The sequence below is a fragment of the Spinacia oleracea genome, chromosome 3, assembly GCF_020520425.1.
Source record: "Spinacia oleracea cultivar Varoflay chromosome 3, BTI_SOV_V1, whole genome shotgun sequence".
NCBI classification, from domain to species: domain Eukaryota; kingdom Viridiplantae; phylum Streptophyta; class Magnoliopsida; order Caryophyllales; family Amaranthaceae; genus Spinacia; species Spinacia oleracea.
The window spans coordinates 153094572-153166660 of record NC_079489.1 but is presented as its reverse complement, the minus strand read 5'-3'; the positions used below and the strand labels follow the sequence as shown (position 1 = coordinate 153166660).

At 36.7% G+C, this 72089-nt stretch overlaps 2 protein-coding genes and 1 pseudogene across 2 annotated transcripts; 2 read left to right on the top strand and 1 right to left on the bottom strand.

The window, feature by feature from the left end:
* The first annotated feature begins 25432 nt into the window (after positions 1-25432).
* On the top strand, positions 25433-33149 carry LOC110803635 (uncharacterized; annotated as a pseudogene).
* Positions 33150-42106: 8957 nt separating this feature from the next.
* On the bottom strand, positions 42107-49228 carry LOC110803652 (succinate dehydrogenase [ubiquinone] flavoprotein subunit, mitochondrial). The gene is made up of 16 exons (XM_022009179.2): positions 48950-49228; positions 48659-48829; positions 48183-48270; positions 47180-47326; positions 46954-47094; positions 46495-46580; positions 46291-46383; positions 46137-46200; positions 45786-45929; positions 45227-45414; positions 44967-45141; positions 44693-44863; positions 43679-43748; positions 43457-43577; positions 43323-43360; positions 42107-42529 (listed from the first exon to the last, which is right to left on the bottom strand). Exons 1-16 carry the CDS (start codon positions 49046-49048, stop codon positions 42427-42429), a joined length of 1899 nt encoding a protein of 632 aa, XP_021864871.1. The 5' UTR covers positions 49049-49228; the 3' UTR covers positions 42107-42426.
* Positions 49229-66962: 17734 nt separating this feature from the next.
* On the top strand, positions 66963-68826 carry LOC110803640 (transcription factor RAX3). The gene is made up of 3 exons (XM_022009163.2): positions 66963-67244; positions 67368-67497; positions 67717-68826. Exons 1-3 carry the CDS (start codon positions 67109-67111, stop codon positions 68483-68485), a joined length of 1035 nt encoding a protein of 344 aa, XP_021864855.2. The 5' UTR covers positions 66963-67108; the 3' UTR covers positions 68486-68826.
* The last annotated feature ends 3263 nt before the right edge of the window (positions 68827-72089 follow it).

Here is a 72089-nt window from a genome sequence, read left to right as displayed (position 1 = left end):
AAGTGCCAAGTCCTATTGACAATGTCTGAACTTTTTTCTCAAAGGGGATTCGCAAGCATTTGAGTTACCATGAACGGGTGCCCTGAGTTCGAAGGAACGATGGGGCGACGCCGTAGAACAATCCTCTGCCTTTACTACTTGTTGGCGATTATGACTATGTCTAGTGGTGAAAGAAGTTCTTTAAGCGAGTTAGTTCGCTTTAGGGAGGGTCAAGTCGAGTACTTTAGAGGTCATGGACGCTTGCGCTAGCCCCCATTCAATTGAGGCAAAGCGATCTTTTGAGTCTTGGCTAAGTGCCTAGGAGTGTGAGTGCTCCTTCTAGCAAGGGTACGTGCCCTTATTATTTTTCGATGTGTGCTCGTTTTGGCATCTTGATGACTTGGATTCTTCCTTTGAATTTTTCTTTCGACTTGGGTTGCAAGTAATTAAATTTCAATAAGGGACTCTATTTCTTATTCTTGTTATTCTATAGGCTCTAACATTTTTGCAAATTGGTTGGACCGAATCATGGATTGCCTACGTATTCGCCTTAAATAGATTTAATATGGAATCAGGTCTTGCGTAGTTCTTAGCCTAGAAAATGGTTTCTTAGAATGCGTTATTTGAAACGGTAGAATAAGTGAAGTTTATTATTATTTTAATCCGCTGCCTTGCCGTAAGCCAAAAATTTGTTTTATATTTTTTTGAGTACATGTATTTTTTTGGTGGTACGTATATCTGAATACGTGCTGTACCCCCCCAAGTGTTCGTTATTGTTCCGTGTATGTGCGGATAAAATGACGAGCACTTCTGGACAAATTTTAGCAAGCAGAGAGATTCAGCGCCCAGGTTGGGGCGCTAAAGATTTCGGCGCCCAGCTCTGGGCGCTGAAAATGACTTCTGGGCGGATCTTTTTCGTGCGCTAAATGCTTCTTTTTCTTTTTAGACGAACTTTTAAAGGCGCTTTGCAAAGTTTGCTTTTTTTATTATTTATTAATTTTTGTACTTTTCATTTGTTTTCCTTTTTTATTCGTGACTCAAGACGGTTTGAAAGATGAGTTGAATGAGATAGGATAATTTGTATAGGTAAGCACGAGGATTATATCTGCTAGGACTCACAATTTGCAGCCTCAAGCTAGTGTCATGAGTTTACATCAACCAAGGCCGATGAGTAGCATGGGGACGGCTCAAGGGTATATCAACAGGATGTATCCAAACAAGTTATATGGTTATTATGCTAATGGTGGTGTAAGAGCAGGTTTGGGCTTTGGAAATAATGGGTATGACGCACGTGTCAATGGCCGTGCGTGGTTTGCGGTTGACAACAAGTTCAAGAACAAGAGTCGAGGTAATGGTTTCTTGGGTTATGGCAATGAGAACATGGATGGGTTAAATGAGCTGAACAGGGGCCCCAGAGCGAAGGCGTCTAAGAACATAAGGATTGGAAAGGGTAGACATCGTAGAATTTTATGATTTGGATTGGTTGATTCAATTCTTTTCCTTCGTTTACTTGGGTAAATTTCGCACTTTGGGAGGTACGGGCTAAGTATTTCATGGCTCGCTCTTTTCGCTCTCCCTTTTCTCTTTCTTTTTAAGTATTTTATGGCTTGCTCTTTTCGCTCTCCCTTTTCTCTTTCTATTTTTTTCTTTTTGCTTGGGATTTCTCCCCAACATAAATCCTTCAATCAATTTTTTTTATTTGGGCTAAAAGGTAGATGGTTGTGGTCTTTGAGTCACGAGGCGAGACTGAGTGAGCCTCGTTTGGTAGGCCTATAGTGGACCTTTAACTTTAGTAGGCCTAGGGTGGACTTTTAGCTTTAGTAGGCCTAGGGTGGACCTTTAAATTTTCTTACTTTGCAAGCGTATTTAGTCGTTTCTTAAAATGTGCAAATAGCGTAGATTCTAAATGTTATTTTTACCTTGTTGAAATTTAACGAAAGAATTACATCGAAAATAACTTTTTTTGCTTCTTTTCAGATTCCAGTTTCTGGGATTTAATTGGAAGTTGTGATTTAGACTCGAACTTTCATTAATCTTTCTGATTATAACCCGTGTATGAATACAAGGAGGTGGCCTAGACTCAAAATAATGACGTGGCGTAAGCCTATAATACTTGACCAAGAAACTCTCGGACTTAGGCTAATTGGACCATAACTTCAATTGGTTGACACTTTAGATTTTAACCCTTGGGTGTTCATTTGTCATGCGCCATTTTGCTTAATGTTGGCAAGGTAGTTAGTTGGGGAGATCGAATTTTCATTTTTGCAAGACTAGAATCATTAGTGCGGCTTCCCTCTTAGTGTGTATTGTTTTACCCTAATGGTAGCCTTATGGCATGCCGATTTGGGTATTTTCATGGTTCGTCATGTTGCATTCATGGAAAGTCTTTTAGTCCGTACTTAGGAGTACTTCAAGGAGCGAGTGGCTCGAGAGGACTATGATAGTCGTGACCCAATGTGATCATAAGCTTTGAGGCCATTAATTTTTTTCGCCAATGGTATTGACACCTTAGGCTCACTTTGGGGGTTGTGCGACTATGGAGGAATGGTTTTCATAATGTGACTGTGTCCACTTTGCAAATACTTGAATTACATAATATATTCTTTTTATTGGTGAGAGAGAGTATTGAGGCCGTAGATTCTTAGCAAGGGATGTCAATTACATATGGGTGCTTATTGATTTAAATGTTAGGAAGGGAGACTCAATATGGTTTAACCTTTTAACTTGCAGAACGACACCAAGCATTAGGACCGATTCTATGGATAAGACAACTAAGACTTATGATTTGGATTGTACTTTGGCATAGCCTAGTCTAGACTCGGATTTTTTTATACGATCATTATTTTTCCTTGAAAACTTCATTTGAACATTATTTTTTGAATACTTTTCCCATGTGACATTCAAGGTTATTTCAATTAGCGTGCTCGGTTTTGGAGCCGAACATTGTCGTCATAGGAGGCCTAACAACGACACAAAGAGTTATTTATGTATTTTTTTTAGTCGCTTTAAGAATCGAGTGTTTTTCATACGCCCTTGCAGCAATTTTTACAAATGGTTTTTTTTGCTACATATTTTTTGCGCGGGCACCGAAGCTGCTGCGCCTGACCAAAAGGCCAGGCAGCAACTTCAGAGCCCAGCGTAGGGCGTGAGAAATTTTGGCGCCCAGCCAGGGGCGTTGAAAATGCGTCCCTGGCTGGTTCTCGTTTTCAGTTTTCGTCTACTTTTGTTTTTGCGACTTTAATTTTGCGTGCTTGCCTTATAACGTCCTTTACGCGTTGTGCAGCGTTCGTGGGATTCGTTACAGGCCATCCCGAGCGTCGCTTATTTTTGTGGCGATCGTTCAGGTTTGTGGAACACGTATTTTGGTATAACTCTTTGGCCAATTGATTTATGAATGTTTGGGCAATTTTTTAAGGTCGTTGGTTTTCTAGGATTGTTTGTCACACACAATCATATATTTCGCTACACATAATTAACATTACATCATGAGGCAATAATAACATGTCATGTAGTCTTATGATAGGCTTCTATGGGTAGTATTTGCGCCTGGCTTGGTACCGCTTCTATCGCAGATCCAACACATGCCCCGGTCGAGGTAGTGCCTTCAACAGACGAATTTCGCCCAAGAAGCCAATCACGATGTAAGCCAAGGGGGCATGCACCAATGAGAGGGACCTAGTGGGCGAGCGATTGGGTTTGGGACGGGTGTAATACTAGCGGAAAGTGCCGAGTGGACAACATTCGAAGCGTATGCACCCCCCGGTTGGCGATGGGTATCCTTAGTCCCAACTCCCGAGATGAAACATCCAAGGGAGCCAAGATTCGTTATGCGGTTCTGTCCGTTCACATTAATATGCTGATTTTCAGGTCGTCCCAACTTGATGGGGAAATAAACGCGGGGTAGGATCGTTTCACCCTTCGGCTATTTTGATTACCTACGAGCACGAGTATTTCCTTCACTATCCCCAGTGGAGTCGCCACTATGAGGGGGTCGAAAAAGCACGAGGCTAATGCGTGACCTCGTCCCTCGTGGATGTGACGTTTCTTTTTGTCAAATCAAGTGTAATTGGATTTCCTGTGAGTTTACACCCAATTGACTAGTAATATAGGAGTCGCCATTCAGTTTTTAACGACAATGAGAAAAACTGACAAAACCCAGTTATCGTGACATAAAGGGAGTGCAATTATGTTTGACCACGACGGCCGTAGGTTCCCTTGTGATCCCTGGTGTGGGGATCTCTCAACAAACACCCGCAAGGTAGAGATTAAGGGTTCGGGGGACTGTAACTACCGAGAGGAGTAGTCGCTCTTCGATAACTCCAGAGGCAGGATATCCTTACTAGCTCAGCATAAATAATTGAAGGGACATGCGTTAACTATTAAACTAATCTGAGTTGATTTTAACAATATGCAACATATAATACTAGATCGATCGCGTTTATCTGATTTAGATTGTTTTAAGGGACCTAGCATGATAATCCAATTTCCCAACATATTATCTTTGTTAGGCGTGATAGAACAATCAGATGCAATTAGTTTAGCAGTTCATAAAAGGGCGAGGAAAGCAATTAAACCATGGAAAAGGGACACATTACGACGCACCCTTGAGAGGTGCGTCACGGTTCTCATAAAACTAACCACTTTGACTTTGCTATTTCTCCTTTTATTTAACGAATCTCAAATTACGGGACAGGATACGTTCTGTTCGATTTTTGGGTCGATTGCGACAGAACGCGTGATTAATTTCGCAGCGTGAGACTTAGGCTTAGGGGTTTAGAGTCAATACTCAGAATAATAATTGTGTGTTGTGTGTTGTTGTCTTTTTTTCACGTCGAACTTGGGGCCATATTTATAGAAAAGAGTTCGTGGAAAGATAGAATTGTAGAACTCTAATCCACGAGGAATTAGGAAAGAACACGTCCCAGGTATTTTCAGCGCCCAGGGCTGGGCGTCAAAGATTTCGACGCCCAGCCCTGGTCGTTGGAAATAGGATCTAGGGAATTTCAGCGCCCAGGGCTGGGCGTTGAAATTGATGTTTGGGCCGTTTCTTTGTTAGATTCGGACTCTTAGAATCCGGAGTGTATGAGACTTAATCGAGTCTTTTAGTGCGTATTAATTTTATGACGGAATGCGTTTGGGCCCGTTACGAACTCTAGGCTCGTTAGGATTTTAATTTAATACGTAACTCTTATTTTCGAATCGTATTAGGAATAGGATTCTCTCGCAACTTCTATCTCATTTAGGATTTATGTTGGAGTGCAACACCTAATTCTGACAGGTTTCTATCTTTTATGACTTGCCACTTTTAACAACAACCCATTACGGTAGTTACTATTTTTAGCAGGTTTCCATGAATAACAGGTTACTATAAATAGCAGGTTTCGGGTGAAATGAAAAGGGTGATTGAGATTCGTTATTTTATAGGAGATGCGTTGCCAAGTGGAATTTATGTTCTCATCATCGAACCTTCCCTTTTGGGAATGGGGACAAAAGTAGGTGTCTACACTCCACCTCCAACTTATCAATTAAGAAATTTTTAGCAATTTTTAGACCCTCCCTCAAAGCATAGAGTTCAGAAGCCAAGGGAGAATGAACCCTAAATTTTGTAGAGAAGCCAACGAACCAAGATCCAGTGTGCCTTCTAAAGACTCCTCCTCCCCCTGCTACATTTCCTGATTTCCAGGCACCATCAATATTGAGCTTCATGTATCCTTCCATAGGTGGCATCCACTGCTTCCTAATAGGTGGTAGGTCCGTTTTGTTAATTGTATTCTTACTCTGCTAAGCCAAGTTAGTAGATTTCCAGTCTATAAAGAAAGAGTTGTAAAGAGAGAAAGCACTCCTCATTTTGAGGTCAAAAGCAGATTTGTTTATAGAAATCCAAATATGCCAAATGGCAACAGTGAAAATGATTTTCCAAGAAGTAGAATTATGAAGATTAAATTGGATCCAATTCTTCCAACTTGAATTATAAAAGCCATTGTATTGGAATTTGTCATTCTTCCATACTCTTTGAAAGATGAAGGACCAAAGGACACTAGATTGAGGGCAATCCCTAAACAGATGAAGGTGATCTTCTCTTTGTTGTTGGCATCTAGAGCAGACAAGACTAATGCCCTGAATTCTTTGATTTAAACTAGCAGCTACTGGCAAGGTTTCATGACAGCAATTCCATAGAAGCATTTTGTATTTAAAAGGGCATTTTATTTTCCAAATTGCTTTCCATGAAAAATTAGAAGATAAAGAGGGTGATGGGTCCTGTAATTGAATATGATAAGCTGATTTGATTTTAAAATCGCCAGTTTTTGAGTATTTCCATCTGATAAAATCTTCTTCATCCATATTGTTTGAAAGAGGATAGGCTAAAATGAGATTTTTAATATGAGTAGGAAGCAGATGTTGTATTTCATCAAGATGCCACTTTCCATTTCTAATAATCCTATTAACAAACCAGTGAGCTTTCAACTCTGGAATTTTAATTTCCTCAAGAGTATAAAGGGGAGCATCTCCTATCCAATGATGATACCAAATGGAAGTGTTTTTTCCATTGCCAATTCCTATCATTAACCCCTTTTGAAGAATATGATTGCCCTTAAGAATATCCCTCCATAAGGGAGATTGATTATAATTAGGCACAGAATTGAAAAGGTTCGAATTCTTAAGGTACTTTTCTTTCAAAATTCTTACCCACAATTTGTCTGGTTTATCAAGGATATTCCACCCTAGTTTTGCCATGAAAGCCAAATTCCATTCCTTTAATCTTCTTATTCCTAACCCTCCAGCATTAGTTGGGACTGTCACTTTATCCCAAGCTATTCTTTCCATATATCTACTTCTGTCTACCTTATTCCATAAAAAATTTCTACAGCATTTTTCAATAGCATAGGTAATGGAGGTAGGAATTAGATTAGTTTGCATAGCATAAAGAGGAAACGAATTAAGAATTGATCTAATTAGAGTACAACGTCCTGCCATATTCAAAATCTTAGCTTGCCAACCCCTTATCCTTTCCATTGTTTTATCCAAAAGCCCCCTATATTTATTAATTTTTAGCTTATGAGGTCTAATGTCTACACCCAGATATTTCCCAAAAGAAGAAGAGGTTTTAAGACCATAATTTTCAGCTATGTTTCTTCTTACATTATGATTTAGAGAATCAGGAAAAATTAAGGTTGATTTAGTTAAACTTAATTTTAAACCTGACATATTTCCAAACTGATTCAAAGTGTTCATAATAACGTCCATATTATCTACCGAGGCGTACTAAAGAGGAAAACGTCATCCGCATAAAAGACATGAGAAATTTTTATATTCTTAGTCAAAGATATAGGCTTCCAATGGCCTTGTTGGACTAAGTCTTCAATCATAGTAGAGAGTCTATCCAAGCAAAGGAAAAAAATATAGGAAGAAAGAGGATCCCCTTGTCTAATTCCTCTAGACGGACAAAAGGAATCACAAATCTCCCCATTCCAGAGAACAGAAATAGAAGACGAAGTAATACAAGACATGATCAAATTAATCAAGTGCATAGGGAAATCAAAAAATAAGAGAGTTTCTCTTATAAAATCCCATTCCAGACTATCATAAGCTTTCGTAATATCTAACTTTAAAGCCATAATCTTATTCCTCTTTTTTGCCTTGTGAAAGTGATGTGCCATTTCTTTAACCAAAATGACATTATCCTCAATTCCTCGACCCTTGATAAAACTAGATTGTAACGGACTAATAATCCGATTTAAGATAGTCTTAATTCTAGAAGAAATAATCTTCGTAATTAGTTTATAAATAGTGTTACAAAGACCTATTGGCCTAAATTCCGTAATGAGGGAGGGATTAGCAATTTTAGGAATTAGGGCTTTGTAGGACTTATTAATCTCCTTAGGAATTAAACCACTTCTAAAACAGGATACACAAAAATCATAAATGGTACTCCCAAGATCATTCCAGTGTTTTTGAAAGAAAATTTCTTGAATGCCATCTGGGCCAAGGGTTTTGATTGGGTCCATTGAAAGGAGATTATGTCTAACTTCTTCCATTGAAACCATGGCAGACAAGTCCCTAATTTCTTCCTCAGTATGTTTTAGGTTACTTTTATTAGTGAAATTTAAATTGCTATAAACATGATGGGAAGTGAAAAGGCACTGAAAATAAGAAGAAGCCATATTTTTTAAAAGCTGTTGATCAGTAACCCAATCATTATGATCATTTTTTAGGGTTAGAATCTTTCCTTTTGATTTTTTAATCTTAGCTATAGTATGAAAATATTTAGTATTATAATCAGCATATCTACGCCAATTAACACTCGCCTTTTGTGCCCAAATGATTCTTTCTTTTTTATAGATATCATTAAGATTAGCTAAAAGATCAGCCTCTAAATTGACAAGAAAACGAGAATACTTATTACTAAGGGCAATTTGTATCCCATCAATTCTAGCAATAATGGTCTGTTTTTGTTTTTTAATATTACCAAAAACATTGTGATTCCAGTTATGGATAGTATTTAAAAAGCAATTTCTACCATTTAAGAACTCATTGTTGGGGGGATTCCAATTTTTAACGAAATAATCAGAAAAATCTGGATGAGACAACCACACTTCCTTACATCTAAAAGGGAAAGGGCCATTCATAGAACAATTATCTAAAACAATTAAAATAGGAGAGTGATCAGAGTGAATGCGAGGAAGATGATGAACCTTAGTTTGTGGAAAGTTGTCCAGCCATGGAGAATTGGCTAAAGCTCGATCCAGACGCTCTTGAATCAACTCCATTCCATCTCTAGCATTAGTCCAAGTATACTTGCAACCGTTATAGCCAATATCAACCAGACCCGCATCATCCATAAAATTGATAAGGTTACGACCTTGCGATCCTCGAACCGGCCTTCCTCCCATCTTTTCTGATTGAGAAATAACTTCATTCATATCTCCTACGACCAACCAGGGAGAATTAGGAGGGGGCAAATCAGAACGCATGCGATCCCAAAATTGCCCTCTTCTAGCTGCATTACTCGGCGCGTGCATTGCAGTGATGAGACCCTCCTTGCCCAAGTTTTTGAAATGGAATAAAGTATGGAAATGGTGATACTCTACATCAAAAAGAACCAAGTCCACTGTATTTCTCCAGAAAAGCCAAATGCCCCCCCCCCCCTTGTATCCACTAGGCGTACCACCCTGTAATCATGGAAATGTAACTCCGTCATCACCTCTCTAGCTCTACTTCCATCAGCTTTCGTTTCCAGAAAAATGAATATCTCTGGATGTTGATTAGCGATAATGTCTTTTGCATTGTCCATAAACAAATTCTTATTAGCTCCACGAACATTCCAAATGCACACTTTCATTTGAGGATTAGGTTTAGGAAGAGCCGAGTTAATCTGGACCGGATTATTGGGATTCCATGGTTGACGAATCAAGTAACTCTCCCAATCCTTCCAAAACTGCCGAGCTCCTGTCAGATGTATGTCTTCCAACCTCACCGGAGTCAGGTAAGTGATTATCTGCCTCTGTTCTAGGGGTGGATTCCAATATTTTGCCCTGATTTGCAATCCCACCACCTCCTGACTTGGTGATCTTGGTGCATAGCTATAAGGCGATCTTGGTGCCCCATGTCTTGACCTTGTGTTTCTGAATGCAAGGGTGTGATGAGAACCCCTCTTGGTAGCTGTGGGAGTGGTTGTCTGCGAGTAATCTGAACTCGATTTGTTGGACTGAACTCCCAATTCTTTCGATTTGCATGTTGCCTTGGTCCCACCGAAATCGGAGAGTAAGGATCCACTGGTTTGCTGAGATTGTGATTGATCGATGATTCCCCTTGATACTTCAGAGAATTGAGAGTTGTGATACTGCTCCTCAATTCTTCCCAAGTTGGTTGCTGACCCCTAGTTGTCTTGCATGCATTCTCTGGATAAGTTGGAAAAAGATTGAGAGTTCGAGGCAGATTCATTTCCCATGGGTCGTCCGGCAATTTCCGTGGGATATTGACCGGGATTTGTCCATAATCCTTCCTTTTCCGTTGCTCCGCCGGCCGCCGCTGATAGGTGGTTATCGGCGGGTTGCTTTGGATCCATTGGGAGGAAAGGTAGAAGGAAGTAAAGAACCAGAAGAATGAGAAAGAACGAGAGAAGAAGGAGAATTAAGAGATGAAGAAGGAGGAGAGAGAATGGTATTGCATTTTTTGGTTAGGGTGGTATTTAAAAGAAAGCCAGCTGAGGGAGTTGAAGGGTTTAAAGCTTCTTCCGCCAATGGAGAAGCATCCATTTGCTTTGAAAATTGATCCACGTGTTGATTACTGTCTTTACTCTGTTCAGCTACCTTCCTTGGGGAAGTAGATAAAATATTTTCTTCATTATTTTGAAGATGCTGTTGTTGTTCTATAGGTTGTGAGGAGTTTTTTGATTGGGCGGAAGATAAAGAGGGATTGTCTTTCCCATGTTGATGAGCATTAACCGAAATTTTTTTTGAGCCATTAAACGTCCAATTTTTATTTTTTCCATAGTCATTTATTCTAGAGTTATTAAAAGCTGCTCCAGTATTTCTTCCTCTGGAATTATCTACTTTGTGTTTATTATTGTAGCTACTTCTCCTATTGGTTACTAATGTCCATGGGCCATAATCCTGATTATCTCCGAAAACTTCTCCCTGTTTATTTATGGCTTCCACATTTAGATCAGTTTCAGTAGCGCAATTGGGTTGAACCAGATTTTCGTTATTATGGTTATTACTATTATCATTAGAATTTCCAGAAACACTACTATTGCCGGTATTACAATATTGCTTAACGTGACCTATTTTCCCACATAGAAAGCACAACGTGTCTATATTCTCATAAGAAATTTTTCGCTAATCTCCTCCGACCCAAACCTTCGTAGTTAAGGGTTTATCTAAATTTATTTCAACGCATACCCGAGCGTATCTAGCCCTAGTTAATTTATCCGTTGCGTAATCAACTCTTATAGGATTTCCTACCACCTTAGCAATACTAAATAAGGCTTCCTTATCATAATATTCTATGGGTAATTCTGCAAACCTAGCCCAAACCATAATTTTATCAAAGTTGTTAGTAGATGATCGAAAATTAGGTTTCCACTTAGTTATCATTATGTAATGATCCAAGATAAACCATGGTCCTCCAAATAAAGCTCTTTCATAATCTTCTTCCAAAGTAAATCTAAAGAAAAAAAACTCCTTTTCCCACATCAATGGTTTCTAGAGATCCTTTGATTCTCCACATGGATCTAACCCTAGTATCCATGTAGGCTAATTTCACATTTATTCCTAAACACTTTCCCATTAAAGCCAACTTCCATGGTGATCTCAATCTGGCTAAAGTATTTCTATCAAAATTTACCACTAGATTACTATCTGGTGGTATATTTTCCTCCTCATCATTCCATTCCTTAGATAATTGAATAATCTTCTTAGCTTCATCAAACCATTGAGATGATTTTGATACTGCATCACGAAAAGAAATAGAACTTACCTTGTTTGATATCGATCTCATATTATGCATATGATCCTCCTGTTGATTCGTTGTAGGGGGTATATGATTTTAATCACTTTCCTGCATGCGCTCATCATGGGTTGAGGAAGGAGACGACGTCTCCTCCTCCATGAGATCTAGGTTTTTAGTAGCCAAAATGTAGTTGTATTGCTTTCTCTCTCAAGGACTTTCTCTGCTCTTTTCCACTTCCTATGCAATGTATATAATACTTTTATAGAGACCTTGACCATGATTATTAGTAGTCTACTACCATTACTTGGGCGCACATTTGCCAGCTGATCCGCCAAAGTTACAATTAGTTGCTAAGGTGGAATGACCACCATTTGCGGCAGTCGATCCACTTTTATGGTCATTGTTATGACCACCACCGTGATGACCACCACCATGATGACCACCATGACCACCGCCGTCGTGACCGTGCCCTGGCATTATTGATCAACAGATAATATAGCTAGCTACTACTTGGATTTTGGTGTTGTGAATGTTTTTTGTGTGACTATATTTGCGGAGATGTGCATGGTATTTATAGTAGTGTTAAGTGCTATGATATTTACTTAATTAATGTTGCATGATTTGAAATTATATATATATATATATATATATATATATATATTATATTATTATGCATCTTATTCCTTTATTTTCTTGAATTAAAAACAAAATGGGATAAATTCTTTTGCAACTTACGTAGTATAAACATGTTAAAAATGGAATAAGAATATAAGGTTATTAATTTCTTTTTGGTGTTGTGATATCAGGTAAGGGTTAGTTTTGGGTTTTAGGTTTTGGGGTTGAATTTGCCATTTGTTTGTTGCCTGTACCTCCTCTTCTTTGCCTTGTGTTAGGTTCTAGGTTCTAATTTTTAGTATGGTCTGTTTTAGTAGGTTGTGTTGGGTGGTATTGTTTTGGTTTCTTTATGGTGTTGCAGTTACCCTTCTGCTATTGTTGATTGTGGGTTTCACTTGTGGCTTCTAGTTGTTTGGGTTTCAATTGGTTGTTCTGAAGGAAATAATGCCCTTGGTCCAAGTATGCATTCAATGTTAAGTCTAATAAATGCGGTTCAGTATTAATTAACAAGTTAATAATTCAGTGAGATCAAGTGAGCTGAATGCCTAGCTAGAGGCCGCTTCAGTTCAAGTGGAATTAATGATATTAATCCACAGCTTACTCTTGACTGAACCCGTAGGGTCACACAAATAGTACGTAAACGGATCAAGTATTTAATGGCATTAAATACTCCATCTATGGATATTCGGAATCGACGGATCTTGGTTTCAGTGGGAGCTGAGATCGTCACAGGCAAGAAATGAATACTCCGGAAACGATGATATTGCCGGAAACGGAAATATGGATCGTATCGGAAATATAAATATTATCCAAGTCGTAGATGTTGCCGGAAACGGAAACATGGTACGTATCGGAAAATATTATCGGAAATGGAAATATTGCCGGAAACGAAAATATTGTCAGAATCGGAAATATTATCGGAATCGGAAAATAATTCCGGAAACGGAAATATTAAATATTTGTTCGAAACAGAAATTAATTCCGGAATCGGAAATATTAAATATTGTTCGTATCGGAAATAAATTCCGGAATCGGGAATTTAATCGGAAGCGCGTCGTACGAATTAGCATCGGACGAGACTTGCTAGACGAAGGCCCAGCACGAAGCCAGGCCTACGCTCAGCAAGCCCAAGTGCCCAAAAACACGCTGCAAAGCCACGCCCGGTCCAGCGCAAGGCCAGGCCCAGCAATGGCCTAAGCGCGCGCGCGGGGCTGCGACGAGTGGGATGGCGCTGTGCGTGGGCCGCAAGGCCTGCGTGCGGTGCTATCGTATCACTCGAAGTGTGTTACTCGAATCCTAAGGCTACCGGGATTTGTCATATGATTAAATCTAATCCTAAAAGATTTAGTTTATTTAAATTAGAGTCCTAGTAGGATTATAATTAAATAAATTAGTATCCTAATAGGATTCCAAATCCTTTTCCATAACTCTATAAATAGGTGCCTAGGGTCACATATTTACAGAGAGTATTCAAGTATTCAAAGTGATTTTTGAGAGCAAAAATTCAGTCATACAATAGCCTATAAGTGCCGAAAATTCTAAGTACCTTAAGGGCGATCCTAGTTGGTCAAGCTTAAGGCGGATCCGGACGTGCTGTGGACTATCTACGGAGGGACGACACTTGGAGTCCTAAAGACTTGTTCTTGTTCGGTTCGGGCGCAGCTAGGGAAGGCACGCAACAAAGAGTATGCATCTAAACTATGCTAAATGATTATGTGTAAATAATATGCTTTCCTGACTTTATGGTTTTTCCGCATGATTTATGAATTGTCATATGTATCATAACCTAACAGTGGTATCACAAGCCTCTTATTATTTTCATAATCTAAATTGCATGAACATGGTTAAATATTACAAATTTGCAAGAAATAAAAGGGGTGATTAATTTTCGTAATTGTTAATTAATTGCAAATTGCGTTTATTTAATTATACGTACGCAGTGTTTCGGCAGTTTCTTCGTTACTCATCCAAATCGAGTGATTTTTATGTCAATTCCGCATGTAAAAGGCATTCTAAAATTTTGACAAAAATAGTGTTTTTCGGCCGAACCCAGAATTCTCAAATTCGAAGCCTAACTATGACTTTTCGAAGGTTTTAGTTTTTCGAATGCAAAATTTCGTAAATTTAAGATGTTAAATTAAATATTTGCGATTCTTGTTGATAAATCTTGAATTTTTGATTGACCTACTGTATATGTTTAACAAGTTTGAATACCTAGCCTTGTTAATTATGCAATCTAATTTGTAATTATGATTAATTTGTTGAAAATTGGAATAATTTGGAATTAATTTGATTTTCATAATTAGTTATAATTTAATTAGATACCTATGATTAAAAACCACCATAAAAATTGTAAATTTATGTTAAATTTTAAATTTTAATGACCTAGACTTGAATCCATGTTAATCGGAAATCAATTGAATAATAAATTTTCGATTTTTCGCCCTAAAATTATGAAATTAATATTAATTATTAATTTGTCATTAATTTTGAATATAAATTTTAAATTTTTATGCAATTCGCTCATATAACTTGCACGCACAAAGCAATGGACGCTACGTGTTACCCTTAAGCGGTGTTGTATAGTGCGGGCATGTGACGACGAGCAAGGGAGCTCGTCGCCCATGCGGTACGAATGCAATGAGCAAGGCCATGGTGCACGAGCACAAGGCAGCAGCCCTGCCTTGTGTCGTGGGCTGTGTGCAATGGGCGAATGGGTGAGGGCGAGAGCAAGGCACGAGCAGTCGCGTGTGGGCAGCAAGCGAGCTGCGCCACAGCGCGCACTGCCTCGCGCAAGCGTGCGGAGCCTCGCGCGCAGCGAGCGTAAGCTCGCGTGCCACGAGTGCTGCGCCAAGCATCGATCGCTCGCGCGCAGCGAGCGCTATTGTGCGTGCGACGAGCGCTGCGCCCAGCGATGGCGTGCGAGTGCTTGTTGTGCGTGCGACGAGCGCTGCGCCCAGCGATGGCGTGCGAGTGCTTGTTGTGCGTGCGACGAGCGCTGCGCCCAGCGATGGGCTGCGGCAGTATGCTCATGCGTCGAGCGCTGGCGCGCGCAGCGAGCACCAGCTCGCGTGATGCCTTGCGATGGTGAGTAGCAGCGATGCGAGGCAGCGCATGGGCTGCGCGCACATGGCCAGCATGGCTGTGTGCGTGTGGCCCATGGGCGTGCGATGCGTGGAGTTGTTGCGTTGCGATTAGATCGTTTTGAAATTTTAATTTGAAATTTTCAGTTTACGTAATTTTAATTAATTTTAAAATTAATAATTTAAATTATTTTCTTGGATTTTAATTTTAAATATTGTAATTATAATAAATTTTATTTATTCTAAATTATTTTACTAAAATTAAAATCATGAATTAATTTAAATACGACTGAAATTAAATTAAACTTTTTGGATTCAATTATAAATTTATATGAGCTTTAAATTTTAATTAAATTTGTATGTTTCCGGTTAGACTAGAAATACATTTTTATGTTTAAAATTAGTAAAGCATATGAATTTATTGGTTTAAGTGGGAGCACTTTTAGTCATAAACTCTTGATTAGGTCTACAAATCCTTAAGGTTAAAACAACTTGATTAGAATTAATAAGGACTGAATAATTTGTAGATTATTGGTGCCCTTGATTAATTGCTGCAAATGTTTATGTGATGCATAATGTGTTTTACTAACCAGTTATGTGGGCCATTCATGATAATGAATGGGTGAATGGTATGTATTGTATATGTACTGTTTTGCAGGTTATGAAGTGACTAGTATGGCCCAAATAGAATAGAAAATATGGTCTGCGTACCATTAATTTGAATGTAATTGGTCTAAAGTACCAAAGTTGTTTTTCAATTCAAATATGGTCTACGTACCATCAAATAGTTGTAATTAGTTTTAATTATAGCTTATTCTATTTGAAGAAAATGGTGCCTCCCACGGAGATTTTCAAGACGGACTTTGAAGTTAAAGCTTCAAGATGAAGTCGGGCCATACTAGATCACATTTATCTTATGCATGTTTTAAGTTATTTATTGCTTTTAAATATGTCTTAAAATGCATGAGATCAAAAGCTTGATTATATTGCATGATTAAGGATTTTAGTTCACTTAAAATCTAACCAACATAGTAAGAGCCTTAAGTACCAAACTTTAAAATTGAGTTAAAAGGTGTCATGCCAAAATATACACTTGCTTGGATATCCTTTACATCAATCTAGTAATAGTTTTCGCTCAGCGAGGTGTTACTTATTGGTCCTAAAGGGGCAAGGTACACAAATAATTGTGAGTACATGTTAGTTTTGGTGAAACTCAACGATATAAGTAAGGAGTCCTTTTATGTCATGGCAAAATCGATAGGTTTACCTAATAAGTTCTTAGACGTACCTATCAACCAAGAATAGTTTCTAGACTATTAGCAAAAGGCTTTTGCTTACCTAAGATGTTTTAGGATTAAGTCGACAAACTGTGCTTAGTTCTTCAATGATTTTAGGATCTTGGAATCATTTTATTCACACCTGCCGGAACACATAACTTGAATAAAATGCTTAATGAACATTGAATTATGCATGTATGCTAGAATTTAAGTTTATTAAGAGAAACTGTGAATGGTTATTTATTTGTTTATTCTTTTCAATTGTAGTTTTAAATATGGCAAACAACAATCAAAACATCATCATGGGTTCTGAGCTTATGGTCAAGCTGAACCTGGCAAATTTTCTTGAATGGGAAGCTAAGCTAGTTGAAATAGTCAAACTCAATGGACTTGAGTATGTACTATCACATCCCATGCCAAGCTACTATGCCAGAGACATGACCCCTGAGAGATTTTACGCCTGGGATGCGGATCTCAAAAAGGTTATGAGTCTCATGCTGAACAATATCCCTGATGATTGGGCTAGAAGGTTTGTAGCCTATGAACCTTTTACGCTCATCAAGAATCTGAGGGATATCTGTCGTGGAAGCACGGAGGACAGAGACCTGAACGTCCATGAGTTGATTGAATCAATGTCTGGTCTAAAGGTTAGTTCTCCCAACAGGTGTTATAGGATGGAAGTCCAAGAAACACATGTTCAGTTCCTTCGCACTAAACAGAGGGTGGGAGTCCCACTGAGGTTCCATGTGGATCTTATGCGTTCATACTTTGATCGCCTAAGTCTACTAGGAACACCAATAAGCGAAAGGATGGCAGTCTCTATCTTGCTCAATTCACTACACAGTGGGTTTGGTCGCTTCAAGCAACTATACCTAAGTGAACCAAGAGAAGAAACAGTTGCAGAATTTGTTCACCTTGTCAGAAAGGCTGAAATAATACTGGACTGTGAAGCCAAAGATTTACTCAAGGCTAGAAGGAGACCGTTCAAGAAAAGTGGAAAGTCCAAGGGCGATGCTAAATCAAAGCAGGACAAGTCCACATCAAGCTGTCTTTATTGTGATGGAATAGGCCATTACAAAAGAGAATGTCCAAAGCTAAAGGAAGATCAGAAGAATGGAACAGTCGTTCCATCTTCAGGTATTTTCGTTATAGACTGTATACTTGCTAATTCAACTTCTTGGGTATTAGATACAGGTTGTGGCTCACACTTATGTTCCAATCCACATGGACTAAGAAGAAGTAGAAAGTTAAGCAAGGGTGAAGTCGACCTACGAGTGGGAAATGGAGCACGGATTGCTGCATTAGCTGTAGGAACTTATTATTTGTCGTTGCCCTCCGGACTAGTTTTAGAACTGGAAGAATGTTTCCATGTTCCAAGTCTTACTAAAAACATCATTTCAGTTTCTTGCTTAGATGCTAAGGGATTTTCCTTTTTAATAAAAGACAATAGTTGTTCGTTTTATTTTAAAGAGATGTTTTATGGATCTGCTAGATTAGTCAATGGACTTTATTTATTAGATCACGACAAAAAGGTATATAACATAAATACCAAAAAGGCCAAAAAGGATGATTCAGATCTCACCTATCTGTGGCATTGTCGATTAGGCCATATAAACTTGAAACGCTTAGAAAGACTTCAAAAGGAAGGAATTCTAGAACCATTTGACTTAGAGGATTATGGTAAATGCGAATCATGTTTACTTGGCAAAATGACAAAGCAACCTTTCTCTAAAGTTGGAGAAAGAGCAAATGAACTATTGGGTTTAATCCATACAAACGTATGTGGACCAATGAGTACAAATGCTAGAGGTGGTTTCAGCTACTTTATCACTTTCACTGATGACTTCAGTAGATATGGTTATGTCTACCTAATGAAGCATAAGTCTGAATCCTTTGACAAATTCAAGGAATTTCAGAGTGAAGTAGAGATTCAATTAGGCAAGAAGATTAAGGCACTGCGGTCTGATAGAGGCGGTGAATATCTGAGCTATGAATTTGATGACCATCTGAAAGAATGTGGAATTCTATCAGAATTGACTCCTCCTGGAACACCACAATGGAACGGTGTGTCGGAACGGAGGAACAGAACCTTGCTAGACATGGTCAGGTCAATGATGGGTCAGGCCAAACTTCCATTAGAATTTTGGGGACATGCACTAAATACAGCTGCACTCACTATAAATAGAGCTCCGTCTAAAGCTGTCGAAAAGACTCCATATGAATTATGGTTTGGAAAGCCTCCAAATGTGTCTTTTCTGAAGATTTGGGGATGTGAAGTATACGTCAAACGATTAATTTCAGACAAACTTCATCCAAAATCTGACAAATGTATCCTTGTGGGCTATCCAAAGGAAACAAAGGGGTATTACTTCTACAATACATCTGAGAACAAGGTGTTTGTTGCTCGAGATGGTGTCTTTTTGGAGAAAGATCACATTTCCAAAATGACAAGTGGGAGAAAAGTAGACTTCGAAGAAATTCGAGTCGAACAACAAACTCTAGAGAATGCTCAAGATGACATTCAGGATGAAACTCAGAGATCTTTAGAAGAATCTGGTGAGAATCATGGTCAATCTAGAAATGTTACCCCGCGTAGATCGCAAAGATATAGATCTCAACCGGAAAGGTACTTAGGTATTTTGACGAACGAGAGCTATGACGTTCTATTACTTGAAAGTGATGAACCTGCGACTTACAAACAAGCTATGACGAGCCCCAGCTCCAAGCAATGGCAAGAAGCCATGCAATCTGAATTAGACTCCATGTCTGAAAACCAAGTATGGGATTTGGTCGATTTGCCAGATGGCTACCAAGCCATTGGAAGCAAATGGGTTTTCAAACTGAAAAAGGACAAGGATGGGAAACTTGAAGTTTTCAAAGCTAGATTGGTTGCAAAAGGTTACAGGCAAGTCCACGGTGTGGATTACGATGAAACATTTTCACCAGTTGCAATGCTAAAGTCTATTCGGATAATGTTAGTAATCGCTGCATATTACGATTACGAAATATGGCAGATGGATGTCAAAACTGCTTTCTTAAACGGCGTTTTAACAGAAACTGTGTTTATGACACAGCCTGAAGGTTTTGAGGATCCAAAGAATGCTAAAAAGGTATGCAAGCTAAAGAAGTCAATCTACGGATTGAAGCAGGCATCCAGGAGCTGGAATATACGTTTTGATGAAGCAGTAAGTGACTTTGGTTTCATCAAGAACGCAGACGAATCTTGTGTATACAAGAAGGTCAGTGGGAGCAAAATTTCTTTCCTAGTATTATATGTCGACGACATATTACTTTTCGGAAATGACATTCCTATGTTGAACTCTGTCAAGATTTGGCTTGGGAAATGTTTTTCGATGAAAGATCTAGGAGAAGCACAGTACATATTGGGCATCAAGATTTACAGAGATAGATCTAAAAAGATGATTGGACTTAGTCAAAGCACTTATATCAATAAGGTGCTTGATAGGTTCAAGATGGCGGACTCCAAGCGAGGCTACCTACCCATGTCTCATGGAATAACTCTAAGCAAGACTCAGTGCCCAAAAACACTTGATGAGCATAGACGAATGAATGGGATTCCATATGCATCATTGATTGGTTCAATAATGTATGCTATGATATGTACACGCCCGGATGTTGCGTACGCACTCAGTGCTACGAGCAGATACCAGTCAGACCCAGGAGAGGCGCATTGGACTGCTGCCAAGAATATTCTGAAGTACCTGAAAAGGCACAAAGATGACTTCCTGGTCTATGGTGGAGATGATGAATTAATTGTTAAAGGCTATACGGACGCAAGTTTCCAAACCGACAAAGATGATTTCAGATCACAGTCTGGGTTTGTCTTCTGCCTCAACGGGGGTGCAGTAAGCTGGAAAAGTGCTAAGCAAAGCACCATTGCGGATTCTACAACTGAAGCGGAGTACATTGCTGCACATGAAGCAGCAAAGGAAGCTATATGGCTAAGGAAGTTCATAAGTGAACTTGGTGTAGTCCCCTCCATTAAAGGACCAATAGCCCTGTATTGTGATAATAACGGAGCTATTGCACAGGCAAAGGAGCCTAGACACCACCAGAGAGTCAAGCATGTACTTCGTAGATTTCACCTTCTACGAGAGTTCGTTGAAAGAAAAGAAGTCGAGATAAACAAGATTGGAACTGATGACAACATATCAGATCCATTAACTAAACCTCTGCCGCAGGCGAAGCACAACTCGCACACTGCAGCTATGGGAATCAAGCATATTGGAGAATGGCTTTGATATCCCTGTTTAATGTTTTAAAGTTTTAGAGTTTAAATCTTTGTAAAACATTATTGGTTAATCATTCACAATAAATGAAAAGAATTCATTTTTCCATTTAATTTGTGGTTTATTAAATGATGAGTCCCTTCAATTTGACGATATATTCAAGATAGACTGTCAGGACCAGTCCTGTGACTAAGAACTGTCTATCAAGTGAACTTGAATGTCAAAGGTTGAAAATGGTCCCTAGTCGGAGTTTTCTATAAAATTGGACGCATAGAAAACGTTAGACGATTAGAATGCAAGATGACTAGTAGTTCTATTTCTTGAACTATGTGGACATGGCAATGTCATAATCATTTGCATAGATACTTACTTTGGGAAGACTAGTATCGGACAAGACCTATGAAACTTTACTGTAAGAGATGAAAATCTGTCATAAGTAAATTTCATTAAAATTATTAGACACTAAATCCTCAATACCTGAGTGATTTGAGATTACTTGTTTGAGAACTGGTTACTTTGACGTTGACCAACCGTCGCACCGTAAAAGGAGGCTATAAAGGCAACGCTCAGGTAATCACCTATCAAACGAAGTCTAATCTCAAGATCGCAAGATTGGGATTGTCCTCCCATAAATCGGGATGAGATGCTTAAAAGTTGTACAAGGCCACTCGGAGAGCTAGAAACTGTGAAATGCATGGCCGTGCTCGGATGAATCATAGGCTATGATTATCTGTTTATTTGATCAGTTGAACTCTGAAACCGAGGAACACCTCTGGACATAATAAGGATGACAACTCTTACCTTATGTTCAAGAGCAAGCATCGAGCGACAAAGGAATTAGGAAATGCACACTTGTCCTTAGGAAAAGTGGGAGACTGAAGGAAATAATGCCCTTGGTCCAAGTATGCATTCAATGTTAAGTCTAATAAATGCGGTTCAGTATTAATTAACAAGTTAATAATTCAGTGAGATCAAGTGAGCTGAATGCCTAGCTAGAGGCCGCTTCAGTTCAAGTGGAATTAATGGTATTAATCCACAGCTTACTCTTGACTGAACCCGTAGGGTCACACAAATAGTACGTAAACGGATCAAGTATTTAATGGCATTAAATACTCCATCTATGGATATTCGGAATCGACGGATCTTGGTTTCAGTGGGAGCTGAGATCGTCACAGGCAAGAAATGAATACTCCGGAAACGATGATATTGCCGGAAACGGAAATATGGATCGTATCGGAAATATAAATATTATCCAAGTCGTAGATGTTGCCGGAAACGGAAACATGGTACGTATCGGAAAATATTATCGGAAATGGAAATATTGCCGGAATCGGAAATATTGCCGGAAACGGAAATATTGTCAGAATCGGAAATATTATCGGAATCGGAAAATAATTCCGGAAACGGAAATATTAAATATTTGTTCGAAACAGAAATTAATTCCGGAATCGGAAATATTAAATATTGTTCGTATCGGAAATAAATTCCGGAATCGGGAATTTAATCGGAAGCGCGTCGTACGAATTAGCATCGGACGAGACTTGCTAGACGAAGGCCCAGCACGAAGCCAGGCCTACGCTCAGCAAGCCCAAGCGCCCAAAAATACGCTGCAAAGCCACGCCCGGTCCAGCGCAAGGCCAGGCCCAGCAATGGCCTTGGCGCGCGCGCGGGGCTGCGACGAGTGGGCTGGCGCTGTGCGTGGGCCGCAAGGCCTGCGTGCGGTGCTAGCGTATCACTCGAAGTGTGTTACTCGAATCCTAAGGCTACCGGGATTTGTCATATGATTAAATCTAATCCTAAAAGATTTAGTTTATTTAAATTAGAGTCCTAGTAGGATTATAATTAAATAAATTAGTATCCTAATAGGATTCCAAATCCTTTTCCATAACTCTATAAATAGGTGCCTAGGGTCACATATTTACAGAGAGTATTCAAGTATTCAAAGTGATTTTTGAGAGCAAAAATTCAGTCATACAATAGCCTATAAGTGCCGAAAATTCTAAGTACCTTAAGGGCGATCCTAGTTGGTCAAGCTTAAGGCGGATCCGGACGTGCTGTGGACTATCTACGGAGGGACGACACTTGGAGTCCTAAAGACTTGTTCTTGTTCGGTTCGGGCGCAGCTAGGGAAGGCACGCAACAAAGAGTATGCATCTAAACTATGCTAAATGATTATGTGTAAATAATATGCTTTCCTGGCTTTATGGTTTTTCCGCATGATTTATGAATTGTCATATGTATCATAACCTAACATGTTCCATGCATGTGTTTAGGTTAAATATGGAGGTGGTTTAAGGTAGTTCAATTGCTGGAGTTTATATACTGGTTAAAGTTCTCTCTTTCGGAGGAAGTAAAAGCTTAAACACTCAAGTAACCCAGCGGCTAGACAAATGCATATGGATCCTTCTATCCAAACCAAGTTTGTTGCTAAATGTGATGCAACTTTTTGTACTTCCTATGCTATTGTTTGTAGGGACTCGGAGCATATGTTCATTGCTGGTATAGCTGGAACCTTTACAATTGTCACAGCCAATGCTGCAGAATCACAAGCAATCTTGATGGCTATTTCATGGGTGATAAAAAGACATGGCAGCATGTTACCATAATCTCTGATTGCAAGATGGCAGTGGAAACATTAACAATGATCAAGCACAAACATCGTGGCCACTAACTTGTATGGTAAATGTAGGGAGTAGTTGCAAAGAATCCAAGGAAGCCTTTGGGTGAAATTCATAAGAAGGGAGCAGCTTATGGAAGTGGATTACGTAGCAAAGAAGGCCAAGGACCAGTACGTTGGATCAAGTCATTGACATTACCCCACCCTCATGCTTAAATAATGATATCTCTACTATCAGTGACATTTTTTTTTTGGAAGCAATCTTGCTTAGGAGTAATTGTGCCATAAGTGGCTGTATTTTTGCCTCCATAAGGAGTGGGGTCGTATGATCAAACTCTAATTGCTGTAAATTTGATGTTAAGTGATTAATGCAGTAACTCATTTTGACCAGAAAAAAAGGGCAGGGAAAGATATTTTTTTTCCAATGTTTGGTTTAAGTGAAAGAAAGAGAAAGAAAATATAATTAACGACTTCTAATTTTCTCTTTCCTCTCAAATTCCTCCAATTTTGGGAGGAAAGATGTAACGCCCCGACCTCTAATTCAATTATTAAAGCATAATTAGCAGCGAAATTAACCTAATTTGGTCGGGACATTACCTGCCGTAACTCCCTCTTGGGAATTACAAGGCAACCATCGATCATAAGCTTTTAAAACTCCAAAATTAACATAATAATCCTTTATATTTCCAAAGTAAAAAGTACATAACCTACTAAAAGTCTTTATTTAAACTATTAAAACATTAAGCATAAGCTAGGTGATTAATACTAAGGTGAAATTCCTCGCCACTACTCGTTTCCATCATTCCCCGCCGTACCTAAAACAGAAAACAAAACGGTGAGCCGAAGACTCAGTAACGACTACCCTAGCAACGTAAATTCATTTTAACTCATTTTATTTAATAACACATGGAGAATAGAATAAGTAAAACATTTAATAAAACATCATATTTAATTCATTCATAACTTTTTAATTAACATGCTAGTTGTCGGCAAGTACGAACCGTGAAGGAATTCTCCAATGGGCCTGGGTCCATAAGAGCCTGGGCTCATCATCGAACTGTAACTTGGGGCTTGGGCCCTGAGCCTGGGCTCATAAACCATGGGAGCCTGGGCTCGAAATCCATGGGTGGACAGGTGCCCGTGGTGCATGCATGAGCGATAGATAGGAAGATAGTAGTTTATATACTGCCAGACAAACCAGGTCTTTCACTTTCATTTATCATGTTGTATGTAATTTTACCAAGCCTTGGCTTGTATTTCAGTTGAAATAACATAACTCTTTTTAGATCATAAAACATCATTTAGATTTTGGGATCCATAAAACATCATTTCTTTCATAGCATTGCATAAACATCATTTTATGAGAAAACTCAATCAAATCATATTATAAAGAATAATTCAAACAAATCATAATTCATTCCCACAATCCATAAAACATGTCAAAACATCTAATTTATAAATCCAATCATAACGTCATAATTTCATAATACATTTATAAGGGGATTGCGAGTACTAGCAATAGATGTAACCTCAACCGTTGTTCTATACTTCCTGTTTGATGGATCGTTCTTCCTGAGCTCCAAGTCCGATTTCTTTCAGAATAATAAATTATTGAATTAGTACTACAACGATAAATAATCAAAAATCAATATTTTATAAATAATAAATTTTATAAGTAATGAATTTATAATTAACGAATTTTAATAAAAAGTATAATTTTGAATTTTAATGAAAATATTATTATTAAGAGAAATTTTAAACGAAATATATTTATATAGTTCATAAATCGATTTCACGTGAAAATATTATATAAATTCAGTTGTTGCTAAATCAAGCTAGTAATTTATTTTATAAATCGATAATTAAACCAGAAAAATAATAAATCATTTTATTGGTAAATAATTATATAATAAAAATTATTAAAACACGAAAATTAATAAACTAGGAAATCTGAAAACACAATTAGCTTTTAACTCACCCAAAAGCCCAAATGAAATATGGCCCAACTTATTATGGGTTTGAGGAGAATCAATTAAGTTTCAAATTGAAACTTAATTGATTTTGGTTTTCTGGGAATGGAAAACACGAGCAGGCAGGGGAGGGGTACACGAGCAGAGGAAGGGAGGAGGGAGATTGGGGTGGCGGCTTGCGCCGGAGGCGATGGTGGCGGTGGTTCTCGTTGGCAGGGCACGGGGAAAGGAAAAAGGGAAGCGCGAACAGGGGAAACAGGGGAAGTTTAAGAGGGGGCGTTTTCTGCTTGGTTCTGGGCGGAGTCAAGGTGGCTTGACGGGGAAAGTGGTCGGCGGAGGTCGGTGAATAAGATGGTGAGGGTGGACGATGGTGGTGGTGTGTGTGGCGTTGGTGTGCAGCGGGGCAAAGAGAGGGAGAAGCAGGGGAGTTAGAAGAGAAAAGGGAGCAGGGAAGGGATACGGTGGGTGTGCGGTGGTGGAAAGTGGCAGTCAGGTGATTCTGGGCGGTTGGTGGTGGTCGACAGTATGGTTTATGATGGTGGAAGATGGTGGTCGTTGGTTCGAATTAAGGAAGAACAAGGGGAGTTCGTTTTCAGTTTTGTAATTTGATTTTGGTATTGAAATTCATCAGAAATTGAATGTAATTTGTAATTTAGGTAGGATTCTAGAAGGGGGAAGGCCTTGGGGCTCAAGCAAATGAATGTGGACTGATTTGAGGGAAGGAGAGGAAGGATGGAATTCCTCCATTCTTTTTTACGTGGAGAGCAAAGGGAAGAAGACATTTGGAATTTTGGCTCCTTAGGGGCATATTAGTAATTTTCACTAGTTAGGCAAATTTCTGAATTTTAATTGATATTTTAGGAAACTACTAAAAATAGAAATGTTTAGCTAAAATAGTTCTTTATAAAAATATCGTTAACGAAAAATAAATTTAGTTTTCGAATAAAATAAGAACGTTCCGAAATTATTAAAATCCGAAATAATTACCAAATAATTAATATTTAAAGAGTAGCTTAAGCTCGTAAATATGAAATTAAATTATAAAATCTGAAAAATAAATCGTGTAACAATATTAAAATTTCAAGCGAAAAAAAAACTTCGTTAATTAAAATAAAGTTCGAAATTAGGGTTTAAAATGATTTTAAGCTAAATAAAAATAATTAAGCATAATTAATCGAGTTTTAAAAATTCGGGGTATTACATTTTTACCCCCTTAGAAAAAGTTTCGTCCTCGGAACTTGGAAATTAGATTTATAAAATGATTGTTGAAAATTGAAAACACTCGAATAAAAGTATAATGTTTTATTTAAAACCAAGATCTCACAATTTCAATTCTGACAAGGTCTAGCTTTCATTTCGCAATCATCTTTTAGGACTCCGCTTCAACTCGAGACCTAGTTTCGAAGAGTAAAGAATACAAAAGGGGGCAAAACTATTTGTTGATCCTTAATCGTCATTAAGCTCAATTACATTCCACCATCATCTTTCGTATCTCCACTTTATTTCATCAAATAGGATCGAGGAGCAAAGAACATAAAAGGGGCAAACTTTTTAGCATAGACTAGGTTCCCATTTTACTTTGTGAGATCTTGTTTGAAAATATTTTCTACCAAAAATAGTAACATTTAATGAAAAAACTATAATTCTGAAAATATATGTATATATAATGAAAATAAATATTTATCTATCAATTGCAATACTCAAACAATTGTAAAAGTTATTTATTTTCACAATCTCGTACTCTGAGCTCAGGAGAACTTCCATCGAAGACGGCATCCATGTATAACAATTAAATTACCAATACAATCATGTCAGCATAAACATAATCCATATCATAGAGACATAGTTCATTAATTGAAATTTTCAAATTCAACATAAGCATAACATTCATAACATTCATAATCATTTGATCTAACACACGAGCATGGTTGACCATAACATAATCATTCATAGAAAACATAGTTATTCATACATCATCTCGTTCATGGGAGAATAATTAGAGACATTTCACTTTCATTTTCTATTGTCTCCTTTGCTGTAAAAATCTTTGTCGTTGAATTTCATTATTCGATGTGTTTTGATTTCGATCTCCGATCTTTCTTCTATGTTGAGTGACTTCGTTAAGTGCGTTCGTTGTAGGGGTTCGAATCCAATCACGTGACTAGAAATATATTGTTAGACATACGACTTTGTTACTTATCCTTGGGTCGAAAAATCTCGTATTTTGTGGATAATGCTAAGCCATCAAGCATGCCTTTATCATAAACAATCTAGATTCTAGAAAACTTAGTTAAGACTACCTGGTTTTACAGACATGTTATTTTGTCGATTTTCTATTCCTAATTCCATTGCATTCCTCAATCATTCATAATTCTTTTCGATAACATCCATTGATATCATCAACTTAATAGACAGACTAATTCTCGATAACTTGCTTTATTTGCAAACTCAATTTCATGTCCTCACTATAAATCATACTTTTCCTCACAACATTTTTGCAAAACCTTACATTCTCTAGTTCAACTTTTCTTCTATGAAGATAATCAAGCATCCTTTCAAATAACTACACAAAAACAATCCCTATAAATGATGCGGAAAGGTAAACCAAGAATACCATCAACCTTACTGAAAGACTAATTCCTGATAGCTTCTTTTATAATTCTCAGAACTTCATTGTGTAACCTCAATTTCATCTTTTCACCACAAACCATGTTTGGTTGCGCATAATATTCTTGCATAACTTTTAAAATTCTAGCTTAGCTTCCTTAACATATCTGAAAATACACTTAGGTACTTACAACCATAGGACAGTCGTTATAAAGGGTGTGGAATAGTAAGTCAAAAATCAATTATACTCGCACGCTTTAAACCTTGAATAACCTTAATTTAATCGATGGTTCACCACTTACAAAAATACAAGTCATGCTCTTTCGGTACTCTATCATTCAACCTTATTGACAGACTAATTCTTGATAACTTCTTTTGGAAAAATCCTCAAGATCTTATTCATGTATCAACTCAAATGGGTCTTTCATCATAACTCATGTTGGGTTCATAACATTTATGTATAACTTCTTAGCTTCCTTAATAAAGGCATATCAACCATCTTTTAGATAATAGACTTTTGTACTTATAAACACCAAAATATTAATCATGAGTAACACGGAAAGGTAACCCTAGCTAGAATCAATTCCATTCGCACTTGAACACTATAAACCTAGGATGGCCTCCACTTATTTAGTGATTCACCACTCATGAAATACAACCTTATTCTCGTTTGGTACTCTAATATTTATCCTATCCTTCAAGATTTCATAACCATAAAAATTCCTCAAAACAATTCATATCCATAAAATCTTTGAGTTCGAACCATGCTTAACTTAACATCTTCCAAGAAAACAGTAATGCTTAAACTTTTCCTAGTCTATCTAGGGTATGAAACTCATTACGTGACATATGACGATAAACATGAAATCAAGGGAAGTTCGGTTCTAAAGCGAGAGAGAGCTAAATCAAAATAATATCAGCGTTGGCGTCATCTTCGTCCTTTATCATGAAAGCTCTTGCATACGTTGGTGGTCGTGATGGATTATGATTAACCCTAGCATCGTTGCTTCGTCCGTGATCGGTCGAGGTTGCTTCTCCAGTAGTCGTGGGAGGGGGGTTTTAGGACAATTTTTGACAAAGAGATCTTTCCACGTCGATAACACATATACGTTCTTGCACAACATTCGTTTTCTATTCGTCGGGGTATTGCAAAGTCTCGAATAGTTGCCCCATATGATTGATCCAGTCTTCAAATTCCATCGAATCGGGATTGTCGTCATAGATTGGTGGATTCGAGAGTGAATAGTGACGCAATTTCGTTTGCATTAGTGACTTTCGTTTTTCGAGAATCTTTGACTAATTCAGTTGACATCGTACTTTCCGTTCCTAATCGTTCCATCATCTCCTTGTGGTCTTGTATAGATTGGTCTTCATAGGAATCATCATGGAAAACATCATTGTGGATGACGTCATTGTGAATGTTGCGGTTGTTGTGAGCTTCGTTTGTGGTATCGTTAGTAACCTCGATAATCGATATTTCGCATAACATATTCAATCAGAAAAACATAAATAACATGAGAAATGAATCCCTTTTATCCCGTGCGTTCCTACGCTCACACTCATTTAATTTTAACTTAACATGACTTTATCATATTCCTTTTTAGCTTATTCCTTAAAACTCTTTGTTTAAAGCCTATTAAATTCTATTACGTGCAAAACCCGTAAGGTTTAGCACTTATGGTCCAGAACCTTTGCTCTGAATACCAAACTGTAACGCCCCGGCCTCTAATTCAATTATTAAAGCATAATTAGCAGCGGAATTAACCTAATTTGGTCGGGACATTACCTGCCGTAACTCCCTCTTGGGAATTACAAGGCAACCATCGATCATAAGCTTTTAAAACTCCAAAATCAACATAATAATCCTTTATATTTCCAAAGTAAAAAGTACATAACCTACTAAAAGTCTTTATTTAAACTATTAAAACATTAAGCATAAGCTAGGTGATTAATACTAAGGTGAAATTCCTCGCCACTACTCGTTTCCATCGTTCCCCGCCGTACCTAAAACAGAAAACAAAACGGTGAGCCGAAAACTCAGTAATGACTACCCTAGCAACGTAAATTCATTTTAACTCATTTTATTTAATAACACAGGGAGAATAGAATAAGTAAAACATTTAATAAAACATCATATTTAATTCATTCATAACTTTTTAATTAACATGCTAGTTGTCGGCAAGTACGAACCGTGAAGGAATTCTCCACTGGGCCTGGGCCCATAAGAGCCTGGACTCATCATCGAACTGTAAGTTGGGGCCTGGGCCCTGAGCCTGGGCTCATAAACCATGGGAGCCTGGGCTCAAAATCCATGGGTGGACAGGTGCCCGTGGTGCATGCATGAGCGATAGATAGGAAGATAGTAGTTTATATACTGCCAGACAAACCAGGTCTTTCACTTTCATTTATCATGTTGTATGTAATTTTACCAAACCTTGGCTTGTATTTCAGTTGAAATAACATAACTCTTTTTAGATCATAAAACATCATTTAGATTCTGGGATCCATAAAACATCATTTCTTTCATAGCATTGCATAAACATCATTTTATGAGAAAACTCAATCAAATCATATTATAAAGAATAATTCAAACAAATCATAATTCATTCCCACAATCCATAAAACATGTCAAAACATTTAATTCATAAATCCAATCATAACGTCATAATTTCATAATACATTTATAAGGGGGTTGCGGGTACTAGCAATAGCCGTTACCTCAACCGTTGTTCTATACTTCCTGTTTGATGGATCGTTCTTCCTGAGCTCCAAGTCCGATTTCTTTCAGAATAATAAATTATTGAATTAGTACTACAACGATAAATAATCAAAAATCAATATTTTATAAATAATAAATTTTATAAGTAATGAATTTATAATTAATGAATTTTAATAAAAAGTATAATTTCGAATTTTAATGAAAATATTATTATTACGAGAAATTTTAATCGAAATATATTTATATAGTTCATAAATCGATTTCACATGAAAATATTATATAAATTCGGTTGTTGCTAAATCAAGCTAGTAATTTATTTTATAAATCGATAATTAAACCTGAAAAATAATAAATCATTTTATTAGTAAATAATTATATAAAAAAAATTATTAAAACACGAAAATTAATAAACTAGGAAATCTGAAAACACAATTAGCTTTTAACTCACCCAATAGCCCAAATGAAATATGGCCAAACTTATTATGGGTTTGAGGAGAATCAATTAAGTTTCAAATTGAAACTTAATTGATTTTGGTTTTCTGGGAATGGAAAACACGAGCAGGCAGGGGAGGGGTGCACGAGCAGAGGAAGGAAGGAGGGAGATTGGGGTAGCGGCTGGTTGGGCGGCGCAGAGTTGTTGCGCCAGAGGCAATGGTGGCGGTGGTTCTCGGCGGCAGGGCACAGGGAAAGGAAAAAGGGAAGCGCGAGCAGGGGAAACAGGGGAAGTTCAAGAGGAGGCGTTTTCTGCTTGGTTCTGGGCGGAGTCAAGGTGGCTCGACGGGGAAAGTGGTCGGCGGAGGTCGGTGAATAAGCTGGTGAGGGTGGACGGTGGTGGTGGTGTGTGTGGCGTTGGTGTGCAGCGTGGCAAAGAAAGGGAGAAGCAGGGGAGTTCGGAGAGAAAAGGGAGCGGGGAAGGGATGCGGTGGGTGTGTGGTGGTGGAAAGTGGCAGTCAGGTGATGCTGGGCGGTTGGTGGTGGTCGACAGTATGGTTTATGGTGGTGGAAGATGGTGGTCGTTGGTTCGAATTAAGGAAGAACAAGGGGAGTTTGTTTTCAGTTTTGTAATTTGATTTTGGTATTGATATTCATCAGAAATTGAATGGAATTTGTAATTTAGGTAGGATTCTAGAAGGGGGAAGGCCTTGGGGCTCAAGCAAATAAATGTGGACTGATTTGAGGGAAGGAGAGCAAGGATGGAATTCCTCCATTCTTTTCTACGTGGAGAGCAAAGGGAAGAAGACATTTGGAATTTTGGCTCCTTAGGGGCATTTTAGTAATTTTCACTAGTTAGGCAAATTTCTGAATTTTAATTGCTATTTTAGGAAACTACTAAAAATAGAAATGTTTAGCTAAAATAATTCTTTATAAAAATATCGTTAACGAAAAATAAATTTAGTTTTCGAATAAAATAAGAACGTTCCGAAATCATTAAAATCCGAAATAATTACGAAATAATTAAGATTTAAAGAGTAGCTTAAGCTCGTAAATATGAAATTAAATTATAAAATCTGAAAAATAAATCGTGTAACAATATTAAAATTTCAAGCGAAAAAAAAACTTCGTTAATTAAAATAAAGTTCGAAATTAGGGTTTAAAATGATTTTAAGCTAAAAAAAATAATTAAACATAATTAATTGAGTTTAAAAATTCGGGGTATTACAAAAGATAACTGGAATTTTTACAAAAAATCTTTCCTCTCATTTCCTTTCCTTTCCCATCAAATCCTATGTAATTTATGTAACCAAACATGGGAACATAATAAAATCATTTCCTTTCCTTTCTTTTCTTTTCCTTCCGAATCCCCTCCACCAAACAAAGCCTTCATCAAACGAGAGAGAAAACCAATCTATCTCAGCGCAGAAAAACCCCGCAATTTCACTTGCGCATTTCCCCAAACTCGTGGTGGGCAAAACTCAAATCCGCAATCGACCAACGATTCAACCCCGAGGGCATAATCTCCGCATAAAAATTTGTAACAAACAACCCCAATTTTCTCCTCCCTCGCCTGAAAGTCTCCAACATTCGGCACATCAACTAGGAAGAACTCCATCGGAAAGGATTCAAAGGAGTGGTTTTCGACAAGGATAACACCATCACCTTACCCTATTCCTTAACCTTGTGGGACCCGCTTCGTTTGTCAATGGAGAGTTGCGTGGCGGTATTCGGCGAAGGGAACGTCGTCGTGTTAAGTAACTCGGTGGGGTTATACAAGTTTGACTCGGACGAGTCGAAGGCGGCGGCGGTGGAGAGATAATTAGGGGTTAAAGTGGTGCGGCATAGGGTGAAGAAACCGGGTGGCGGTTCAGAGGAAATAGAGAGGCAACTCGGGTTCCAATCCATGGAGGTTGTTATGGTGGGGGATCGCCGATTTACTGATATTATATTCGGGAACCGGAATGGGTTTTTTACTGTTTTGACTGAACCGTTGACCGGTGAAGGTGAAAATTTTGTGGTAAAAATGGTTAGGAAGATGTAAGAATTAGTGGTTAGTAATTGGTTTAGGAGAAATTTGATGGTTAAAAGTCACTGTTTTTTGGGTAGTTCTGAAGTTGATTTGGTTCTTTTGGATGAACCCTTGTAAATTTATGATGGTTGAGGATTCAGATTTTTAATGAGTACTTCCTCTGTCCCTTAATACTCACACCGTTTTGACTGGTGCGGAGTTTAAGACACTTGAATTGACTTATTAATTTAATGGGTGGTAGTTGATAGTGTGTTATTTTTTTAATATAGTTAGTGAGAAATGTGTAAGGGGTAGTGGGGGTGTGAATTTTTAAATGATTTTTTGTAGGAAGTGGGTTAGTAGGTAAGTGTAAGAAATAATATAATATTGGTAAAAATTTCCATTTATAGAAGAGGTGCAAGTATTAAGGGACGACTCGAAAAGGAAACAGGTACGAGTATTAAGGGACGAGGGGAGTATTTGTTTATTAGAGTATAATGTAATCAGGGCTTTTAATAAGCCGAACCGAGATCGAGTCTGTAAAGGCTCGGCTTGAGCTCGAATCTCGTGAGCTCGAGCTCGGTTCGAGCATGAAACTCGTCGAATTCGGAAAATTGGACTCGAGCTCAAAACATTAAAACTGAGGTCGGTTCGGATCGAAGATCAATAGGCTCGCTTAAGTTTTATCATTAAATGTTTAATTAAGAAATACGTTTGTCAATTTTTCAATTTATTATGTTAAATATATTTATATAAATATCTATTAAAAAATTATTTATGCAAAAACTTGCTCAATATTTTATACTCTATAGAAAATACATGTATTAAAACGAATTCGAGCTTGTTCACGAGCTTTCGAGCTGAGCCTTTGATAGCTCAGGCTTAGCTCGCTAAATATCGAGCTGAACCTGAGCTCGAGTAGAGCATCGAATGGTTCGCGTGCAGAATAGGCTCGTCAACACCCATAGTCATAACTCAAAATCACAAATCAAAATGTTGAGGAAGTCTTGTTCTATAATCGATTAATTGGTATACCTTGTATACAGAGTACTAATATTATGCATTTTCATTTAGTACCAAACCACATATTTGGTACAAGAAGCGTAGTTGTATTCCTTATGTAGTACCAAATAATATAGTTTAGTAACGTGGTTGCAATTTTATTTGGTACCAAATAACATAGTTTGGTACTCACAAGTCAAAGATAAATTTTATTTTTCATAGACCAGATTCAATTTATTACCTAAACTTACCATTTAACTCTTAATATACCACCCGAATTTACTAATTACTAGATTAGGTCCCGTGCAGAATATGAATAATGGAGTAGCTACTTCATTTCGGGATATGCTCAGGAGAGATCCATCCCAAGATTATACACAAAATGGGTTCCCTGAAGACGAAGATGAGGAAATATCGGACGATGATGAACCATCTACGGACTTCGAAGAAAGTGAACGGTGCCCGATAATTCTGCTAAGCAAGGAGGACAAACAACGTATGCGTAAACCATGGAAGAACACTCTCATTATTAGAATGTTTGATGGTAAATTGGGATACATGGGTTGATGAAGAGATTAAAGAAGGTCTGGCAATTGAGAGGAGAAGTGGCCTTAACAGATATTGGAAACAAATACTTCATTGCTAGGTTTACTTGCCCAGATGATTACAACTTCGTGCTAGCACAGGGTCCATGGCTAATTGATGATAGTTACCTTACTATTAGGAAATGGATACCAAATTTTATCCCGGACGATGCTCCCATTAGAGTCATTACAGCTTGGGTCCGCATTCCAAATCTCTCAGTCGAGTATTTTGATAGAGACTTCCTGTTAAAAATAGGCTCAAAGATTGGTAAGGTAGTACGTGTAGACAAAACTACAGCCTATGCTGAAAGAGGTCAGTTCACAAGAATAGCCGTGGAGATAAACCTAGATAAACCGCTACTGTCAAAGTTCTGGCTAAAAGGAAAAATATGGCGTATTCAATCCGAAGGGTTGCGTATGATTTGTTTCAAGTGTGGTAAATTTGGTCATGGAAACGAGAAATGTAAACAAGATGAAACTGGTGAAGAAATGCATATTGATTTATTAAACGAAAAAATAAATGACCAATTGGGTGTTGATGTTAACCAAGATAATGTCCAAGAGATCAATGCTGATTTTGGAGCCTGGATGCTTGTCAAGAAACCAGTCCGAAAGAGAGTGCCTAGAGTTGAGAAAGCAAATCAAGGTACAAAGGATGGCCAACCTAACTCGAAGGTAGATACTCAAACAAAAATCAACAATCAAAGGCAGAAAAATAAGGAGAAAAACAAGCAAGGCTCAAGATTTGGGGCGTTGGAAGTGGAAGGAGACGCAAATCCAGGAGTTGATCAAGGGATTGATCAAAATATACAAAATTTGAGTTTGGGAAATACTCCAAAAAATATTTTCTCCACAAATTTCTCGGTTGAAGGTACTGTCAATTTAGGTGAAGCATCACAGAAAGGAAACTTTACAAATAGTTTCAATATTGGAAAAAATTATTCCACTAGTTGGGGGAACAAATCAAATAATATCCCTAAAATTACTCCACAAATATACCAAAGGAAGATTACTAAGGACCCTTTGCCGGCTCAACCTACAGAAAATATCCATATACCTTATTCGAAGCCTTCTGATATTGTCCCTAATCAAGAAATTATAGCAGTCAGTCCAACTGTTATTTTCCAAGCCTCAAAAGTTTCAGAAAAGCAGAGAGAAGCACTAAAAGACATAACTAATATACCTAGTAGCCATGGAGAATCAAGGGTGGAACGACAGTATGTTCCCCCCATCAATGAACGTGATCAAGTTGCTGATCCCAACCGAGAAAACAATATTTGTGGGCCAGGAGATGGAGGCCCCCTACCTATGCACGGCAGACCCCCTGACTCATATACTGGAGGTGAGGTTCGAGACGTGGATCGAGCCGCAGCCGGAACCACCGGAGTTGGTGGTGAATGTGTTACTTCCCAATGAAGTCAACAGACTGTATCGAATGATTTCAGACGCCTTTGTTTCGTCACTACCCTCTATACCTGTTTTAATGATAGATAGATCTCCTAATCTAGCTCCGAACTTACTACCTGTTTCATTCCTGGTATGGAATGTAAGAGGTGCTGGAAGCCAAGCATTTATAGCTGCGCTAAAAGAGGTTATCCGAACAAATAATCCAAGTGTCTTTGCCTTAGTAGAGACTCACATGAGTGGAACTCAAGCCACTAGAATAGCCAATATACTGAATTACACAGGACATACAAGAATGGATGCCCAAGGGTTTAGTGGAGGCATATGGGTGTATTGGAAGCCGGACTTGGTCTCGGTAGACCCTATTATCAAACACAACCAATACATCACAATGAACATCAAGAGAGTGGGAGAGGAACCATGGTACTTCACTGCTGTTTACGCAAGTCCAGACCCAACTAAGAGACAAGATTTATGGAGAGAACTAAAAGACTTTGCCTCATCCAATAACAAACCTTGGATGCTTGCGGGGGACTTTAATGAGACTCGCTATAACTGGGAACGTAGTAGTAGCTACTCGAAAACTACAAGAAGGAGTCGCAGATTCAATGAGTGGGTTGAAGAAATTGGTCTGCTTGAAGTGGAGTTCTCAGGAGCCTCGCACACATGGTCTAGAGGTAATTCAGTTTCAACTTGGAATAGCGCTAGGCTCGTCAGAACTCTATGCAACGGAGAATGGAGCCTGAAATGTCCCAAGGCTAGTGTCAAGCACCTACCGGCTATTCAATCAGACCATTGCCCCCTATATATTGATTTCACCAAATGGATTTGTACCTACGAATTCAATAAATAAACCTTTCAAATTTCAGGCTGCTTGGATGACTCATGAGAAGTTCCAAGACTTTATTGAAGCAAAATGGTGTAAAACTGCTCCTTTAGTTCCACACCTTACCTACATGGCGAATGAGTTACAGGAGTGGAACAAAATGGAGTTTCATAATATATTCAAGGAAAAAAGGACACTCATGGCCCGTATAGCTGGTGTCCAACGTTGCCTTGCTGAAAATCGTACCAGAAAACACATTATTCTTGAAGCAAAACTGCGTAAGGAGTTGGATGAGGTACTTCACCAGGAGGAATTACTTTGGTATCAAAAGTCGAGAGTTGATTAGATAAGGGATGGGGACCGAAATACCACGTTCTTCCACCTTAGTACAATAGCAAGAAGATGGAGGAACAAAATCAATGCAATAAAGAATAATGCAGGAGTATGGGTAACGGACAAAAATGAGGTAAAGGCTTCAATTGTTAGCTTTTTCTCATCATTGTTTACAGAAGAACTCATTGAAGATAATGATGGGAATAATGACCTCCCTAGGGACATTTTTCCAGAATTCTCTTTACCTGATTGGGAGGCTCTTATCAGGCCTTATTCTCCTACTGAAATTGAGACAGTAGTGAAAAATATGGGAGCTCTAAAAGCTCCTGGTCCTGATGGTTTTCAAGCACTCTTTTTTCAGAAAAATTGGGACATGGTGTCAGATAATGTTTATCAGTTAGCCTCTAATGTCCTAGAAGGGAAAGGGATGTCGAAAAGACTTAACGATACTCACATTGTCCTTATTCCTAAGGTAGAAAATCCAGAATTTGCTAATCAATTTAGGTCGATAAGCCTATGCAATGTGGCATATAAAATTGTGACAAAAACTATTGTGAACCGGATCAAGCCTATGATGCCTCATTTAACAGCTTGTACACAATCGAGCTTTGTTCCAGGAAGGCAAATTACTGACAATATTGTTATTGTACAAGAAGTGATCCATACCATGAGAAACAAACAAGGGTCGAAAGGTTTTATGGCTATTAAAATTGACTTTGAAAAGGCCTACGATAGACTAAGATGGAGCTTTATACAAGATACTCTACTGGAAATTCGATTTCCGACTAGACTCATCCAAGTCATCATGGAGTGCGTCACTACCTCGTCCATGAAGATACTATGGAATGGAGAACCCACGGAGACTTTTAAACCTTCGAGAGGTATACGTCAAGGTGATCCACTTTCTCCGTACCTATTTGTGTTGTGTATGGAACGACTCAACCAGGTAATCGAAGAGTCTATCATTGAAGGTGCTTGGGCTCCGATTCGTACGAGTCGTAATGGTCCTAACCTTTCTAATTTATTTTTTGCTGATGACATTATGTTATTTTCGGAGGCCAATCTTGAGCAAGCAAAGAATATGCAGCGGTGCCTTCAAAAATTTTGTAAAGCATCTGGCCAAAAAGTAAGTCTTGAAAAATCAAGAGTTTACTTCTCCCAAAATGTCCCTCTTGAGCAGCAGCAAGCCATTTGCTACGAATTGGACATTGAAGCAACTAGTGACCTTGGGTTATATCTTGGTATGCCTACCTTAACGAGTAGAGTTACCAGAGAGACTTTTGGTTACTTATGTGAGAAGATAGACAGGAAACTAGCAGGATGGAAGTCCAAGTACTTGTCTCTAGCCGGAAGAATTACCTTAGCAAAGTCTACTGTCTCAACAATGGCAACTTATGCGATGCAAACGGCCAAGATTCCCAAAACGATTTGTGACAGTCTTGACAAACGGACCAGAAATTTCATATGGGGTAGTACAGATGAACAACGTAAGGTTCATCTATTGTCCTGGGAAAAGCTACAAAGGCCACGAGACCAAGGAGGGTTGGGTATACGGTCAGCTAGACAGTCTAATTCAGCATTCCTTACGAAATTGGGTTGGAGAGTTCTAACCGAGCCAAATGCCTTGTGGTCTAGGGTCCTTCGAGCTAAATATTGCGATATAGATATGTTTGAACCAAAGCAGAATATGTCTAATGTCTGGAGAGGGATCACGGAAAATGCGAATATCATTTGTAGTGGCTCGAGAATGGCAGTTGGAAACGGTACAAAAACTTTATTTTGGGATCATCGTTGGGCAAGTGAGAAACCTCTCCGTGAATATGCAACATGTGTAATTCCATCAGACATTGATGGTGCTACGGTTGAGGAAATGTGGACCAAAGAGAGTTGTTCATGGAAGTGGACAAGAATAGCAGAGATATTACCACCAGTAGTATTAAAGGAGATTGATTCATACAAGCTCAAAGATGACCCTTCAATGGGTGATTTAATCTTCTGGGGTGGATCATCCAAGGGTGTGTTTACGATCAAGTCAGCAATGCAGTTGATAAGAAGGGATGATATTGAACCCATTGACAGAAAATGGGAAGCAGTTTGGAAGGTTAGAGTCCAACAGAGAATCAGAGTTTTCATGTGGCTAGCAATGCATGATCGGTTAATGGGGAATGCAAATCGTGTTAAACGACAACTTACACTTGATCCTACATGCCCACAATGTGGGAAGGAAGAAGAAACATCATTGCACATCCTTCGCGATTGTACAGCAGCAACTAAAGTTTGGAGTACGGTAGGAGGACCTGCTAATGCCCCTAACTTTCGCACGGCATCAACTATCAAACAATGGCTCTTTAATAATCTCAACTATTCACCTCAGCAACATTATGACAAGGAAATATGGCCTACATATTTTGCAATTACAATATGGTGGATATGGAATTGGAGGAATTATGTAGTATTTGATAGGAGTAATGATATACCAATTAATGTTGGTAGATTCCTACTTACCAGGCTTGAGGAAGCATGGAAGGCCCGTAATAATGATACACTACGAATTGGAGTAAGCTCACTTCCACGACATCAGGTAATGATTAAATGGAGATTCCCCCCACAGGGTTGGTTAGCATTGAATACAGACGGATCGGCTCGTGGCAGTCCTGGCCCTGCGGGTGGAGGTGGTATAATCAGAGACCATATGGGAGCTTTACAATATGCATTTTCGGCGAATTTTGGGTCATGTGTTGCTTTCCGGGCTGAAGTTAAAGCACTAGAAATTGGGCTTGACATTGCTATTCGTATGGGAACAAAGAAGCTTATGATACAAGTTGATAATCAAGCTATTGTTGCTGCAATAAGTAGCACAGACCCGTACGGAGGTGACTGTGTGTACCTAATTCAGAGTTGCAGGAGCATGATCAAAGACACAGATTGGGAGGTTTATTTCTTTCATGTGTATCGGGAAGGGAACAAAGCAGCTGATTGGTTAGCAAAAATTGGAGTCACACAAGCATCGAAGATACAAATAATTCAAGTTCCACCGTTGGAGCTTAGGAAGATACTTCATGACGATCTAGTTGGAGTGGCTTGGCCACGTTTAATTTCTAGTACTTAGTTTTTTGTTTTGTTGGGGCCTGCCCCTCATTTGCATCAAAAAAAAAAAAAAAATCTATTCCATAATCTATTACTGTTTAAACAATTAAACAGGGGAGGAGTATATAAATCTATTCCATACGTGTTAGTAAAATTTTAACTCCAATAATATTGAGTATTCCTATAAATGTATTCCATAATCCTATATATTTTTTTTTGCATATATAAACATTTATACAAAAGGAGAGAAAATAAAAAAAGAAAAAAGTAAATATATCTTTTTAGGAAAGAGTTTTTGGCGGGAAAATTTTTCACCAGAAACTGACACGTGTCATTTCTGGTGTCTCTTTTAATATATAGTAATAGATTCTTAGTAATACGGAGTAGACTAATAGAGAAAGACGTTAGCACTTGGTAGTGGATGACACTGTGCATTTGACTATATCACTTAAGCAAATGATTGCTGTTACTTTCATCCTATTATGATAATTGTGATTATTTAGGGCATTATCATTGGCGAGACTCTTATTGAGATTTTAAAATCTTGTATAATCGTTTTTTCCCCTCATATTGTGAGTCATGGCATCAATTTTTGTTGGAATTAACTGAGAACTTTGAGAGTTGTCTACTCTATAAGGGAATGCTCAAGGTTGAAACAAATTAATTAACGCACGATTAAAAAATATATATATACAATCTTTCCATGTATCTAACCAACTACTTACTTTATATAACTTTAGTTTTATAAAATAACATTATTTGTACGAAATATCACACACACATTTCGTACATAAGCACTAATGGTGAAATTAACTCTCAAAAGCCCACTTATCATTTGTTCTTTTCAACCTTTTTTAAAAAGAAAAAAAAAACTTTCATTCATAAGAAAAAAGCCATTTTGAGAAAATTAATAAAATTGACGGTTGTTTTGAAAAAATATGAAAACTAAAATTGAAAATGGTACCAAACATATCCTTAACTAGTGTGTTAATTTTCAGCCCTTCTTTTTTTTTTTTTCCAAAATCCTTTGCATAATATACTCCTTATCTACTCCTTTAACTAGAGGAATTTTTTTCACTCCCTCAATCATATTATTAAAACTCTCATAGCGATCATTGAGAAGCATATCACACTCATGCATTCCTTGACCCCTAGCATGTTAGGAATTTTTCCAATTGAAGCCTCCACAAGTTCATTTATCATCTCCAATCTCCATGTAAGTTTACAATGATGCTAGCTAGCATCATACAAAAATTTCCTCATTATAAAAGGTTACACTAAAGTTGTCTCTCACAAAATAAATTTTTTTATAAGATTTGAAAGAATTATAAAAGATTATTTTTCGCAAAATCAAACATATAAAAGGACCATTTTGAAAAAATTTCTAAGAAAAAGAATCGCACATTACCTGTATACCAGATATCACAATAGACGCCGGAAAAAGTTCGGTCAACAGCTCATTGCTTGAAAGTGGACTAAGATTGTTTCTCTCAACAAAAAAAGAAAAGAGTAAGGTATGAAGATACAGAAAAATTATAAAATATTATTTCTCGCAAACTTAGACACATAAAATTTTTGTTTTGACAAATTTGCTTTCATTTTATTAGTTTTGTTCATACTAGTAAAATTGATAAAAAGGAGCAAAAGCACACCAAAGTTTTTTTTTTTTTTTTTTTTTTAAAGTTTTCTATACAAATATTTAAAAGAAAGGGGAAACAAAAGGTTTCAAATCTTCTGCGACAAAAATTCAATTAAAGGATAAAGACCTGGAAGAACTAATGTAATCAAAGGGAATAGTGTGTAGATAGATATACATAAGCCCTGAACAAAAAGAATTGGGGTAAATTCACAACTGAAGGTAAAGAACAAATTGAGCTTCTTATTACCTTAATGCAGTTTACACAAAAACGCAGACATTGTTATTATTACAAATTCACTTTCTGAATTATCACCAATTTGGTTCATGAACAAAATCTCTCTCTCAAAACCATATTATTGCAGGAAGCTTTTAGAAAATAATCAAAGGGTAACAACACCCTTCTCGCTGCAATTGAAAAAAATGAAATTCACCCAAGTATTATCCCCTCTGTTTCTCTATCACATCATAAGTATATCATTTCTATTGTTAACTTCCTTTATCCTACTTGTTTGGCGAGGGGTTTTATTCGGATGAAGCACATCAATATACACGAGCTTTAGGAGGGAAAGACTCCACCTCGTCGTCCAATGTGTTTAGGTGAACTGGTCGATAATCTAGTCTAACCTTCTCGTTCTCCCAAAATCTGCATTTTAAAAAAACATTTGTTACAACACTACCAAAACAAGAAAACAATCAGAGATTGAAGCAACTGTATGCAGGCAATAAAACAAGATAAAGAGTAGTGTGTCAAAAGTTCAATGGAAAAATAAGCATTACGGTCTATCAAACCATTCACGGCCCGTTTGGTAGCCGGCCATAAAAGATATCGATGGGAATGAATTTGTATGTAAATTTGTAAGGAAAATCAATATTCATCCCCATGGTAATGCTAGTTCACTCAACATTATGTCTTATTCTTTATAAATATTCGTTACCACCCATTACCATTTGAGGAGTGCTATTACGTGGGAATGCAAATTTATGAAGTAAAACACCAAGTTTGAGACAAAATTTCATTACCATGGACATCATGATGCTATTTTCTTGCCAAATTACACTTAGATTATTCTCATTCCCACCATTTATGACCGACTACCAAACGGGCCATCAAAGCGCATGTTAGATGGGGAAAAGGTAGAGGTGAAGTTAAGGAAAATGGCCACTATGTATCCCTGATGCTGAACTGTGGAGTAATTGACTAATTGTTAAATTTCTGAGGCCATGAAGAGGGGGGAGAAAAAGAAGACACATATCTAACAAACTGCATTCAGGAAAGAATGATCCTATATGGAAATGGGTCTGGGTGGACAGTTTATTTCAGGATTTCAGCTGCGTAATTGGTAAACGGTATTTCAGTGAACTGATTATCATTAGTGTCCTAATATTCATTAGCATTCTTGTAGTTACAACAATAGCATAGAGTGTAGTTCACTGACCCTAGAGTGTGTTTCATCCAATTTTGATCATCTCTTGTCTGCAAAACAAAGTGAGCAAGTTAAATGTCAAATATTAATGCATTCAAAATTTCAGTGAGAAAATAATATTAATAAAGTACTGCAGCAGAACAAACCGTGAAATCTTCACGGGCATGAGCTCCTCTGCTCTCTTTCCTAGCCTCAGCAGAGTGCATGGTGATGCAGGCATTAATCAACAAATTTTCTAACTCTATGGTTTCGATCAAATCAGTATTCCTGAGAGGCAAAGAAAAAAGTTGCAGATAAATAAATTGATAAATAATGGCAAATGAATGAGGAAAATCGCATCAACAAGAACACATTGCAAATCAACATACCATATCAAACCGCGGTCTTTGACTTGAACGTCATGGAAAGTCTCCCATGTTTCATCAATCAATTGACAACCTGCAAATAATAGATACAAAAACAGAATGTCACACATTATACTTGTAATTTGCAATGAAGACCATCAGTTCCTGAGGAGTCAAATGAGGCACAAGATCTATGAAGCCAAGCCCGTATGGAGGAGGGAAAACTAGGTTTGACTTTAGAAAGACACTGAGAATGATACAAAACGAATAATGCAACCCTTGTTCCCTACTGTCTTGTTGTAAAACCTCAAACAACATTCCCCCTTCCCATAATTTGTCTATTTCGTCTATCGAGGGGCAATAAAAGAATTACCAAAACCCTGAAAAGTGAATAGTGTGCTATATAACTTATAGCCAAAGTATAGTTCTTATGACCTTTTTAATTGCCAAAAAAATAAAAATAAATCTTATGACCTTTGGAGGATAAATTTTATATTCCAAAAGAAATTAGTGATTCTATATGCCGGAATATTTAGAACTAATTTTCGTCCTAGCTTCAATTAAGATTTGAACAAAACTTCACACCAGGCTCCTCACAGTATTCTGTATCTTTTTAGGGTTCACCATTTTCTGAAGTTCAATCTGCAAGGATTAAGAGCACCTTTTGGGTGGTTCTAGAAAGACTTCTGATAAGCAGCTAGATACAACTGATCTGGCAAAAAAATGTTAAATACTACACCAAAGCAACTGCTGCCAAAAAGCAAACTTCATTTTAAAATTTGAAGACACTAGCATTACCATAACAAACAAGTTTGTTCAGCGAGATAAATAAAAACAATAAAAGGATCCATCCTGACTAAATCCTTCAGATTCTTCAAGGACAGATAAGGAAAGTTATGACAAAACCAATAAAACAAGAGGATAGAGAAGCAAGCAACTACATTGCATGTGTCAATGTTAATGCCATAAAACCCAATTGATACTGAAGTACGCAGCAAATGAGAAAGACCTAATATATGAATTGTAAACATATCATACCTTCCTCCAGTGTACTCTGTGTTCGGAAGACAGCAGCATTATTCTGCATAACTCGTTGCATGTTCAGGCGGATTTGGGAAGTTGGAAGAGAGCCATTTGAATTTCTTAATTTGTCTAACCACTCTATAGTCTTCTCCCCAGCATCCTTAGGCAAAGGTTTCTGGTTCTCCCCTGCAGGATACCAAAAAATTATAAGTATGTTGATGATACTAAAGTGTCTAGCAAACAGAATACAAGCAGTGAGAAGCAAATATTTCTTCACAAGTCAACTTGCCTGGTTTAGTGGTTTCCGCAACTCGGTTAGCACAAGCTCGACCAAAAACAACAATGTCAAGAAGAGAATTGGCACCAAGACGGTTAGCACCATGAACTGATGCACAAGCAGCCTCCCCAGCAGCCAACAATCCAGGAATGACTGCATCTGGATTATCACCTTTAATGGTGACAACCTGAGCAGAGAACAGTTATTAGACTCTAAAAGACTTGAAAAACAACTATAAAAATTAAACACATCCAAGTTCTTAATTCTTTTACCTCTCCATAGTAGTTTGTGGGAATACCACCCATGTTATAATGAACAGTTGGCAAGACTGGGATGGGTTCCTTTGTAACATCAACCCCGGCAAAGATAGCAGCTGTCTCAGAGATACCAGGAAGTCTTTCCTGAAGTACTTCCGGAGGCAGGTGATTCAAGTGAAGGTAAATATGATCCTTCATTGGTCCTGTTAAAGGCATGATTAATATGATTTCAGACTGTGGCATGGTTAACAGATGACAAGTAAGATTGACCTAACATGTAACAGAGAAAAGACATGTAACTAAAAACAATAATCTGCAAAACTCTGATCACATCATAAATGGCAATAAACTGATACAAAAAAGATTTGCAGCAGGAAGGGAGGGGGGGATCAACAGCCAAAATTAACAGCCGTGAAAGAGGTCAAAAGTGTACACAGCCGTTATCTGACCAGCCACAAAGTTGAATACATTCAGAGAGATTATCCCCTAAACCTAACAGCCACAAATTTCATATCTAGGTACAGAAACAAGATTATATCAGGCATATAAAAATTGAAGACCAGATGTTTCTCACCTACACCGCGGCCTTCTCGAATCTCCATCGTCATAGATCTAGATACAACATCCCTGGATGCAAGATCTTTAGCTGTTGGAGCATATCTTTCCATGAATCGCTCACCTTCACTATTTCTCAGAATACCACCTTCACCACGGGACCCTGGTTGCAGAGTAAAAGTTTTTAGATCATGAAATCATTGTCTATCTGCTATTTTTAGGCAGCTGCAGACAGACATGCTCAAGCAAATTGTATGGGAAAATCAGGAAAAAACTATGGAATTTCTCCAACAAATTGATAATAAGCATTCGTTTAGAATGAAAATACAAAAGACCAAGAAAAACAACAACCAATATGAGGAGAACTAACCTTCAGTGATTAGGCATCCAGCACCGTAGATACCAGTTGGGTGGAATTGCACGAATTCAAGATCCTGAAAAGAAAAGAAAAAATGTTTTTGCTCAGATTAGGTGCCATCGAGTATCCAACAAGACAGAAGATATAACACTGGAAAATAGATCACCTCCAACGGAAGGCCAGCACGTGCCACCATTGCATTTCCATCTCCGGTACATGTGTGCGCAGAGGTTGCAGAAAAATATGCTCGACCATATCCCTAAATAAAAGTTTAACAAAAAAATCAAAACAAAAAATGAATAATAAGCATGGTTCCATGCAGGACGATCCCGACGAGGGTAATTTTTATAACTTAACGAGCAGACGATACCCCAGTAGCCAAAATTGTTGATTTAGAACGGAATCTATGCAACGTCCCATCTTCCATATTCAAAGCGATTACACCTTGGCAAGCACCTGAGCACAATAACACTAATCAGGAAGATTCACCACAAACAGTAAAACCTGCCAGCCCATATCAGGTTCACAAGTTCTAAAAAAAAGAGATGATGATTACTGATGCTGTTCAATTATGGATTGCAACTTGACTGCAAAATTAAACTTGACTATAAAAAAGAAGGATACTTCAATGAATTACTTGATGTTATTCACTTCAATGTAAGCTCAGTCTCAACACAAGCACTCTCATTTATTCATAAGATTTCCTTCCAAAAAGTAAATAGCTCGAAAGGAGGTTATATTTTCAGAGGTAGTAATTTTATAGAGTTATAGTTAAGTACTGAAACATAAATCAATATAAGTATTATGATACTAAAAATTATTATCTTGCCTTCATCATCCATAATAAGGTCCAATGCAAAGTATTCCACAAAAAATTGTGTATTATGCCTCATAGCTTGTCCATAAAGAGTGTGCAACAAAGCATGGCCAGTTCGATCAGCAGCACATGCACATCGGTAGGCCTGCCCCCCTGTAGTAAGATGAATTCAGTGCAGACAGTATCAGATACCGTATCCAGCGAAACATAATAGAATCTTGAGAATTTTTCCACAGACCTTTCCCAAAGTTCAAGCTTTGACCACCAAACGCGCGTTGATATATTTTCCCGTCTTCTGTTCGAGAAAACGGCAAACCATAATTCTCGAGCTCAATCACAGCTTTTGGTGCCTCTCTACACATATACTGTATGGCATCCTGGTCACCTGCAAAAGTAAATCCTCCCGCGTCATGAAACAATAAAAGAATATCTACAAGGAAAACCATATGTTTCCCATAGTTGAAAGCAGATGCTATTCAGATCTATGCAGATGTAAACCGATATTGGTGCATACTTGATTCTCTGTTCTTATATCCAATTCTCACTTGGTTTCGGAATCTAGGAGTGGGGGAGGAGAGAGGAAGGAAACATAGGGCAAAGGAGCAAAACCTTCATCTTATTTGGACAACACTAATAAGGGGAAGTGACAAATGAACGATTCCTTCCATGTTACTTAAATGACCTTCACAAAATATTACCACTGAACTCTTTAACTTTGCCACTTGCACCCCAGAGAGCATCACTAGAAGGAAAGACGAGCGCAAAACGATATTCGTGCATACTAGATTCTCTGTTCTTATATCCAATTCCTACTTGGTTTCAGAATCTAAGAAGGGTGAGGGAGGAGAGCAGAAGGAAACATAGGGCAGAGGAGCAAAAGCTTCATCTTATTTGGACAACACTAATCAAGGGTAACGGTGAATGAACGATTCCTTCCCTGTTACTTAAATGACCTTCACAAAAAATTACCATTGGAACTCTTTAACTTTGCTACTAGAATCCCAGCGAGCACCACTAGAAGGGAAAACGAGGGCAAATGTTTCCCTTCCATCCCTCTAAAATGATATCTCAAAGCTCGGGCAGTCTCCAATTCCCAACATGAGGTAAGACAAGTTAATATCAGAACCCATTCCGTCTCATATATCAATCACACATTTCATTCTTACAATACGCATTCGTACTGTATTTACTTTGTCAAACAGAAATGAAAATAAAACAAAATGGGTGTTGATAACACGCACCTAACCAGTCACTTCCTTTAACGGTGTCATACATGTGCCATCTCCAGTCATCTTCACTCATATTACCCAAAGCAGCATTGATTCCACCCTACACCAAATCCCCACTTCAATTACAATACATTCAATTAACAAGTAATATATTCATCCACACTGAACTCAAATTGATCAAGAACAAAATGGTCCAATCAAATGAAACTTATTGCTACTCCTGCTTCGTTGCATCAAGTAATATGTAAAACCTGAAATTACGAAAACTTAAGTTTCGATCTCATAATCTATCCCCTTGCATTAGATAATACAATAACCTACCAAAACACTTCACAAGAGATTATAAAAAGAAAGAAATCTTCGGAAAATGCGTCGAATTCAATCAATTGGTTCTCATATGTAAACCTAAGCTAGTAACATAAATACTACGTATATCATTTGAATTGATAAAACCTAAAACCAAAAATTTAAATAGAAATGATGAAAACCTGAGCAGCAACGGTGTGAGAACGAGTAGGAAAAAGCTTAGTAATACAAGCGGTGTTGAATCCATGTTCCGACAACCCGATGGCGGCTCTTAAACCGGCACCACCTGCTCCGACGACAACCGCATCGTAGGTGTGGTCTACCACCGTGTAGCTGGACCCACTCACCGGATTCTACCATATTCATCAAATTAACCAATTAATCGATTGAATTTTTGAAGATCGCAAAGAAAATGAAATCAATCAATCAATAATCTGTAAACTAAAAACGCAGTAAACAAAAGAAGATCTTACGGATAGAGAGGAGAAGAATCTGGGGAAGAGAGATTGGGAAGAGATCGGAGAAGTTTTGGAGGAATGGGCACGAAGACCCCGGGTGACGCACCGCCACATCTTTTATGTTCTTCTTCTTCTTCTTTGATGTTTTTGCTCAAGGTTTGATATGAACGATGAAGTCCCTTTTTTCTGGGTTTCTGTCTCCTTATTCGAGGGAGGGAGGAAGGAAAGACGAAAATGCAAAAAGGAAATATAAATTCACAGGTTTAATTGGGTAAATAATACTTTTGGAAATGTGAGTTAGTTTCTGATTTATTGGAATGTTGGTTTATAGCCATTTACAATTTTTTTTTTGTTTTTTATATAGCTATTTCCATTTTCAGTTGGTGTATTTATCAAAATGCCCTTGCGAATAATGTAAATCCGAAAAATGAAATATTTCGTGTAACGGTGTAAATTTGAAAAATACATCCGGCAAAAGAAAATTGTACTGTAGTTTTTTAACCGCAGTAAATATTACAAATGGAAGATGGAGAGATTAGAATTTTTGACTTGTGGCAACACAAACTTTTAATTTAGCTTTGTCGTTATGCTAAAATCTTGTTATTTCATTATTTTCTTAGTAAACTTAATTTTATTTTATTTTTAGGTCAAGCTCCACCAAGGTTTGAATCCCTTAGGGGAACGAGTTCATACAAATACGTTCCGGAATTATCGGTGTTTCATCTTGCTATTGAATGGGCCACCGTATTCCCAAGTCGTCTAAGATGAGTACAAATCAAAGAGCTAAAAGCATTACTTAACGTTCTAATACGTTACATACGGAAAACTCATAAGTATAGTATTTGATATAATTCCACGTATTAAAAAGGGACAAAATACACAACGGAGAGAAAAAAAAAATCAACTTTAAATATCAAATGTTGCTAATGTCTTTACGTTTCAAAGTTTTTGTTATATGGGTTTGCTATGTTATTCTCATGAATTCAAGTTCGTAATATCTCAACCCTTAAGTTTTGGCACTTTAAGGTGATCGCTGGTAATTTCTATTTTATTTTGGCTTTCTGTCGTTAGCACGAATGAAAAAAAAGAAAAATAGTCTCAAAACAAAAGTTGCATGTCAAATTTGTTTGAATGCATTTTTAAAGTGTGTACACCAATCTAATCGACTTTTAGAATAAGTTGTTCAAAATTACATATTCATATCATTCTTCATCTCCAATTACTATGAAATACGGGTAATTTTGACATAGTACAAATGAACAAAATAAAAGGGCAAATTAGGAATTTCAGGTATTTGTTATACGATATATAACCCTTATCCATTATTATTATTAGTGAGACAATAGACAAAGTAAAAATGGTTTAATTATATATTGGCACCGCCTTATTAGAAAAGTTAATGGTGATTAGAAGTTCCCAGCAGCATAAGATAAAAAGCTTCAAATTCGGGCTTGGTGTCCAAATAATGGCGTCTCATGGAAAATCAAACTAACGTGTGTGCTCTCTTCACCATTTAGTACTACCAATAACGTAGGAGTGCACCAAATTCTAATTTTCCACTTCTTTCTTTTACTTTTGCAAAGTCAACTCAACTTCCAACGGTCTTTTTGGCCCTATTAACAGCCCATAAGGTAATTATAGCTTCACGCATCATGTTGGGCCCAAATTTGGGCCTAAGCATCACAGATCTGAATTTTGAAAGAAATTTTACTTCATTTGAATCCCCAACCTACCACCTTGTATGTACTTTGTATTGTCTCCCTCCATTTCTGTAAAGTCCTAGGGATGGCAATGGATAGAGTCTGAGTACGTTTAGCAATACTTGAACTCGGAGCCTTTTTTAAAAATAAAAAATAAAACATACACTCATGCTATACCCTTACCCTGTATGCCCGAATAGAATAGTCGTTTCTTAGTGTTTCATAGGCGCAATCACTTACAATAATCAATTGGGGAATGGGGGCTATTGCTTTCAGGTCTAAAACTACAAGACCCTTATCAAGACCCTATGGGTCCGATAGGGTAAGGGTAGTGTCTAGGGTCTGGATTGGGTCTACATTGCCTATTTTTCTACAACATTTATAGGGTATTTTTTCATATACAATATATGTATTGCGCAAAATAAAAGTAATAGAAAACCAACAATTGATTTGACATTGTGAAACAAATAAATAACTAGTCGAATTATAGCTCCAAAATTATCTTTGTCTTTTCTTAAACACATTATAATTTAAAGTACTAAGCTCACAAATTACAAAATCTAAAGTTCCCAACTACACGACGTCAATATTAATGAATAGTCGCCCATTTTGTAGTAGTCGGTGGATGATTGCACACATTTTCGGAGTTATATTTGAGATTTCTCATTCAATGTCGGAGACTCGGAATATGAGGTTTCTTTGACTTAGAGAATGATAGTGTCGGTCGATTGTTAGAGGAGTATATGTGATTATGATTGCTTTATGGTTTTATTTTGTTTCTTTAAATAAAATTTGAGTAGGTCTGGTTTGGATAGGGTATGCGTCTTCAAGGTCAATGGGTAGGATATGGGTGGCATTTGGGTCTGGAATAATTAGACCCTTACCTTACCGATACCTCATATACATATACCCTAACCTTACCTTATAGGGTCTAAAAAATAAGACTCATACCCTAATTTTAAGGTAGGGTCTGGACCCGCTGCCATCATATCCCTACTGAATGTATGCAACAGTTTGACTTACACACTATTTATACATTAACTTTCACCATATTTTGTTACTAACGTATAAAAATAAAATGTTACTATATGATATGTTATTAGATTAGTCTTAATGTAAATATTTTGCACATATCAATTGTTTTATACTCTATGATATATACAATTACATATATTGCGGTCAACTTAGTAACTGACTAGTGTATCAGTCAAACTGTAGCAAGAATTCAGAAACAGATGGAGCGCAAATTTTTGGCTATACCCGGGTACAGCCAAAGCTGGCTGTACCCCCATCCAAAACGATGTCGTTTTGTGTTGTTTAAAATGAACATTAATATACTGATACAAAAATGAACATTTACTATTTCGGAAATGAACATTTATTTATTTATTTGGAATGAACATTTACTATTTTGGAAATGAACATTTATTTATTTATTTGGAAATAAACTACAAAAATGAACATTTACTATTTCGGAAATGAACATTTATTTATTTATTTGGAATGAATATTTTCTATTTTGGAAATGAATATTTATTTATTTATTTGGAAATAAACAATATAGGCGCTTGTAAAAACATAAAAGACCAATGAAGTGAACAATTTCATTATGAACATTAACCATATATTTATTGTGAACAAACAAATAGACAAGAAAGAACAAATAATTCAACAAAAAAGAACAAACAATATAAAAAAGAACATAAAATTCCAGAAAAAAGAACAAACAATACAACAATTAGGAACAATTTTATGATGAATTTTAAAGCCAACATGAAAAAACAAACAATACAACAAGAAAGAACAAACACTAGTACAAAAATGAACATTTACTATTTCGGAAATGAACACTTATTTATTTATTTGGAATGAACATTTACTATTTTGGAAATGAACATTTATTTATTTATTTGGAAATAAACTACAAAAATGAACATTTACTATTTCGGAAATGAACATTTATTTATTTATTTGGAATGAACATTTACTATTTTGAAAATGTACATTTATTTATTTATTTGGAAATAAACAATATAGGCGCTTGTAAAAACATAAAAGACCAATGAAGTGAACAATTTCATTATGAACATTAACCATATATTTATTGTGAACAAACAAATAAACAAGAAAGAACAAATAATTCAACAAAAAAGAACAAACAATATAAAAAAGAACATAAAATTCCAGAAAAAAGAACAAACAATACAACAATTATGAACAATTTTATGATGAATTTTAAAGCCAACATGAAAGAACAAACAATACAACAAGAAAGAACAAATAATAAAGCAGATAATTATCATGAACAAACAAATAAACAAGAAAGAACAAATAATTCAACAAAAAAGAACAAACAATATAAAAAAGAGCATAAAATTCCAGAAAAAAAGAACAAACAATATAACAATTATGAACAATTTTATGATGAATTTTAAAGCCAACACGAAAGAACAAACAATACAACAATAAGTTTGATGAATGAATTTAAAAAGGAAAATTTGGTAATATTAATCCAACCTTTGGCCGATTTTCTTTTATTAAGCCCACCTACGACATATTTTTTAATAATCCCACCTTTACCACCCAACGACTTTTATTGGGCCCAACACGTCATAAACCTATTGTAGGCGATAATATGTCCCTACGTGGAAGTACTCTCTCTCGATATATTCAGTCATCATCATCAATTCATCACCATCTCGATGATTTTTTCACCGGTTATCGGTCACTTAAGCCCAATAAAAGTCGTTGGGTAGTAAAGGTGGAATTATTAAAAAATATGTCGTAGGTGGGATTAATAAAAGAAAACCGGCTAAAGGTTGGATTAATATTACCAAATTTTCCATTTAAAAAACAACAAGAAAGAACAAATAGTACAACAAGAAAGAACAAACAATACAAAAAGAAAGAATAAAAGATGAATGAAGAGTTTAATTATGAACATTAACCATATGATTATTATAAACAAACAAATAAACAAGAAAGAACAAACAATATAAAAAAGAATATAAAATTCCAGAAGAAAGAACAAAAAATATAACAATTATGAAAATTTGATGATGAATTTAAAAAACAACAAGAAAGAACAAACAGTACAACAAAAAAGAACAAACAGTACAACAAGAATGAACAAACAGTCGACAAGAATGAACAAACAATATGAGCGCGTCGTTTTTGGGGTACAGCCAGCTCTGGCTGTACCCGAGTACAGCAGTTAGCAATTGCAGATGGAGTATATTGTACAACTTCTGATATATCAAAACAAAAACTTCAATATTGGGTCTAGGTCAAGGCCCATGACAAGAGAAATTTAAGGTGATGTGCATTGTGTATACAAGTCAAGCTAGTGAGGCTTCATTCTTAAACAAATTAAAGATCATTATGGGTCGTGCTCCATACCAAACCCGCATGTCATGGGCTTGAATGGGCCCTGAATTATTGTGTATTTGTGTTGGCCGTGCTGGATCAAAAGTTTCAAAAGGACGGCCCAAAAACAACCCAAGTTTACGTATCTTTGTGTCTAAGTCCAGTTTCACTCAATTTAACATGTTTTGTCGCGTCGGTCGTGCCTTATCGTGCTCCTCCCTCCCCCCCCCAAAAAAAAATAAACACTCCAAGTCCAAGCCATAACTTTGTGCTCGTGTCATGCCGTGCTTTTTTCGTATTAGACATGTTGTTCCTCAAGCCGGCCCAACCCTATCTTTGGAAATCGTTGTTGATTAAAAGGAAAGCACTAATAAGTACAAACACTAGATTAGCCAAAGTGATGCGACATCACTTCCACTATAAATTGAATAGTTAATGAAACATAATTTCATCAATGAAAATAGCCGATGATTAAACAATTAATAAAACTTGCTTAATAATGCCTTGATTTTACAATTACATGGATTAACTTTTAGAAAATGTCAAACTTTGTTTGCCCTCAAAAATCGAAAAAAAGTAGCGATGAAAAGAACCGTGTTAGCTGACTTTGCTTTTATAAGGAGGGAGGTAGAAAAAGGTATATTTGGCAGAAGTTTCAACCACGGCCCGGCTGGGCCCGCCCCCTTTCCTATTTCCTTCAATCACACCACTTTTTTTTGGACTCCCTTCTACTCCGTGGTACGTTGCAGTAACGGCAAGTTACGTAAGCTCGACGTCATGCTTGCCACACAACTCTTGTGCACCTCTTTCAACTTTTTTTTCGTTTTTTTTTAAATTTTAATTATCCAATCTTATCATGGTTCAGGCCGGGCCGCGGCCATAAAAATATGTCAATTGTGTCGGGCCGGACTGGGCCATTTCCGGACCTTTGTGTGTCCAAAATCCGCTATTTCGGGCCAAAAATAACGGTTTTACGGGCCATTCTGGTCAGGTTAAATTTATAACTAAAATTGTTGTTTTACGAAAAAAATTCGGGCCGGGTCAATGTTGATCAGCTTTAATCATAGATGTTCATAGATGACGTCTTTCGGTCAAAACTAGATTACGAAATTATGTTTATGTATGTATAGAATGATGTTCTTACGGAGGGGACTAGAGATGTTAGTCGTCTACCTTAGTAGTAGAGTTTAGGTCAATGATCGTCGTCCTAATATAATACGGAGTAATAAAGGATACTCAAATGAACATGACAATATATATATATATATATATATATATATATATATATTTTGTGTCGATACGAAAGGATAATACCAACAATAATAATGATACAAGTAAGTATTAACAACTACTTCAATCCGTACGTCATGATGGTTGTGGGTCTGTCCGGGCTGGACAGTGCCTAGACCTAATTTTACTCAATTTAGCGTATTTTGTTGTGTTGGACCTTGTTTTTTTTTCGTGCCTGTGCCGTATCGGGATTTTTTTAACCGGGTCGAGTCAGGCTGGTCCACAACCATCTTTATCCGTATTTTTTTTTGGTATTAGCACCGATTCATCCTTAGGGGTAATCCGGATTCGGGGTGAGTTCTGGGTGGTTAGGTTCCAGTCCCCTCCCAATTGTTGTTGCGGGAGATCGAACACGAGTTTTCCCTACCAAGTTCAGCCTCAATCACCACTGAACCAACAAGCAACGGTCTCTTTATCCGTATGTGAAATTAAATAGTAATGAGCTTGGATTCTTATGTGGAGTAAATTTCAAAAAGTAACAAGACACACGTACTAAAGTACTCCGTATTATTAATTATAACCTATTCCCTTAAATTCTTAAAAGTTTCCGGGGGAAGAAAACATATTTCCCTAAAACATTTTACACAGTATACAACTATACAAGTAAGTAGCTACAATTTTTGTAATTTTATGATTAGGTCCAAATTACAGAAGATTGAGGTGGGACACGATAACATAAAGAATTTAACTGAAAAAATAATTAAGATATGTCGTACGTAGTACAAAATTAAAGAAAATAGGTCAAAATTCAAATAAAAGAAAGCTACTTGTTTATAAGAACAAGGTGATAGACATACTCACCATAAATCTTTTTGGCCCTATATGGTTCGAGAAAACTAAAGGAATGTCCATTAATTATTTAATTATACAGAGAAAAATCAGTATAGCAAATCAATCATTTAGCTATTACGAAGTATTTGTTTTCAAATCATACCTATCAGGAATTCGAGAGTCGTAATTCAAGAGTCATAATCAATTAATCATAACCTAACATACAATGTTATCTAATTTCCTAATTTTTATATCCGACATGTTATATAAAGATAACTAGTTTTTGGGCCCGGGCGATGCCCCGGGTTACTACATTAATAACATTCACATTTACTTATATATATATTTTTTGCAATGATAACATGAAACATGTAATAGCTTAGTGGTAAAAGCTCTATTGTTTAAACTCAATGTTAGGGGTTCAAACCTTATGCTAACCATGCTCGACATTTTTTTAATTGTATATGCAGATTACATGGAGCGAATGACCCATAAACAGAGCGCCACGTATCACGTATGCTTTCTTATAGACGCCTTTTAATATATAGTATAGATACTCCCTCTGTATTTATTTACACTATAAGAAATTGTACTATTAACGATAGGAAATTTCATCGTTAAAGACCAATAATTGTTGATTAACGACGAGATTTTCCGTCGCGAACCCGTCATAAAAGTGGGCTGTCGTTAATGGAAAATCCCGTCATTAACCCGTCGTAAAAGACATTTGCGACGGTTGTTCCCGTCTTTGTTGGGTAGTTATCCCCGTCGCAAAAGCCATTTTGCGACGGAATCTTTACCCGACGTTATTAGGTTGTCATAAAAGATACAAATTTTTGTAGTGTTAAGGGATACACTTGCCTTTTCCGGTCGTATTTATTTAAGAGATACACTTGTCATTTTTAGTAATTTATCAACTCCACCATGTAATTAAATAATACATTTAATGTACCCTATGACCCACCATCCTATTAAACAAATAATTTCATAAACTCACTCCACCTCCCACCCCTCAAAATGACATGATCCCCAGTTATTTTTTTTTAATTAAAATATCTACTTAACCTCACTTTCTTTATTATTTTATTTCATTCAATTATTCTTCTTAATATCCATGATACTTCCTCCGTCTTTTAATACTCGCAACGTTTGGACTTTTGCCACTATTCATATAATATACTTTGACTATTCGTAGTGTTTTTTATATAAGATAAAACATAGTCATGTGGGATCTTGTTAAATTCATCTCAATATGTATTTTCAAAATATCAACTTTTTATAATTTTTGCATAAAGAGAATTTAAGATATAAATGATCAAAGTTGTGCATTGGCATGCGTGAAACTAAGGAACGTTGCGAGTATTAAAAGACGGAGGAAGTATCTTTTAAATAAATACAGTGGGAGTATTTTTTACCACTAGATCATGACATATTGGTTGTAGCGTCCAGAATTGCGGCCATATATGAATTATCAATAACACCCCGGTGAGGTGACCAATCAATGCACGATCAATGACTATTTCTTGTTTTGCCGTGCTTTCCAGCTTTACTACGTTGGAAAAAGTTTATTTTTATTGGCAACTTTTTACCGTAGAACTTTCTATCTTACTGTTAAAAATACGGAGATCAACTTCCGCTTTTTACTCTTTTTATTCTTGTTTCATTTGTCAATGAATTCATACCTGAATATCCTATTTGTTACTCAAGGCTTTATATGACTGACATCCAGTACGTACGCACACCACTTTAACCTGACGGGAAATTTGCATGTTAAAAAAGCATGGGGATGTCTATGACATTTACGCATGTATGTCATACAATTCGAACAATTTGTTAGCCACGTACACATGTGTACATATAAAAATAAAGGTTTTACTGTCTAAAATCTTGAAGAATATGGAAAACAACATACTTCGTATATTGTTAGATTTTTGGGGAGACCTATGCTAGGTTGTTTGAAAGAGGATTTAACTTATTCAAGGCATATTGTTATGACTTAGATACTTTATATAGTAATAGTACTATACAACAAATATATTGTTATGACTTAGATAATTTATATAATAATAGTTCTCTACAACAAATTAGAACATATTATATGCACCTGGTCGAGTGCACCGTGCACCCTCTAACATGTGAGGAGAAGAAGTGACAGGGACCACGAATATGCATAAAAATACCCTTGGGTGCACGGTGCACCCGGATACACCTAAATCCGAAATCTGATTTAAGTAATCAGAAACAAAGCAAGGCAACAGACATAAACGGCTGAAATCAATGAGGATTGCAACAGCCAAAAACGGTTAGATTTAATCAATGTTGTAACTGACGCAATTAATGGTAGTTACCAAAAAGAATAGGGTTGACCCACCCGCCCAAGGCCCAAGGCCCAAGGCCCAATGCCCACGGCCCACGGCCCGAGGCCCGAGCCCGGCCCGGCGCACACGCGCGTGTGTGTGATGTGTCCACCCATACCACTCTCACACTTTCTTAAACAAGAGTTACACTCATTCCCCAATTAATAAACAAGGAGAATATGAAGAGTTTTTTTTCCATGTGGGACTCTTTATTTTCACTCACTTTTTTCCCAAGTGACTTTCGTATTGAACTTGATAGGGAGTTAGAAACCCGTCACTTAAAGCACGCAACTGAATATGTATGACATTCTGACTCCGCGAATAAAGTGACGCCTTATACTGGCCATACGCCCGACCTGGATATGCTCATAGGTGCTCTAGAGAATAGCCCACATCGCAATTCTCATAGGAAGCGGCCACACTTCCACACCTACGTAGGTGAATCCCATTAAGTGTGAGCTACATTCACACCACCAAACATATGGTATGGGTTCATTAAGAGCCGTATGCTCAACCTCTTTCCGATTGTAACAAGCACATTATAACATCTAGAGGATGGACAAAAAAATAAAATTTTGTGCTTCCGAATTATAACATAATGTCGTCCTTTGAACTCTGTGAGTAGGAGTTCATTATTTTACAATTCATTCAATGGGCTTCAAGCCCATCCCTTCCGATGTTTCCAAAACTAGTTTTCTACACAGGCCTTTCGTTAACGGATCCGCAATGTTCATTTCAGACTTTACATAGTCTAGTGATATCACCCCACTTGACAACAATTCTTTGACGGCCTTGTGCCTCAAACGAATGTGCCGTTTCTTCCCATTGTAGGCATGGTTGTTTGCCACAGCAATAGCCGCTTGCGAATCACAATGAAGTGCAACTGAAGGAGCTGGCTTCCCCCACAGCGGAATATCTGCAAGCACATTTCTCAACCATTCTGCCTCATGACCTGCCAATTCAAGAGCAATAAACTCAGATTCCATAGTAGACATAGCAGTACAAGATTGTTTACAAGATTTCCAAGACAGAGCTCCACCCCTTAAGGTGAAAACATAACCACTGGTAGAGTTAATTTCATCATTTCCAGAAACCCAGTTGGCATCACAATAGCCTTCCAAAACTCCTGAAAACTTGGAGTAGTGCAAAATCCAATCCATGGTACCCTTAAGGTACCTAAGCAATCTCTTCAAAGCATCCCAATGTTCATGACTTGGGTTATGAGTGTACCTGCTCAATCTACTCACAGAATAAGCAATGTCAGGTCTAGTGTAGTTCATTAGAAACATAACACTACCAATAATCTTAGCATATTCAGATTGGCTAACAGGATCGCCATTATTTTTCTTTAAGTGGATGCTTGGATCATAGGGAGTCCTAATTGGATCGACGTCAAAAGAGTTAAACTTTTTAAGTAATTTTTCAACATAGTGAGCTTGGCTAAGACAAATGCCATTTGGAGTTCTCTTGATTTTCACTCCTAAAATCACATCTGCCTCACCCATATCTTTCATTTCAAATTTAGAACTTAGAAAACTTTTTGTCTCATTTACACGATTCAAGTTAGTCCCAAAAATTAACATATCATCCACATAAAGACAAATAATCACACAACCATCAGAATCATACTTAGAGTAAACACAAGATAATTTTCAACAATAGATACCGTAAGTTTTTGGGGTCACCCGTGCTAGGTTGTTTGAAAAGAAACTTAGCCGATTCAAGGCATAGTGTACTCTCCACCTTGACTTGAATCTTCTTACAAGTAACAAATCGATGTACCAAGTTCATTATAATAATATAATGCATGATGTACCAGCAACTCTTATACCTCAGGTTTTGCCCCCCCAAGAGGGAAATCAATAACTCCTAACATTTAGCAAGTCTAAACAATGTTAGAACTTACTATGTGGAAGTGGAAACGACTGGGTGAACATATAGCTGGGTTATCGGTAGTACCCACGTTGTTCACTTCTTAAGAAATGATACCTTACATAAATGTGTTTAGTACTTGATTTCATGGTGGGTTGCTCGAAAGGGGATCAAACTTAACCAATTCAAAACGTACATATCCTAACTAACAATCTCTGATTGAGTAGAGCACAGAAAATAGTGTTCACATATTGGATGTACCAAAATCAATATTTGATGTGCTAAAATCAATTATCTTATCTTAGAGTTTCATTCGAAATATGAGATATATGTTCGTAAGAGTTATGTGCATCATAGGTGCCTAGCTAGGTGGTGTACATCATAGAGTTGTAGAAAATGAATCCGACCAATTAATTCACAAAAAAGCCGTTACTTTGGATTTACTTATAATTTATACTACCTCCATTTCATAGTACATGAAACTTTTTGAAAAAGAAGATCGATCAAAGCAAATAATGGGATCAAAGCTAATTAGCATTTTGAGAAAGGGAAAGGATAAAAACAGCGGAAATGATAAAGGTTGTAAACATGCGACTTTTAAGCCGTGTCATAATGATGACATAACATGCTTATGTGTCATGATTTAAATTGGAAACTAAAATATTTAACATATATAACCTATTATACATGTTTCATAAAAAGGTAGAAAAATCTTAATATTATAATTTGTTTCCTTCTTTATATCGACGATTTGATTTACATATTTTCATAGTAAAAATATTGTATTCATAATAAAAATATTCTGATGACGCATAACCTACGTGACACCTATATGTACCAATTAAAATCTGATACGTAATTAAGATTACGACAACTAAATGTTGTCACAACTTGCGACCTTTATCATTACCCAAGGAGATGAAAAATTGAAAATGCCATTTGAACAAGACAACATAGTGAGTTAGTGACAAATTAAGTTGAAAATTACGTACAGAGACATTACATAAATGTTGAAGAATAAAAGAAACAAAACAATTGGTAATTAGATTTGTTAATAATTTGTTAAGGGTGTCATTTGTAAAGGGAGCAGCTCTATGAAGGCTTGAGGAATGGTAGGTGAGTGAAGAAGGCAACGAAATTGGAAGGAATTGCAGCTCTATCTTTTACGATCCAAAGAGCCCCACCTTTGGAAACAAGAAAAATAGATCCAAAAACAAAATAGGTCAAATTTGTGATGTAATTGGAAAGTGATAGTGGGTTTCCTCAAGGCTAATTTCTTGTTTCTTTTCCCCTCTATCTCTTTCTCTAGTGGTTTGTGTCACTATCTTGAATAAGAAAAATGTCATAGTCAAATTTTTTGTCACTTTATTTACTTGTATGTAATAACATGAACGAACACTATAAGAATTTGTATTTTTAACGACAACCTAATTACGACGGGTTGAAAATCCCGTCTCAAAATCATTTTACGATGGGGCTAACAACCAAACAAAGACGAGAATAACCGTCGCAAATGTCTTTTACGACAGGCTAATGACGGGATTTTCTATTAAAGACGGCCCCCTTTTATGACGGGTTCGCGACAGGAAATCCCGTCGTTATTCAACGATTATTGGCCTTTAGCGACGGGATTTTCCGTCGTTAATAGTACAATTTTTTGTAGTGAAATACTAGTTTTGTAATGTAAGAAGAACAACCCTAAATACCGGATCATCACTTATTTCGGGCTAAACAGTTCAGTTACACAAGTCAAATGACGCTTGAGCCAATCCCTCAAGCGTAACGCAACTAGTGATGTTCGAACTTGTAACATTTAAGTCACGAGGTGCGCTAACCACCAAGTCCACCATTTCTATTTATTAATCTGTAATATATACATAAGGAGTATAAACATAGTCCAATAGAAGCTCGATATCAACAGTCCTGGTCCTAACATTTTGAGGGGTCTAGACGAAATAAGGGATCAGACCCCTTCTAAAATGATACGTCTTTAACTGAAATAATATCATTTTTTTTTGTTAAATCCATTATATTGTTGAAATCAATAACAAAATTATTGTATCTCCTTAGCCGCTCAAAGTATGGCGAGAACTGAAAACTAAAGGTACTATTCCATATAACAAGTATACAATGTGTATTCACCAGCCTGCGCATCCATGGCCCCAAAGATTAATAATTTAGTAATAATTACATCAAGAAAATAAACATAAAAGAAGAGCGTTTAAAAAAATTACCAAGGAAAAGTACACGAAAATTAGGATATATTTTTTTTCTCTTCAAAAAAATTGCATTTAAATAACATTGTTACAGCAATACAGCTTGATCTGATCCCAGATTTTACGTAGCACAAACATATTCCACGTAAGACATGTTTGTTTGAATTGTATACCCTATTAGCTATTGCGTTCTCTCCCGGTTGATAGGCAAATATAATAATATTAAAATGAAAAAGATTAGTTAAGGTAATTTCTTCTTTTTGACTTGGTTTAGCAAATAACAAGGGATCAAAGAAGGTTCTATGTTTACTTGTGTCCTTTTAACTTTAATAATTATAAAGAAACTTCTACTAACAAGTAATTACGAGTAGTAATTTGTCAACATATATTTCTTAATAGATTCATGTTCATACACCTTTTACAATCAGTCAATATGTTGCTCAAACAAGTAGTAACTTTCATATTGTTAGCCATTTGGTCACCCACCAAGAACTCAATGCCCTAAACTATTTCTTCCCCACATTAATCCTATATCAGTATCCTATGAGTTTTGGCTTTTAAAAAAAAGTATACATATATTTATTTCACAAGAAATGGGGTGACATTTATTATATATATAAAAAAAATGGGGTGACATTTTCCGCTCATACTAGAAGTTGTTATATCCGATTTCTCAAAGGACATCTTGACTCTGATTTGTGCTCTATAAAAAGTTAAAACAGTGCATCTATTGTAGAACATAAGAAATACTGTACGGTTTATCATTAGAGTACAATGTTATTCCCTCTGTTTCTAAAATATTGTCTCATATTCCTTTTTAGGGTGTGCCTATTTGACTATTTGTTTGCCCCATACCTTATTTCGTGTAGTAACATATTTCATTTGCTTTCCCTCTATCTCTCTCCTCAAACGTCTACTTTACTAACCTAGCTACTCCGTATATGCACATTATACACCGAAATATTAATAAAGAGAAGTTCCATATATGAGTCAATCTTTTAGGAATAGATGGTGATAGATTAAACCTTGAATCGATTAATTCCTCCTTCTGCAACGCCCACCCAACGCGGGTATCTGTTATTCTGGACTAAGGTTATACGTTTGAGCCTATTTTCTGGGCTTTTTTCGCATATGTCTAGAGAGTGCTATTTAAACTCTTTAGGTCATAACCTAGTTCATCCATACTTCTCAAAATCAATAAAATTTCTCTCTCATCTGCACGTGGATGTAGCTAACAAATTATTAGTGAACCACGTTAATGCCCTATTCTGTTCGATTAATTATTTTGACTTATTTCAAACAAAATAAGTCCAAATAACTTCAGTTAAGTTCAGTTAAATTCAGATTCAATAAAAATATGTTTTTTTCAGACATTTTCACACACAAATAAGTTTATTTCAGACAAAATAAGTTTATTTAAGATAAAATAAGTTCAGACATGTTCAGACAATATAAGTTCAGACAAAATAAGTCAAATAAAACAGAGCCTAAATCTTTGTATTTCTCTATTACATTCTTTCAAGGGAGTATTTGGAAATAAAAAGATTTAACATGCATTACGTTGTGAATCTCTTTCTCTCTCTCTTTCTTCAATCTCCACTATAAGATGATGTAGAAGGGGTTGACAATGAGGATAGCCATGGGGACCTACACTAATGAAAAGACCATTGATTGATAGCAAAAAGAAAGCAATATAATTAATGATGGTTCAATCATGAAAAATGTATTAGCTTTACAGCCATGATTCTACGAAATGATGGTGCATTGTACTTGTTCTTCTTTACAGGGAATTGTAGCCTTGACATGCATATATCCTACGTTCAGGAACTCAAGAAAATGTGTGTTTAATCACCTAAATATATATGTGTACCAATTACCAAATCATTTCTTTGGATTTGCAACATTAGCTCGTTGAATTGTTTCGGTCATCATAAGGAAAGTATTCATCATTTTTCAACATGTTTATAGTAGGCAAGGCTTGTACATAGTTGCCTCGTAGCAACGGTTATAACAGAATAAAGAAAGATAATTAACTAATAACACAAGTAAAGAACACAAAGATTTAACATGGTTTATTAACAACACGTTACCTACTTCCAAAGGCAGAGAGGTAATTAGATTCCTAAATACTCCATCTGTTCCTCAATGTTCTTCCCGTTAGGAATCTTGATACTATTAATAATGGGAGAAAATCTTTTGAATTATTACCAATATATAAGAAAAAATATAGCCACGTGAGGTCTTGTTTGATTCGTCTCAATGAGTACTTAGACAATATGAGAATTTTATAATTTTTAATAATATGTAACTAGAGATATTAACGACGTAAAACGCGCATTGGAAAATGGACCAAAGACACATAATATAGCCCAATACATATAACCCTAGCTCAGATAACAGATCTCTGTGCTGAGTTATTCGAAGGAAAACTTAACCGATTTATGACATATTCTAACAATATGCATGACTCAAGTACGTGTCAAAGTGTATGTACACAAATTCAATGATGATAAAATTGGTAATCTGGTTGAATCATTTGGGTGTAAAAATCATTAGAAAAGGAAAATTAACCAAACCTATAAACACGAAACCTTGCCCAAAATTCTCATAATGCATCATCAAATGTGGGAAAATAATGATCGAAACTTTGACCAGAATAATGTTGCAGACTTGCAGCCGTCCAGCCAATGGAGATGAAGCAGAATTTACAGACCAAAGTCAATCTCTTTTAATCACAAAATTAAATCCAATTACTCAAATATAAAGTTAGCAATTAATCCACATAACAAGATTTAAACCGTACAATATCCTTACTTCACTATCTTTTTTGGTACTAAAAATACGGAGTTTTCATTCCTGGCCTCTAGAAAAGGCATTAATTCATTGTGATTAATGCTAAATACATCATGATTTTTTCCAGTACACTTGGAAAAACAGACCGAACTGAAAGAGTCTTTTAGTCTATTTTCTACAATAAATAAATTCACGTCATGATAAACATGAAAGAGTCTTTTTAGTCGATCATTTTGATACTCTAAACTTTAACGACAACTTTTGTGTAAGACCGCCTTACCGGAAAGACCACTTTGGTTGCTTAATTAATTGGTTTCATTTCTTAACTAATTGGTTACATTGCTTAATTAATTGATTCAATTGCTTAACGAATTAATTCATTTGCTAAACTAATTGGTTTCAGTGCTTAACTAATTAGTTCAAGTGCTTAACTAATTGGTTTCATTGCTTAACTTATATGATACCAAGGTGGTCTTTTGTGTAAGACCGCCTTATAGAAAAGTTTGTAAAACTTTAAATTTCAATAATTTCTCTTTTGTAAAAATAAGAACAATGATAATATACGTAGATGTCAACTAACTTAGTTGGTAAAATATTGAGAGGATATACCTTAAAAGTAAGAACTAAGATCGAATCACGTCTACATAATTTTCTCCTCGAGTTTATTATACTCCTTAGTCCTTATATATATACCATTTATCATGCTACGAGAGCACAAGATCACAAGTTAATTAAGAAATTATGTTAATTCTTTGAGGTCGTACTATATAGACCTGGTTAGTGGGTGAGTCAGGTAAGGTCGGTGAGGGTAAAAATCGGGTCGGATAATATATGTAAGAGTTATTTTTAGCGGGGTGGATCAAAGTGGGTCGCGAGTCAATAGCAGGCATGGTAGGAGCAGAATACAATTGAATATACACATACTGAGTACTCCGTAATTTTTTATATATAATACTCCATAACTATTTTAGTTTTCAAAGTTATTGTGTTATAAGTTTGACCATATATTGACATTGCCAAATGCCAATAGCTTTGTCCACTAAGAATCCTACCAATAAAAACTATTACCGCGTAAATTAACCCTAACCTTATAACCATTAGACTATTCTATCCATTAACAGGGTCCAGTAATATATACTCCGTAGAATAATAATGAATACAAAAAATTATAATGCCTCAAAGTTTTACCTCAAAAAATCAAAATGTGTGAGAGCCCACTCCTTAATTTACACAACTACATCCCATACTTAATTAAAGAAAAAATCTGATTTGACTTTTGAGGTGAGTAATTTCTCTTTAAAAAAAAACAATGAATAGGGATAAAGGTAGAATAATTGAAGGAGCATATCTTAAGGTCTATTTGTCTTTTGTGAATTCACATTGTTTCTAGTAGATAGGCCCTCCTAATTGTATTATGCAACCATTATTAATTAATTAGTACCCATAATGTGGAAGGAAAGCAATTAATATCATATTATTAGATTCTAGACTAGGAAAGACAATGAGGAAAACTCTGGTCTACTTTCCCAAACATTTCAAAATTATCCATTATTTTATTCCATAAAGTTATTTATATCCCTTTATTTTATTTTACTTTTTTATTTTGAAAATCTAATGACTTGTTCCATATCTCTCTCTTTCTCCAGCTATTATTATTGTCTTTCCTCACTAACCATTATATATACTCTTAACCACATTTTTGTACGACACAATTATCATCATAATCTACTCTCATTATATATACTACCTAAGATATATAATTACAAGAAAATTGAAAGAGTAAGAAAATAAAAACAATAATAAGCTAGCATGGGAAGAGCACCTTGTTGTGACAAGGCTAACGTCAAGAAAGGACCTTGGTCACCTGAAGAAGATGCAACACTCAAATCCTATATTGAGCAAAAGGGTACCGGTGGTAATTGGATCGCGTTGCCTCAGAAAATTGGTAAGCAATGTTTTGTTTTTCGACCAGTTGATGATCTTTTATCATAATTTAACTGATGTTATGATTGAGGGTCTGTGTACGATAGGTCTATCTTACAACTTTTTTGGGGTTTGTTTGGTTCAGGTCTTAAGAGATGTGGGAAGAGTTGCAGACTTCGTTGGCTGAATTATCTTAGACCAAATATTAAGCATGGAGGTTTCACTGAAGAGGAAGAAAACATCATCTGCAGCCTCTACCTGAATATTGGGAGCAGGTAATAACTCATCATCATCAACCCCATTTCAATAACAAAACCCAAAAAAAGGGGGAAAAAGAAAATATAGAAGAAAACATTAGTACTGGTACTATCAATCTTGTTACTACTGGTGTCCTTCAGTCGTAGTAGATTTTAAGGGGTTTAATGAGGATATAAGTTTTTTGAGAAATGATAACAAACTAAATATCTTTGTTTGATTTTGGTTATGTATAACAGATGGTCTATAATTGCTGCACAATTACCTGGAAGGACAGACAATGATATCAAGAATTACTGGAACACGAGGTTGAAGAAGAAACTCATGGCTAAGCAAAGGAAAGACCAGGCGGCTTGCCGTCTACTGGAACAGGAGATAAAGAGAGAGAGCGAGACTTTCATGGTTAATCAAACCCTGAATCATAATCAAATTCAAGTACCTTATTGGGCGGAGCAGCATACATCCATGCCCATGACAACTATGCACCCAAGTCTGGTTCATCATCATCATCATCCTCATCTCGGAAATCAAGATCAGTTCACAAGATTACTGACGAAGATTGAAGGACACTTATATGATGATCCTCAACTCAGCAATTACCAGTATCCTACACAACAACAACAACAACAAGAACATCTTTATGTTCAAGCATCATCTTCTGAAGTAGCTATTAATACCACGACGATGACAACGAATGTGAATTATACACAATGGCTAAACACAGAATATGATGGGAGCATGAATTTACCTTCTTCTGATGAGTTTGAAGTGTACTTGAGTAATAATAATGATAATCAGCTAGGACGATTTGATGGAAACGAGAGCTGCTCCGGCGGTGGTGGTGTTGATATAGGCAACAACAGTAGCACCACCAGTAATTCCGCAGGTAGTAGCAGCTGGGAAGATATGAGCTCACTGGTGAACACGAACACACCTGCATCTAGTTTTGACACTTATCAGAACAGATCAATGGCGGATCCAGGATTTTGGAACGGGGTAAAAACTTAATGAAAATGGTCATGAACCCCCATATATGGTCCAGAATTCCAGTTTTATTAGGTTAGTAATAATAAGATCGAGTAGAGCACACTATGGTGTAAATTTGTACCCTGTGTCTGAATGATTTATGTATAAGGATTATGGTAAATTTAATTGATATATCATATGTGTGTTTTTTTTTTTATATTTTTGTATCCCATATAAGCTTGCATTTTCATCTTTTTCTAGCTAAATTCTCTAGCTAGCATTTGTTATTATGATAAGTTCTCAAAGTTAGGATTTCATCAGAAACTTTTATGAACATGTCTCATGAAATGATCGATGAAATAAATAACATACTGTACGTATAAGATATGATCTTGATTCTTTAAATTATGAAATTGCAAGTAAAAGCAGTAAGTATAATAGTTGGAAAGGTGTTTTATTTTTGGACACACATTACTCAACTCTTTCAATTTTGGTATCCAAAAATGGCTGCATCCTTTTATTGTTATCTTCCTGTCTGTAGTTCTGCCAGCAGCCCCAGGTAGCAATATTTTGATCGATTAAGTCGGCCTGCAATCATTTTTCACTAATTTAATTGATTCAACACATGATATTTTATGACAGGGAATTAATTAATTAAGCGTGCTATGGTTGGACGATCATTAGAGATTATGTTAATATTGGTTGACAAACTAATCTATTTGTAAAGGAATAATAATGCCAGATTGTTACATCATATGAAGCGTAATGCCATGAATAAGCTAACTTATACTTCGTATTTATTATCATCATCAAATAAATATCAATGTTTAAACATGATTAATTATGTGGATCAAGTGATCGGAATGACTAGTTGGAGTTATAATGTTTGCAGTACACTAAGGCCTAAATTAAGAAGCAGACAGCAAACATGCAGTTTGTCCTAGTTTTGTGTCAGTATTGGTGGTGTAGATGAATTTTGCTATTTTAGCTTTTGCTTGATGCTCAAGCCATAGACTAATTCAGGAAAATCCCTGTCTACATAACGCCAACATAACATAATAGGAGTAATATCCTCCCTCTTAAGATTTCAGTCGTCCTTAGCAAAATTATACTTCCTCCGTCCCATAGCTAAGTTAACATACTCTTAATACAACACCGAGATGTTGCAACACAAGAAAAAGAATCATACTAAACCAACATCTCACGTTTGTGAGTCCAGCTATACAAGCCTACGTTTGAGACACTACTAACATTTTTGCTGCTGATGCCTGATGGGGCTCGACCTTGTGACCGATTAGTTCCCCACCAACTTGTGTTGGTTAATTTATTGTGTTATTGATCGATCTGCACAAATTTGATATATCGATCTAGTCTACAGCTCTACCGCCTCTACGTGTTGCTGCATAGAATATAACTAACAGTGATCCATGTCATCCTATATATGAAGTACTCCCTCTGCCCCTAATTGTTTGTCCATGGTTCAAATGTGCTTTATTAAGAGTTTGTTAAGTGAATGTATTTTATGTGATAGTAAAGTTGTGGTCTCATGAATATTTTTAGTAATTGAGCAATCTTTTGGAGACAAACCAAAATGACAAATGGGCAAACAAAAAGGGATAGAGAGAGTATTATCATAAATCTTTTAGTGAAGAACATCAATCATCCCACGAACAAATGATCTTCTAAATTCTTTTCCAAATTAAGCATTTTGTTTTTCAATCAAGAGAGGAAATTACATGACAAATCTAAGGGCAAAAGGCCAGGTTGCATGCCAGTCATGCATGCTGTATCAGTTACAAACTTACAACTATTAAAAAGTAGGCCTTGGAAACACACCAAAGTGTAGCATCAACATCAAAATTCAAAACCCTTGTTTTTTTCACTAAAAAACAATCAATAAATACGCTACTTAACTAGGTTTACTATTTTGTCCGCAAATTATTATTCATCTTTGTTTGATATACATCAAACTATACGTATTAAATTGGAAGTAATAATGGCGATATATACAGTAAATATTAGGCTTTCAAACCGACCATGCATAGACTAGACTACGACCAATGTATTATCAAGAATAATGAATCAGAAGATAGTCAAAATAGAGTATGTGAATATTGTCAAAGTCGAAACGAAAAATATTTCAAAAGAAAAATATTCGGAATTCTATGTACAATAAAGTATATCAATATATCAATGCCGGAAACATGGATATGTGATATGATGTTACGTTTCTGGAAAATGATTTTCCCCTTTTCAATCAGTTTTCGTCGTTTCTTACAACAAGAGAAGTAAAACATTTTTTCAATAACGGGTTGGAAAACATTTTCCATTTGAAAGAAAGGGAACCACTTTTCCACTTTTCCTCCTTACCTCTTCTCCCTTTTCATTAATCCTCAACAATCTACTATGATTTTCATCTTTTCTATGTTTTCTTTGCCGTAAGGAACCAAATAAAAGAAAAACTAGTCTGAAATTGTGTTTTCGAAAATATTTTCCGCCAAACTGAATGAAAATATGTTTACAAGTATGCCTCCGTGAGGGTGCGGTGAGGGTGTTATCATCCCGAGTATTACACAAAGTGAAAAAGAAAAAAGATAAAAGAAAAAAAAGATAAAAGGAAGCACAAAGATTAGAAAAGATTGACCAGGTCTCTATCTTAGTTGCCTTGATGAAATACTAAGTCAACTAAAGTAATTGTAATGGCTTTTGTTAATTCCTCGTGAAAGCAGAGAGAAGAATACTGTTGGCATCAACATTATTTTGATTCTACCACGCACTATCATTCTATCAAATTCTTTTCATTCTTCTTAATACGTCGTCCTACGTCTAATTACATACGTAGTTAAATATGGTTGTAGGCCGGATCGGGGCCGAAGCCTGATACGGAAAGGCCCGAGACGGCCCGAGCACAAAAAAGTCCGGCTCGGCAAGGGCAAGTAGTCGTGGGCCGTGGGCCGCGCCTGGGCCTTATTTTTTTGAAAAAAACACGACAAATCACGCTAAATTTAGTAAAATTAGCCTTAGACACGACGGCCCGGCCCGACACAAAACGAAAGCATATGGGCTCGGGCCGGGCCTGCTTTGAAATATTTGGCCCGGCCCGGCACGATACAACATGTGTCTGTCATGGGCCCTCAGCCAAAGCCCAACCCGGCCCACGGCCATCTTTATTAACGTAGTATATGCCGTGCCATTTCTGTCCTTATTACTTTCTTTACAAAGTACCTAATGACTCTTCAAGTCTATATTATTGGCGATGACTAATACTATATTAGCTTGAAAAGTATGCAATCTTTTGGTTCTTATTCGTTAACAGCTGAACAAATTGGGGATTAACGGAGTTGATCATATATATACATACACTGTATCTATCTATCTATCTAGGTCTTCCAGTCTAAATTAAATCATGAATTTTTGGTTTTCAAGATGTGCCTATCATTTATATTTGTTGGTGAACGCTAAACTACAAATCTATTAAAGATTCAGGGAATGTATAAACTTAGGACAACATGTGGAGTGAAATACCCCCTATGTGGTCAAGAAAATGCCCCACACGTGCCAAATTAAAACTAAAGAACGATTCATTGTTTCTCTAATCTATACCTAGTCTATATATCTATTCCTAATATTTAAAAAGCGAAATTAT

Excerpts from the sequence above, each read along its gene's own strand:
- LOC110803640 (XM_022009163.2), top strand. The coding sequence starts at position 67,109 with ATGGGAAGAGCACCTTGTTGTGACAAGGCTAACGTCAAGAAAGGACCT. Across the intron at positions 67,245-67,367 it reads CGCGTTGCCTCAGAAAATTG|GTCTTAAGAGATGTGGGAAG; the intron begins GTAAGCAATGTT and ends TGTTTGGTTCAG. Across the intron at positions 67,498-67,716 it reads TACCTGAATATTGGGAGCAG|ATGGTCTATAATTGCTGCAC; the intron begins GTAATAACTCAT and ends TATGTATAACAG.
- LOC110803652 (XM_022009179.2), bottom strand. The coding sequence starts at position 49,048 with ATGTGGCGGTGCGTCACCCGGGGTCTTCGTGCCCATTCCTCCAAAACT. Across the intron at positions 48,271-48,658 it reads CTCACACCGTTGCTGCTCAG|GGTGGAATCAATGCTGCTTT; the intron begins GTTTTCATCATT and ends GATTTGGTGTAG. Across the intron at positions 43,361-43,456 it reads ATGCCCGTGAAGATTTCACG|ACAAGAGATGATCAAAATTG; the intron begins GTTTGTTCTGCT and ends TTTGTTTTGCAG.